General features: G+C 41.2%; 1 long non-coding RNA gene across 1 annotated transcript; it reads left to right on the top strand.

The window, feature by feature from the left end:
* Window positions 1-402: 402 nt before the first annotated feature.
* Window positions 403-12,525, top strand: LOC308496716. Its single transcript, XR_013993216.1, has 3 exons — window positions 403-574; window positions 8,829-8,907; window positions 10,687-12,525. It is a non-coding gene; the product is annotated as an uncharacterized lncRNA (long non-coding RNA).
* The last annotated feature ends 48,423 nt before the right edge of the window (window positions 12,526-60,948 follow it).

Here is a 60,948-nt window from a genome sequence, read left to right as displayed (position 1 = left end):
AATTCCTCTGGTCCAGTTATTTTGTCACAGACTATACTTCAAACATGGAAGTGGCCGGCGTTATGTTCCATACCAGAGGCTCACCCATGGAGAATGGGGACATTTTGAAGGAGGTTCTTGAGAAGACTCAGATTACGTATGATGTAAAACAATAGGATAATGGCAGAGCTCTGACCTCAATGCTCCTGAACTAGAGTCATAAGCAAGTTGTTTTCTAACACTTGACACCCTTGTGAATAGACGGAAGAGCAGAGATCCCGACCAGGTGTGTGCTGGTGGCTGGTCTCCAGCTTCTGTTTAAGCAAAGGCTCTCACCTTCCTGGAAACACTCTTGCTGCCTGGCCCTGGGCCGATGTAGCAGAAACACTTGCAGGAAGCAGCCCTAGCTGCCCTCCCCGACTCACTGCATAGGGAGGGGGCCCCAAGGAGGAGGTCACGAGACCTCCAGCCCAGGCTCAGAGTTCTCAATTTTATCAACTTCTGCATGATTCTCCATCTTCTCCGTAAACAGTCTCAGCAGGAATTGAGCAGTCACCAATACATGACTTCGGGCAACAAGTTGGAAGATTCTGTGGTAAGTACAGATACACATCTGCTGAATGGGGAGTGTTTCTCAGTATAACTTCCATTTCCCAAGTAAGCTAAGTGCTAAGACTTGACACTGCTGGTCATTATGGACAGTAAGTGAATCAATGAGCTTCTGCCATGTATCTGGGCTGTGTTTGGTATTGTGGGTCATATTACAGAAGCCAAAACTCGGTCCCTCCTTCTGTGAGGTTACATTCTAGTTCAACTCACAAGACTAACAAACATGCAAGGCTGAGAACACAACCTCCCATTTGACCATTTTGGCCCTCAGTGAGCTCAAGCCTGAACATTATGTAGAGCTTTGGCACTTTGTTCAATAATACCTCCCATTGTTATTTAGCTTTTCTTTTATGTCCTATATCACCCATTAAGTTACAAACTCCTCCAGAGACGGAAACACAAATTACCATTCTTGGGGTCTCACCACACACACACACACACACACACAGCTTCTCATGCTACACACACAGTTAGGTACTTGTTATGCTGTTACTGAATGCTTCAGTACATTAATTGCGTGGAACAGAATCTAATTGCAGTAGGAGTTTATGTCAGGGAGCAATCTGGGTGGGCAGGAGTGATTGGAGGACGGAGACTCAGTGGAGATGCAAGAGGCAATTGACAGTAAACAACTGTGGTTCTTTTTTGCCCTTTTGAAAGTCGTGATTAAACATAACATTTAAAAATTATAAAAATGCACATATTCATTATAGAAAATTTATAAAATAAAGAGAAATGCAAAGAAGAAAATTCAAACCACAGGTAATTTGACTCACAGACATTCGTAAACACAGAGAATACATAATTATAAACTGCAGTAAATGTTATGAAGGAGCAGATGAATAAGAGAATAAATAATGGAAGACCTGATCTATGAATAAAGGAAGCCTCTCTGAGGGTGAGACATTTAAGCTGGGACCTGAAGGATGAGCAGAGGAGGTTAGACAGGTGAAGGAAGGGAGAAAGAACATAACAGGAAGGTGTGTGTGTTACAGAACATATTTTTTAAAAGGTAAATCATAACTCTCATACAAATATAAAATGAACATGTGCCAAAAACTTTATTTAACTCAGTAATTAATGAGGGAACCAGTCAGATGTTACAACTGGTTCAAATGAAAATTCAAAGTACCATACTTATCAATCAAAAATGCTGAAATAAAATATAGATGCCAAATTGGATGGAGGAAAATCAGCTGTCCATCCCCTGAACACAATTCACTGGCATATGAAAAAAATCATAATTTTCATTACTCAGTTATCTATAGCTTATAGAACTGTAAACTAGTTCAGATAAAATGAAAGATGGAGATAACCAGGATGGGTAAGCTGGTCAGAACACCCATGATTTTTTTATCCTTATTTCAAAGTATTTCACAGTTTTTCCTGACATGTGCAAATGCCCTGGGGAAGGAAAGAGCTTAATAAACTGAAAGAAGAGGAATGTTGCTGGAATATAATGAGCAAGGAAGAGGGTGGGTTGAGATAGAGGTCATGGTGTACCTTCCTGTTTGCAGTCTGCTCTTTTCATTTAACAATATGGGATGAACATTTCCCCATATCATCAAATATCCTTGTGAATCATGATTTTTTTAATGGCCGCACCATGTCGCCTTGTAGTGGACTCACTATAATGTATTTATTAATGCCCCCTCCCACTTGTCCATTTAAGTTGTTCTCTATATTCTTGTACATGAATCTTTGTTCTCACATATCCCTGATTATTTCCTGGGGATAGATGTCTCTAAGCAGAATCTCTATATCAAAAATTATTTTGAAGGTGTTGATTAACAAAAACTGCTTTCAAATGAAATGTTTTAGGAAAATATTGAGGTGTAGAGAAATGGAAGCTCTAAGATTACCTAGAAGGCCAATGTACCAAGGAGGTGTGAGGTTGGCAGGGTCTAACCTAGGAGAGAACAGTGGGATGGAGAGGAGGGTCAAAAGTGAGAGAGTTTAGTAGCAGCAGCAGTTTGGGGGGTGGGTGTATAGAGTGAAAGGGGGAGGAGGAGATGAGTTCAAAGCTTTAGATTTGTATTTGCCTTAGACACACTTTGGGAATGGGGATGTTTAGAAAAGAAACTAACTTGAGGGAAGAAGACATTTATTTTTGGATGTGGAAGGTGTGGGAAAATCATAGAGCATCTAGGAGCACAGGGGCAGCATCTGGTCTGGAGAGGTCAATTTGGGAGTCATACAGAGATCTGCTGGTTCAAACCAGGAGAGAGGAGATGCCTAAGTGAGAGGAGCCCTGTCAGAAACCCTGCACACAACAGAGCTTGGAGGACCCAGCAAATAACCAAGCAGAAGAGAGGAAGATAGGGAAGTGTGTACACAAGGTAGGTAATTAACAATGTCAAATATTGCCTTGAGGTCAGAAAGGATAAGGACTAAGGGAAAAAGCCATTGTATTTGATTAAAGAAAGTCATGGTGACCTTAATGAGAGAAGTTTCAATAAAATTGTGGACGTGGAAGTCAGTGGTTAAGGGAATAAGAGATGGAGGCATTGAGTGTCGGCCACAATGAAGAGGATTTTGGCAGCAAAAGGAAGAGGAAAGTTTGGAAATTAGCTAGAAAGGAGGAGAGTCCAATGGAAATTAGCTAGAAAGGAGGAGAGTCCAGCATTATTTTGTGAGAAGATGTGTCTTGTTCATATTCCAACCCAGCATCTTCCATCTGCCTTTCCACATCCCCTACCACAGTTTCCTCCTCTTAGTTTTCAATCCCAAGTATGTTTTAACCTCAGAGGATATATGTGGCTTCAGATGGCAAGCACTTAACACAGGGCTGGGCACACATTAAGTGCTCAATAAGTGTTAGCTATTGTAATTCTTTTCATTACAAGTCCTTAGGAACAAAATATGCAAACAAAAAAGAAGAAAAGTATGCCAGGGAGGGTAGAGTAAGATTGGGGATGAGGTGAAAGAGGAGGTGCTGTCCTTAGAAGGAAAACGTTAGAAACAAAATAGGCCATTTTTCTTTTCTTGGCCTTAATTCCAGATCTATTGTTGACTTAATTCTAGATATACTGTTTCTACATGAGATGTCCCAAGAAGCCTGCATTTTGTTAGTTGGCATGTAGCTTTGAGACTCTCCTCAAGGATTTCTTTCTGCGTTCTCCTTCAGTGCTTTAGGGTCAGTCTGAATCTGAGGTCTGGCCCTGCCGCCCCCTGGAACTGTGGAAGAGAACAGAGGAGAACTACCAAAGGGACAGGATTTGGGAAGAGAATGCACAGAGGAGAGATAAGCAAACACCAAACATGTGAGCCACTTGCAGCAATTGTAAGCATGGGACAGAGGAGCCCGAGTCTATGTATTCAGGAGTGGATGGAGTACAATGACAGCCAGTCATCAGCAGGGAGGGCATGGGCAAAAGCAAAAGCCCAGAGGGTTCTGTGTGCAGATCAAGGTGTAGGAACAGTGTGCGATAAGGAGCAGAGCAATCAGGTCCTACTTTTCCTGAAGCAAGATGACAGATTAGCCCATACTATAGCGGAGCTGTGCAAAGAAGATACAATTAGTTTATTGTGTCTATAATTTCACTGGCCTTCCCCTGAGCCCTCTTCACCCAAAGATTAGAAGACAAAAAGCAACTAACTGTTCAACCTAGTTGAGAGCTTCAGTAATTTAAACCATCCCTTTAAGTAGAGTTCGATGTCTCGTGGGTAAAAATGTTCCTCCTCTATGTCACCCTAAGATAGCATCTGGGATACAGAGGAAAAGCTGTGTGTGGCTTACATGTGAGGACTGCATCCTTGGAGGTCCAGCAAGCTTTCCTATATCTTCTTGGTTGCTATTTTCCCTGATGGCCTTCTCAGGTGAAGCAGAAGCTGTTTATACGTGATCTGACCTCTCATGGCTTGACCAGAGCTCAGAGCACTCCCCAATGAATTGACTTGGGTCCCCTGTGGCTGCATGTCTCTCTGAGGTCAATCTGTGACTGCCATTTAGGTCCCTACTGCCTGGATTCCACTCTGCAGCCCTGGCTACTGAGCCATCCTTCCCAATGATAACTCTTGTCTTCCTCTCAGGGACAGCACTGGTTGCATTTCTTTTCAGTAGCAGAAGGCTTACTATTACAAAAGCTGACTGTCTCATTGCTTGATTTTATAACTGGGTTAAATGTCAACCTGGGAGAGAAAATCTGTTATTAAGGCTACCCATATAATGAGAACTGAGCTGCCTGAATTCCTCTGCATTAACTGATGCTTCAGACCAAATTAGTTGAACTGATCAGTTGTCTTGGCATCTGGTGGAGATGGCTGTTTTTGGCCAGGCCTGAAAACCTGAGAGGTCTTTTATTTAAAACCCTCTAAACATTGTGCTCAATGAGGATGGAAAGTGTTGCATGTGGAAATTGCCTGGGTGACTGGGATAAATGTTGCCAAAAGAGAAACTTTCCAGTTCTTGGCTTTGAAAGTGTGCACTGTGCCATATGTCATGAGGTAATACAGATTCCTTGAATGGGTGCACCACAGCCAATGAAAGCAGTGAATTGACAGTCAGCAAGTACAGTTCTAGTCACTAATCACAGGCAAAAGAAGAACTGGGAAGAAAATGCAAAAGAAGAATTGGGAAGAAGAAGCGAAAGAACAGGCGACCAAGAATCTCAGCAACACAAAATGGAGGGAAGCTGCCCTCGGGGCCAGAACTTCATTTTGTTTAGGAGAAGAAAATAAGCTTGAAAGTGTTCCTGAAACAGCAGTGCTAACGTTAACAGATACCATCTGGAAATCAAGAAAACTCAGATTTTGTTTTTATAGATTTGTACTGAAAACCAGTTCCAGCCAGGGAACCTCAAATCTCAGAAGTTTCCAACAGGGCATTAAGATATAAACAATCATTTAGCAAAATCCGCAGTCAAAATGACAGACGAAGGCTGTTGTCTTCTCCTCTGTATTTAAATCAAGAGATGAGGTCAGACGTGACCAAGTGCCTGGAGATGGGATGGTCTGTGGAGATGCATTTTAAGTAATTTTTCACATATAGAGACCAGCCTCTGAGAAAGGCAAAATTAATCTTCAAGACTGCATCCCCCCCCCAGTATCTGGTGTCCTCACTTTGGTCCCTACTTAATTGCCCTCTCTGCTCCCACCCTCCCCGACAGATTACAATTCTTGGAGGATAATGGTTTAATGGGTTTGTTAGCCTTTTTCCTCGACTACTCTACCCTTTCCTAATATGTGCATTATAACAGGGCTTTTTGGAGATAATACCTCTTGAAGAATTGTCTAAGTTATGGGAATTTTAGGCAGTAACCTGGTGGGTTTGACTGGAGGGAGGGGATTGCATTTGGGGAGCTGATACATCTCTCAAACCACCATCTGCAGAGAGTGGCCTCCTACATGTGAGCATTCCCAGGTTTCAGGCTGGCTGTAACGTCCTTTGGCAGGGCTCTCATCTCCTTCCATACCCTGGCAGGTGTGAGCCGAGATATCTGTGAAAGTTGTGCCCTCATGTGTAATGCAGAGCATGAACTATTCTATGCTGTTGGCTGAGAACAATTAGTGTGGATTTCCCTGGGTAAGTGGGCAAGCATGAGGCCTCATGCATAATTCCTTGCCTGCCTGCGTGTGGCTTTTTCCAAACAAATTTTCCAACCAGAAGACCTCAGCCTATCAGAAAGCCCCCCTGCCTGGCTTCTTTCTTTGGCCCTGTCCTGAGCTGGGATTCAGCAGCAACGCAATTCCAGAGCTGCCCAGATGCACTTGGGTGCTTCCTGCTACTTCACACTGAACTGTGGGCCATTCCGGTGCTAGGGAAGGTTAGAGGCTTATTGATTAAATGGAAAGCAAAGACAGACAGGATACAAATTTTCCTAGAAAGACACTAGAATGGTGTGACGTCAATACTATTTCCAAATTTTAGTGGTGATTATGGTCACTACCCTTTCCTGCTTCCTGAGGACAACAGTTCAACATGACTTCCAGCACAATTAAAATGAACTGCTTTAGACAGAGTCAGTGTTAAGGGGGATGTAGGCCTTAGAGCCACGATGCATTGATTTTTTTCATTTGCATGAACACTCCCTTGAGAAGTCAAAACTACAATTGGGAATACACAGAATTTACTGGTTTTAGTTTTATTTGTATGCAGCATATATTTATGTGATACAGTGTTTTTGGCAAGCACTTTCAAATTCATAATCTCATTTGAGCCTCACCAGAATCATTTGAGGTAGGTAGAAAGGGGATTAATCTTCCCTTTGATAAATGAGATATCTGAAACTCAGAGCTCCTGCAAGTGCAAGTGAAAAGGTAGGACTCACTAATCCCAGGTTTCCTGGCTCCTGCCATGTTTCATTAAGACCCAGAGAGAGCTGTGTGTTGGTCAAACCCCATCACATCAGCTCAAGTGGACATGTGCTCTTTCTCTGCTCAGCATCCCTCTTTTGGGTATCACCCAAGCCCCCAATTCTATAATATTCATTTAGTTTGGCTGTAGCAGAACCCACAATGTCCCTAACTGAAGAGATGGACTAACGCCCGGCCAATCAGAGTTTTCTATTATCCTGACCACAGTGATTGGCTAGGGCATGGGCACATGACCTAAGCTGGCCAATCAGTCTTCTCTGGGCCTTTTGTTAAGGCTCTTTGGAAAGATCCACTTTCTTTCTCTGGGTCCTTGCTGACATAAAGCAAGAGTATGACTGGGAATGAAAGTAAGCAAAGGCAACCAGAGCTGAGAGATGGAGAGAGTTCTGATGTTATTATTTGAACCATTGAGTCCAGCTGTGCCTGAAACTTCACTGAGCCAATAAATTTCTTTTTTGCTTAAGCCAGTTGGAGTTCTGTTTATGACACTTGCAAATGAAAGAAGTTATTGACTAATAAAACCGCCATTTCTCTCTCTCCCAGAATTAAGAAATTACCTCTTTAAAACTGTTTATTTGTAGTATGCTTTATCCCTCCCTACACAAAAAAATCTAAGGCAGTTTATAAAAATAAATAGAAAAAATAGGCAAAAAGCCAAAACTCAAAGGGTAAATTTAATACATAAAATACTTATATGTATAGCACAATCTTTATATTAAATTGACAAAATTACTTTTTAAATTATAATTTAATTAATTTAAATATTAATTATAATATTTAAATATATTTAAATATTATATTTAAATATATAATATAAATTATAATATTAAATTATAATACTTTTTAAATTATAATAATACTATAATATAGTATTGAGGGTGCTAGGAAATGAACACTGTTGGAGAAATTATATCTTGGTGCAAACTTTCTGGACAGAAACTTGACATTGCTTATTTATATCCCATGCTTGTTTGTAACCAACAATTCTAGTTTTAGGAATGCATCTGAAGGAAATATTAAATAAAAAGGGATATGTGCAAAGATTTATCTATAAGAATGACTGTTATAATCACCAAAAACTGGGAAACACCTGAATATCCAATGATAAGTTATAGGTCAAAAAAAGATGTCTATCTATTGCAATATTATTTAATTAATTTAATAAATATGCTAATGTATTTATTAAAATAATGATGTGGACCTTTATTTACTCACCTGGAATAATATTCATATTTTGTGGAATGGCTTTGGACTAGCATGTCTAAATTATCCCTATGCCACAGCAAGATTCAAGTAAATGATTCACTCTTAACCCCATGTTTTTTCTTAAACAAGATAAAACAAGAAAACCTTTTTTAAATGTGTCGGTCGTTAGGTAATTGAAAATGGAAAACTATAGAAATGGCAAGAATTGTTATTCTATTCTTATAGTTTGGGTATTCTTGTTTGGGTCAAATTCGGCTCTCCGTCATGTGTGGTTAATTATCTCTTCTTGCACCATGTGCTATCTATACACTCTCCGTTTTTAAACACTTGACTAGTATTGCAAGATTATTATGGACAGTGAATTGCAACTCAAGCATCATGTATTCTAGATCGACGGTTACCAAAGTGTGTATATGTTCAAAACAAACCACTGGGCTATAAGAAGAAAATTTTAGAATTTCTATTTATAAATAACCCTTTTATATTTTCTATTTCTGATATGTTTTATAATGTATATAATATAACTGGACAGTATACAACAAATAAACATACAAAGCTTGCTAAAATGTTTTTGATGATAAAGGTGTATTCTGGTTATCTATGGCTGTGTAACAACCCAAAACTGAGTGGCTTAAAATACCACTTTGTTTTGTTCACAATCTTGAAGATCAGAAATCTGTGAAGCACTCACCTCTGCAATTTACCTTTGCCCCAAACAGCATCAGTTGGAGCAACTCAACTAGATCTAGCAGATTCACTTCCAAGATGGCTTACTCACGTGCTGGCAAGTTGGTGCTGGTGAGTTGGGACCTCACCCTGGGTTGTTGGATGTTAGGGAAGGGGGAGGTCTCAGTTCTTCTCTGTATCGCTTCTCTGTTGGGGTGCTTGGGATTCCTCACGAAATGGAGGCTGGCTTCCAAGAGGGAATGTTCCAAAAGATGAAGTAGAATTTGTCAGTCTTTTAAGGTCTAGAGCAAGAAAATAGTGTCACTTCCATCATATTGTATTGGTCAAAGCAATCTAAGAGTCCATCCAAGATTGAAGGGGTGGAGGCATACATCCCATCTCTCATTGAGTGGTCTATCAAAGAATTTGTGGCCATCTTTAATCCATCACATGGTATGAGACCACTAATTTAAATAAACAGAGTGTGTACTAGCAGCTCAACCCCGACTGGGGCTCAATTCTCTTACAAGAAATTCTTGGCCATCAAAAGCAGATCTGTTCCCACTGGTGTACGTCCCTGAAGCTGTTTCATCAGAAATGAGGCTCAGGTTTTTCTCTTAATGGCTTTTTCACTCCAAAGCCATCCAAAGAATATATGCAGGATAATGCAGGGAGAAATAGAGTCTAACTCTTACGGGTGCCACTGCTTTATCTTGCTTAACAAAACAGTTTGGTTAATAGTAGAAATAAAACAGTTATCTGGTCAGGTCTTGGTGACTTGTACAAAAATTTCTTTTATATATTATACTTTAAACCAAAATATGTTGAATACTAACCTAAATATAATCAGAATGAGTCTTATGACTCAAAAGGATATGATTGTAACAGCATTCTTACCAGAAATTTCAGAGTGCATAGGTTGATACCTGCTTTTTTTTCCTCACCAATCAAGTAAAATAAACACAGAGCTTAAAAACTTTTCCTATATTAATAACATAATATGCTCTTGAGAAAAATAAAGTGGGTTACTGAACAGTATAAACCCATTTTTGTACAAAAATGTGCGAGAGAGACAAGAATAAATTTTTCATTATTTACTATCCTAACTTCTGCCATTAAGAAGAAAGGATACTGAGAAGAACCTGTTTTCCTGAATAGAGTGGTGGGTGAGGGTACAAATTAGAAAAATCAAGGTAATGAAAAATTGGTTTTAATGAGAAAAGGAAGAGATGGCTCAATAAGGCACAAGGAGAGAGGAGGAGTTGTTTAAACAGGTGGGTGGGAGATAATTTTGTTATATCGGCCACAGGAAATCTCTAGATTGCCACAAACTGTTCGGTAAAATCTGCATTATTCAGAAATTCTTTCTGGTGTTGGATTGCGTTCTTTCAGAGATGATTCTGAGTGATATTTGTTGATGTACACTGAAGGCTGACCCAGGCCAAGAAGAAGGGTAGCCTGAGGAAATTCAAGTCACTTGTGCGTAATATCTGAATAGAAAAAGTTCAAGATATACATACATCAAATTGTGACAGCAAATATCTCTGGATAGTGAATTGCAAATGGTATTTATTGCATTTCTTCATTTTTGTATTTTTAATTTTTTTCTATCAGTTTTGTTGTTAAAAGGAAATTATTTTAGAAACATATCAAGACTTTGCAATCAGACAGAACTATGTTAGATCGCAGCTCCACTACTTCTCAAATTTGTGATTTTTGGACAATTTCCTTAAATTATTTAAGGTTCAGTTTCCTCATTTGTATAGGTCGGATAATAGGTAGGTGTGAGGATTAAATGAAATAATCTGTGTAAAGTTCTTCAAACAGTGCCTTAGAGCTGAGTAGGCATACAATAAATGTGCAAGTTATTACCGTTGTTGCTGATAACTAAAGCTTGTTTGTGTTCCTCAGATCCTGAAAATGACCAGCATTTTCTATTCACTGCCAAGAAGTTAAAGCAGCAACTGGCTATGTTTATATCCTCTAAAGAACCAACAGAGTAAAATTAACCAAGTTTTATCCCTATCACCATAAGTCACATAACATACAAGGTCAGACAATTAAGTTTGCGAACTCATCCTAGAAAAAGTGCTACATACCTCATTGCTGAATATCACTATGGTAACCTTCGAAGTACTTCCCTTGGGAAGTTATGCACTGAGGTCAGTGCTTAGTCCACCTTCAAAGCAATTTTGGAACTCTTTTTCTGGAATGGCCATCAGAGCTGTCATCTCATTATCCTTGATGTCCTGAATGTCATCAAAATGTCTTCCTTTCAATATTTCTTTTATTTTTGGGTAAAGAAAGAAGTCATTGGGGGCCAGATCAGGTGAGTAGGGAGGGTATTCCATTACAGTGATTTGTTTACTGGCTAAAAACTCCCTCACAGACAGTGCCGTATGAACTGGTGCATTGTCATGATGCAAGAGCCATGAATTGTTGGCGAAAAGTTCAGGTCATCTAACTTTTTCATGCAGCCTTTTCAGTACTTCCAAATAGTAAACTTGGTTAACTGTTTGTCCAGTTGGTACAAATTCATAAAGAATAATCCCTCTGATATCAAAACATGTTAGCAACAGCAGTGCAACAAGTTCGCGAACTTAATTGTCAGACCTCATAACATTATCAAGAAAAATATTCTTCAGTACCTCTTGTGTGCAGGTCATTTAAGTTCTGTAGAAGTTAGATGCAATAAATGTGGCCTCTATCTCACAGCCAGGTCAATTCTGGCCACTAAAGCCCAAGTGTCTCCATTCCTAATTCAAAACACTGTAAGGATAGGCTGTACTTAGGCCTGGGCCCACATGTTCTTAATTCCCAGTGCAGAACACACATTACTTTTTAGGACTTCTACACTAGCCAAAGCGTTCTGATGTGGGGTTTGAGTTCCTTGGCACTGTCATGTGACTGGCTTTTTGATGTGGTTTCTGTTCCAGTAAGTTAAATTCTGGCATCTCAGAGCTGGCGTAGCCTGCCATGCTAAAGATGAATTGTAAGTGCAGACTAAGGCTGAATCTGCATGCCTGGAGGGTGGACGGGACCACAAACTGCCATGGGGTCAATTAGCTAGAGGCTGTTTCAATGTGGCATGGCCCCACTATTCAGGGTTCCCTATTTGCTGCCATGTAGCTTGGCTATCTAAGACAGTGCTACTCGACACATTTTTGGTTTTTGATCTCTTCAGTAAGAGAAAAAGAAAAACTTCTAAACCCCACATGTTCAGAGGACTACAGACTACAGAGGAAAACTTACTGAGATTCACGAAACATCTCACCGCTCCGAGTGAGATCTTCCCTGTGGTGCCTGGTGTTTATTCATTCTATGAAATAAATGAATAATCTTTGCCTGAAACAAAAACATAGGCATTACAGTTAATATTACTAGTACTCACTAGTACTGGTTTTTCTCTTTGCAGGCACCCAGAAGACTAGAGTGCCCAGCCCTCTGTGGTTGGGTGAGGCCATATAACGTATAGGCCAATGGGGTGTGAGCTGAAATGACACCTATCACTCCTTGGCTGAAGTGTTGACGCACTGAAGAGCAGGGGAGACATCCAGTCTCTCTGTTTCCTGCCAAGATAACCAAAGGAGTCATGTGTTCTAGAAGTTACAGCTATAGATGGTAGAGCATGCATCAGCCTGGATCCTTGAGTGATTGACAGAGCAGAATTTCCCCCAACACACACACCCCTACCCTTGACTTGCAATGGACATGTAGCATATGCAGGAAATAAATTTTTTTTGTGGTCTCAAATAAATCAACTTTGGGATCTGCAGGTTAATTTGTATCAGAGTCAAACCTAATGTAACTAATAAAATTATCTTATAAATATTAGTAATATCATGTTTCCCCGAAAATAAGACTTAGCCAGACCATCAGCTCTTATGTGTCGTTTGGAGAAAAAATTAATATAAGATCCTGTATTATATTATATTATATTATATTATATTATATTATATTATGACTCAGTCTTATAGTAAAATAATTATAGTAAAATAAGACTGGCTCTTATATTAATTTTTGCTCCAAAAGACACATTAGAGCTGATGGTCCGGCTAGGTCTTATTTTCGGGGAAACACGGTATAGAACCTGGTCTGCAGGTCACCTGTAGGCTGTCTACAACGAAAGATAGAGGACAAAAGGAATGTTTTCAAGGAAGAGCAGTAGTCCAAATTACCAAGTTCAAGGGGCATGGAATACTGCGGTCTGCTCTGGGATGGTAGGAGCCAGGGCAGAACTTCCAGGTGATACTGTCTCTGGAGGTGCTTATCCCAGACATACCACCCTCCAGAAGCAGGTCAGCCACATAGAACAGCCCATCCCTCAAGGAGCGAAAGCATTCCAGGAGACTGTCTACCATGATCTCATTGGTGAAGAGCCTATGGCTTGGTAGCATGTCTTAAGAAAGTGAACAATGTTTCATAGGTCATTTCAGATGCATAGGGTGTTAGACCATGATGAGAATCTATTAATAGGTCTGTATTTGTTTCCTTTGTATTGACCCTAAGTGCCAATGATCCAAATGGGAGTTAAGATATACTCACACAGTCCTGTGTACCTAAGTTTCTCTGCTGCACCTAAGTTTCTCCGAAATACACCATAAGGGATAAACTAGCAACCACAATGTAAGGGATGTCAGTGCTGCACTTCCCATTTCTAAACCTGAAATGACGCAGCTCTCTTATCTAAAATCATGAGTGTTTCAGTGAGCCAGACAGGAAGGAACCTGGAAAGAAAATGAGGAGAACCTTTTCATCTTGTTATCACTGACAACAAGTTTGTAGTAACAGAAGTAAGTCTTAGCACTGATCTTCTGCTTGATCAGCCTGAAATTAGGTGATATTCAGTTGATAGCAGCCGCATGAGGCACGCTTGCAAATCAATCATGATGCCAAACTGCCTTCTTATTAAAACTAGAAGAAAGAAGAAAGGGTGATTGGTTAATCTTCTCATGATTCCCTGGGCTGGAATTGTTGAAGAGTTTATACTTCTGTATAAAATTCTTTGTAGGAATCTACTCTAAATTTGTTGGGAATCTGGCAACATTGAGATGAAAGAGTTCACAGGGACCAAATGCATTTTTGCTACTTAGCAGAACTTTTATGCCAAAATCTCTCAGGGTTTTTAATTTTTACAAGATAATTATTTCTCAAAGTCAAAAAGGAGCAGTTTCTCTTACTGAAAACCTCCTGCTGCAAGAGAAATGGGACCTTGTTACAGATTACTTAAGACACTCTGCTTCCACTGTCTGAATCCACTCTGCTGGGCAGGCTAGCTGGAAGACTGAAAACCACAGCTTCATTCCCAGGTACACTGCTGCAAAATAATTACATCAGATGTTAATATAGTGAGTCCATTTAAACAGAGATAAATTCCAAATGCAAATATATCTTTACTTTGAATGTAATGCACTTGAAAAGAAAATGCCTGTGCTTTCATAATAGAAGGCAGATTTCTGACCGCCCCTGCACCCCGATTAAATAAAGGATTCAGAGAGGGTGAATACTTTCAGTTAAAAAACAGTAGCAAGAACCTGTAGTGGTTCCCTACCTTTTAAATCCACATCAATAGCACTGAAAGTATACGTGTATTTTAAATATGATTTCCAAGTTACATGTTGATACTCTGTGAAGTGAAAGAAAAATCCCCACCTTCTGTAATATACCAGTGCTACATTTCATTTTTCAGGTGATCCAAAAGTGCCTTATTCCCCAAGGTTGTTGACATAAGGATTCCTGGGAGCCATAGTGACAGGCAAAGCCCTTGCTCAGAGCCCCAAGGCCTGAGCCAGAACTGGAGCCAGTTCCATCTACTATGATTGTCACAGACCAGGAGGAGTTGGGCCAAGGACACACCTTGGTTTATGGAGCTATACATTGCACCTTGCAGGTGGAAAACTTACCCCAGACTTCAGATTTGTCCTGTGACTGAGGTATATATAGCACAATGGCTACACCAACTGGATATTCAGAGCAAAAGTTAGGAGCAAAAGTTTTGTGCCCCTTTTCAAGCAACAATTCCAATTTCCAATACCTAAATTGAACTTTTAAGTAAATGAATGTAATCTCCAAAAAATTAAAAGCACACAAAAGACCAATGGAAGGAAAGGGAACAGGGTGTGGGGATGTGAGGGCTCTTTCTGATATGCCAGATGAAGGAGATGTTGACATAAAGTCCTTGCTTCACTTGGGTCCAAATAGAACTAAGTTCTGTAAAGGAACACAAATAGCCTAAAGAAACAGATGTAATGAGCTCACGTAACAGATGGCTCATCCTTGCAGCCTAACGCGGCACACCTGATTGAAGGGTGCAGCGAACTCTGCTCCCATCTTGCCAGCCTGGGAAGCTGAGACTGACATGCAGAGTGGGAACAGGAACCCTGGGCTTCAGGAGCAGTTTGAGGTCAAGTCAGAATTTGTTTCTGTCCTGCCTTTCAAAGCTCTGTTTTTTTTTTTTAATGAACCTTCCGTACGAATGACTGAGCTTTGCTGGACTGAGGAGGGCTGGGGTGGGCACCTTTGAGGAGATGCAGTCCAAGATGGACATTTATTAGAAATGAAGAGGGCTGAAAGAATTCATTAGAGCTGGAAATTCATAGTTTAACCACTGACCTGGCTACTCTACCTCCACCCCTCCAAAGCCCACCCTCACCCAGTGGTTGTCCTAACCAAAATAAATAGTGAATGTGTAAAGCTCTGTAGTGATTCCATTCAGTTACTGCCACCCATTTCCAAAGCCCAAGCCAATGTAAAGTAACCCAGGACTTTGCTTCTCTTCAGGGGGCTACTCAGCATCCTCTGAGGCAATTAAATCCTGGAACCTGTGCAAATAAGGTTTTGATGGAATGAATTGAGTATTCATACTGATCAGCACACATAAATGAAGTATGGTTATTTAATCTACTAATGATAACAACTAATTAATACCTTTCCTTTTTTGTAAAGCATTATACTTTACAAAATAGTTTCGCACGAATCATCCCTTTTATTTTCAGAACCCTATGATAGGTAACACACGCATTATTAAAGTAAAAGGAAACCAAGACTTCTTGGAGGTTAAGAGGCTTGCTTTGAGTAACAGAACTAATTGGTATTGGATGTAAGATGAAAACAGAGACTCCAAGTCCAATACTTTTTCCAATCCACCCTACTGTCTCTACGAAAAAAATCTTTCCCATTCTTGAAAGCTTTAAAATTTATAAATTGTTTTAGAACTTATTTTATTTGATGAAAATGAAAAATAGTAAACATTTGTTAAGTCATTACTAAATTGAGTCTTTGTGATGAATGTCAAATTCTCAACACAAACTTTCTCATTTATGGGTTAGAATTATTATCCCCATTGCAGTAGATGAGGAATGAGCACAGAGAAGTGTTTGTAATTTGCCCAATCCACACAGCTAGTAAGCAATTGAGCGGAGATTTGAAAACCGTCAGAATGACTCCTTAACTGCAATGCTACGCGGCCCCCCCATCCTCACATCCGTTTGGTGAGGTAGGCTAGCTTATGACTTCTTTCATGGACAGTTGAAGAACCATAAGTCCACTTGCTAGTAGACAGAACCATTCACATTGCTAAGATGTTTGGCGTCATTTGGGTCCATGTTGGTTGTTTCAGCTGGGAAGCCAAGCTGGAACCAATCAAAATTACCAATAACCGAGAATCAATAGAAATAAACCAAATAACCAATAAAAATCAATCACTCTGCTTTTTGATGGGGTTCTTCCACTGCTCCTCTCCCACCCATGATAGAGCTTTCCCATCAGCCAGTTTTTTCTTCACTGGTACCACTATTACTCCTATTTCTGACAGTAAAAACCATTAAGTTTGCTCTCACTCACTTCCCATATCCAGTCAATTATCAGAAATTCCTATTTCTTTGTTGTGAATGTCTCTAGAACCTGCTTTTACCTTTTCTCTCCTACTACCGTTACCACAGTCCAGTTGAATAACTACTAGACAATAATCTCTCCAGCTCCAGACACTTCCCACTGTATGACCAATCTTGTCCCCAGTCATCCTAAAAGCACAGTGGTCCTCATCACATTGCATGATATTAATCTAAAAATGGTACCCTATTTTCTCTATCACAAGCCCTGTTTTTTCATATCCTCCATTGTCTGTTCTACTTTTTCTACCAATCCATTCTCTCTCCCTTCTCTTCTTATCAAGTCTGTCTCCTCACAGTCCCAACAACGTTCATCTCCTCATCTCTGTACCTTCAGTGTTATTTTCCATCTTATTTTATTTCTCTTCTCTCATACTTATCCCAATCTAGACATCTCGCCACTCTTCTTAGACTAGTCTTCCCTCTTGGTTTCCTATTGTGCCTACAGAAGGTGCCACAGAATTTAGTGTTTAATCTTGCTTTCTAATTGTCTCACTATTAATTTTATGTCCTCTCTAGACTGTAAGTTTGTCATGCGGGGTCTCAGCTCCCACTCCCCGCACGAGAATGCAGGATATGGTGAGGCCAAAAGGAACATCAATGGAGCCATAGATAGGGGAGTCATACCACTATAGTCTCGCTGGCGGCTGGGCGAGTCACAGGAAATAGGATCAACACGATCCGCAAGTCGCCATCTGCGCTTCTCTGCCTGCCAAACAACCAACCCTCTAGCGTGGCTACGGCAGTTATATTAGTGGCTAATGGCTAACTGGTAACAGCTGATGGCCACCCAGCCACAGCGGATGGCCATCTGATTACAGTTAATGGCCATCTAAGAACCGAGCCAGCACCTTTCCACGTGAGGCTGACAGCCTCGAAACTGCTCTCTGGGACTCTGTCCCCATGAAGTTTCCCAAGAATATTCTCTGATTTTTTCATGATCCTCACTGGGCATAACAGAGTATGAGCTCAGAGATGAAACCTGTGTGATTGACTGATTTCACTTGGTGGAGGTAATTTGCATCAGACCAGAAGGCAAACTAGCAAAGGTTGATTTCATAGCTCTGATAAACAATCGAGGGCCTTGCTCTGGGAGGGTTATTTCTCTAATACTTGATACCACCATCAAATTCATTGGAAGGTCAAGAAATTACAAAAAGGCCAATTCACTTTCTGTAGTAGAGTTGTCTGTTTGTCCACCTTCTTGAGCAGCTAAAGAATCCATCTTCTCTGCTTCCTTTCCCAGGTCACAGTAGCTGTTCTCTAAGGAGGCATGATAATGGAGGGGTGAGGGTAGGGGTACAGTGAGTTATTCAAGTGAAAAACCACAGCAAGTAGACTCTGATTTATAATCTCCAAAGTAATACATTAGAGAGTGGAAAGTAGCTCAAGGCAGATGTTTTAGAATAATTCATGAAACAGTTTTTACCAGAAGAGAAGTTGTTGGATGCTGCTAAGCATTGTTCAGAATCAGCATGTTAAATGGCCATTCATCAAAGTTTAAAGATGCCCCAGGCAGATTTCTGAGGCTAGCGCTTTGGAAATATAATATTGATAATAATAAAGTTAGTACACATGTACACATTTGAAAAATGTGTCACGCTTTCCAAACTTCACTGTCAAGCACCATCTTAGGAATTCTTTTGCATTGGAAAGAGTTCTGAAGGTTATCTAGGTGAAATAAGGATAATAGTTTTTTAATACTATTAGTATATTTTTATCTTTTGTATTTCACTAATTGACCCTATTCCTTTACCTTCCCATTTTCTCAGAGACAGAGGCCTACATTTAGATTTGTACAGAATGAATGCAAAAAAAGAAAAGTTAATGTTTAGGTGTTCACAATCAAAAATGAAATGTAGGAATAATAGTTGCAAAACTATGCTTTGTGGATAGAGAAATAGGATTTTCTAAATTTCTTTAGCTCCCATTTAGCATAACAAGAACCAAGACTATAGGTAGAACTCAGATCGTAGAACTGTTTCCAAGCAGGCAAGTACTGGTTCCGTCTGTGATGACTAGGCCATGAGGCTGGGAGCTTTAGGGTAAGATGAGAACGATGAATTGTAGAGGCACGAAGCCTACCCTTTCTAGTCCTAAATGACCATGAGAAGGAAAAGGGAGACAGATGCTGCAAACACATTGACCTTGATTTTCTGCCTCTGGGCTGCCCAGAGAGGAAGATGAGTTACATCAGGTAAAATCAACACAAGGCCTTTCCCCATTTAAGACTGCATGGAAACAGACTCCCCACATTGATCAGGAGTGGCCACATCAGAATAAACTCAGCAGTAACATGGTTAGGCACTGGAAGGGCTAGAGTTGAGCTTTCCCAAGCCACCCTCAGTTCCTGTGTGGTGTGGAAGGACCTCAGAATTTCCTGCATGCCCCTGGAATGGGTGGGGCACGGATGCTAGCTGGAGTCTGGCTAGGGGATATACCAGAGAAGGATGGCCGTGGTGGCCAAGATGGCACTGTGGCCAAGATGGCACTGTAGCCAAGGATGCAAAATGAACTGCCTGGGCCCTGACCTCACAACCAGACCCAGGGGCCCATAGCCCCACGGGAGAGTCAAGAGGGGCTAAATCAGGAAAAAGGAAGGCTGGGCTCAGATTCAGCCAAGACAGAAAATGAACCACAAGCTACCCGACCCATAGTCTTCAGCCACAAACACCGGCAGAATGCCAAGGAATGGGACAAGCTGCACATCAGCAGTCACCCATCTGGGGAGCAGCCCAGACCAGCTACCCTACAGCAGACACAGTGAGCATCCAGAAAACACCATATGGCCTCAGGCTCTTCCCTCTATCTATGAGAATATAGTAAGAGCTGGTCATGAACCCAGATACCATCTTGGGGAGGGAGGAAAGGAGAGAGATGTCTGAAACTCTGGGCATTTTTAAGAAAAGAAAAAGAAAAGAAAGAAAGAAAAAGGAAGACTGAGTTATCCAAAGAAAGTTGTTCCAGAGCATGGGATTGCACTGATAATAGAGTGTTAAAGTAAATTTAGTTTCTTATATCACAGGGCAATGGGGGCTCATTGAAAAAAATCAGAGCGTTTCTACAAGTCCTCTGTACACTAACTCTGAGAGTAGGGTGAGCGCTTTGTGACTCGGCTTCCCGGCCTGACTGTCTCCTTTCTGTGCAGGAAAAGGCTCATGCGGACCATGAGACCAGGTAAGGCAGAGATGTTACTATTTCCATTTCACATGTGCAGAAACCAAGGTCCAGCAATGAAATGTCTCATCCATGGTCAAAAGGCAACTGGATGGCTAAACCACCACAGGAGTTAGACCTCCTGTTCCCAGCCCCATGCTCCTTCTGCAGGTCTGTGACCCTGTAAGAGATGCCCTAGTACATGGGCCCATGGAATAATGGTAGAAGGTATTTATACTCAGAAGCACACCTTCTGTTTGCTGTGCTCAGGCCCCACACATATCTTCTAGGCTTCTCTCAGAAGAATCCTATGGCTGAACCGTGGGGGCGGCATGGGGATGCCTTTTATTACGCCAAATTCTCGAAATGGCCCGGAGCTGATAGGACAGTCATTGAACAAAGTGTTTCTTTTTCTTTTCTCCCTAGTATCACCTAAAATTGAAACCTTTATTGGCTGCAGTTTTTATCCATCTGCAAAAACACATGAGAAAGAGAAAGAGGTTGGCAACTGACTTCAGGCTTTTCCCCTAGAGTGTTACTTACCTGACTTTAACCAGATGCTGTGTATCAGCCTGTCTCTCTCCTCGATGCTCAGCATGGAGAAGACAGAAGAAATACAAGGAATGCTTGTTCTGCTATGGACGCTCTCCCCCTCTCTTTTTCTTTCCTTTTTTTTTTTTCCTCTTTTAATTCCAGGACCGGATATACAAGTTCCAGAAGAGGAATATACATCCCCAGAGTCTGAAATCAAATCTGGAATTCATATCCTCTGTAAATGTACTTTATTAAAAGCAGGGATCAAGAAAGGTTTTGGAATTATTATATTGGAGAAGTTGATTGTGTAGAATGGACTTGGAATTAGGGATAATTTTAGATATGTTTTGCAGGCAGCCAACTCCATGGATGAATGGAAAAACTGGGCACTTTGGCATGAGTCCTATCCCCAAGGCTTTGAAAGCCAGCCCTCACCCTGTGTTACCAAGTCTGAAAAGAAAGCAGGAGACTACCATAAGACAAATTCATCTATAATTGTCACAATCAGGTGAATTGAAAACTTTATAGGAACACATACTAGGCATCCAACTGTCATTTTGGACTTAATCTGTGTAAAATCCATTTGCTCACACTGAATGATGCTTAGTGCAACCCCAGACCGCTGCCAAGGGTGGGAGACATGAGAGCCTGTGTGTGTACATGCATATGTGTGACGCAGCTGAAAGTATTGGTTGGGGTCCAGAATTGGAACGGATTGAAGTTGTAAGAGAAGGAAGAGGGGCGAGTCACAAGAACTGCAATGGGGAAACGCCTGCAGCCTTACTACTGCTGTTCTCATTGTGGGGAACGAGGAACCTGTCCATTGTTCCCATTAGGCCCAGATGGCTTTATATTAGTAAACTGACTCTGAACAGTATTTTCCCCTCGATTTGGCATCCTTCTGCATACCACTACATCTCAGTATTTCTGTGATGAAAACGATCATTTTACAAGGGTCAACCAACTCAACAGCGGGAGCAAAGTGGTTATGGGATTCACGTTCCGGTAATAAAAGAAGAACCGAGCCCTTCATGTGGTCAGAGAGAGGTGGGAGCCCCTTGTGACCAAGAAGAAGCACCTGGATTCTGAGTGGTCCCTGAGCAGGGGCATCAGTGTTCCTGAGCTAATTTAAAGGAGAGCAATTGCTGTGTTTGATAGAAGAATCAGAGGGAAAAGGTTGGAATGCTGAATGTGATGCTTTTCATGGGGCCACCAGCTGGCTTTCTGCGGCTTTCTAATTCAGGCTCCATCACCCACACCTCTCCTACTCTTCATTCACATCTAATGTCTCTCCTGTTGCTTTATTTGGAGAGTTCCCCCTTTCAGAGCATAGGAGAAGATAATGTAAATATTTAGATGGCTATGGTCCTTGACTTTTCATGTCAGTTGCCTTTCTAAAACTTCTGGGTTATTGTCTTAATTATAGCAGCCATGAGGAGAATTTGAAATTACCCCTATAGTGGCTCCCGGGAAAAACAGCAGCAGGATTATTTTCCCATGTTCCTGTCTTGTGGAGGGAGCTGGACTCCCCGCCCCTTTTTTTTCTTTCCCCCTCTGCAGGGTTCTGGCCTCCGGAGATGAGCGTGGGCCTGGAGTCTCTGCCCCCAGGGTTCTTTGCAGGAAGGGTGGCTGCTCAGATTCCAAGCTTCCTGCCTGGACCAGTGACGACTCTAACACCCCCTCAGGGAGGTGGTTTGTAATGTTTGTCCTGTAAACTCTTAAGTAACTGTGTTCTGTTCCACCAGAGGAGGTCACATGGCTTAGAGAGAAAAGCTGTGTTTTTCTGTGGGTAGTTAAGGACACTGAGATACGGCCAGACAGCCATGCTGACAGAACCCATGCGCAGAACAGAGAGCACTGTTCAAGGAGCCAAAGGGAAATGACATCCATTGTCAAGTGCAAATTATTGAGCTACAAAACAGCCCGTAGCACTAGGCTTATAAACACATCTGCTATAGAACCGTCTCCTTTTGGAAGGCACAAATCAGTGAACTGATACATGTTTCATGAAGAACAACTTTTCACAATTCTCAGGCCCCTCCGCTAGAGGTTTCCAGGGCGTTTGTTCTTCCACTTGTTCACTTATGGCTGCATTTTTCATTAGAACGTTAGCTGTATTTCTGAGTTACCCACCCCCAGTTTGCCTCTAAAAGCCAAAATCTTTCCCAAAATGCATTGAGACAGCAGGTTCTGAGTGACTAGAAAGAGCTTGGCTGGCTCCTGCTGAGGGATGTAAGAAGGGCTCTGGCCCAGAACTCCTGTGGGCCTCAGGCTTGGCTCTGCCAAGTGGCTTTTCCCTGTGGCCTTGTCTGCTGCCGCGCCAACTACTTAGATGTTTTTGTCTTCCTCTCGGTTTCCTTAAGTGGAGGGATAATTTACATATAGCAAAATGCACCAATCCTAAGCATACAGCTCAATGAATTTTGACAAATAAATATATGAAAATACTCCTCATTTAACTTCCACCCAAATCAAGAATATAGACCTTTCCCAAGATCCCAGGAAATCTCCTTGTGCCCATCCTGTTACTGAATGTTTAAAGCCACCACATGAATGTCTTACAGTGTTATTGAACTCTCTCCTCACTTGGAGCTTCTTGCCCTCATTGTCATTCTGACTATCCACCAACTGCAGCTGCAGTCTTTCCCTCCCCTCAGCCACTCTCCCCACAGCCAGATGAGGGAGCTTGGGCAGACTCCATTGCCTTCTTTTTAAAATTTATCAACTTGAAGCTCAGAGAAGTCAAGTGATTCGCTCCTGGCCACACAGTAAGGAATGGTACGATGGCCAGAATCCAGTTCCTCCAGGTTTGCCCTTGGCTCTCTTTCCTCTTCCTGGGCTTGCAGAAGAGCACAAAAGTATGCCTACTGGACTGAGACGTGATCAGGATATAGACGGTACCAGACTCCTGGAGCCCACTTTTGTCTTGGTTAGACAATGTCCAGCCTCTGTATTGCTGGCTGCATCTCACCTGGGGGTCACCTCTGCCTAACAAGCTAGTGATGTGTATTCTCTTATCATTCCTCCTTCCTCCCGCTTTGCACCCCAAGCACAAATAAGTCTTACACTAGTCTAATATGCCTGAGAACCATCTACAGAGTGAGTTGTACATGCTGATTCTCAGGCCTGGGGTAGGGGCCCAAGAGTCTGCATTTTTCCCAGGCTTGCTCTACCCTTCCCCCCACCCACTCTAGGGGATCTATGGGACCCCACTGCACTTTGATAAACCCTTTGTACATGAGCTCTCCCTATCTCCTCCACTGAAGAAATAACATTCAACAGTTTCTACCCCTATCATTCTTGATCCCACCCTTCCTGAAAGATTTCCCCTTCCTTAACTTCTTTATCTTTGCTATCTGTCTAGTCTCAAGATTATTGGGTTCCTTTCTATTATTCAACCTGTTCATCTAATCTCTAGTCCTTTCCTGAATTGTCCCTTAATCTCTAGATAGCCTTAATGTTTGTAGTGATTTAACATAATCCACACACACTAAATACACCCTCTGCTGGAAACCCTTCCATAGCTCCATGGAGTAAAGTCCAAACTCCTTAAAGTCATACTTAAGACTCTGCAGTATCTACTGCTTATCTCCAAGTTTCATCATTTGTCCTACTTCCTTGCAACATACTCTTTCCTCCCACCACTATTTTCCAACTATTTCCATACCTTTGTGCATAGGCAAGCTCTGCTCCCTTGGCCTGGAAAAGTCCTCCTCTTGGGCCCATCTCGTGAATACCTATTCATTTTTCAGGACTCAAAATAAAGGTCCATCCTCCAGGAAACATCTCAGCCTCTCCAAACATCCCCTAACAATAGATTATTCCTTCTTTCTAGGCTATGTCTTCTCTCCCTCACCAAACCAGGAGCCATGTATCCTCAGAACCTGCATGGGGTCTGGGACCACATAATGGGGACTGACAGCAGAGCCATACTCCAACATTTTCCTGGACAAAGGGTTGTGGCCATTTTTATATGGTGGTCATGTGCTAAAACAATATACCATAAAAATGTTTATTGAGCGTTTTCTCTGTGCCAGGTACTGTTTTAAGGGAACAGTCCCTTTTTTTTTTCCCCTTCTCTATTACGTTTACTTGTATAAGATGTGTTTTTCTGTAATGTTGGTTACTTAGAGTGACCTCATGTCTGTATAGTCTTAGGTTTCAGAGGATGCAATGTAACTTTTCATTGTCACAGCTATTAGAGTCAATCAAGGCAATTGTCTCCATTTGATGTGAGGATTCCACTTCTATGGCAGGCAAGCTGTAAGCTGGACATCTCTGATTCATTCACCTGAGTGGGACTTTTTTCCCTTGTTTTCTTTTTCTAGTAAGCTTTAAAAATGCTAATGGAATAATTTGAAGGGTGATTTTATTAAGTTCATCTCAATATATCTAAAAATTTGAATAAAAGTCCATGGGGGAAAAGCAATTCAAAATATACAAAAGGTTTAAAATATAGAAACTTATTTTAAAAGTATCGTCTCCAGACTTGTGTCTGTTCCTTTCTAGACATTTAAAATGTTACGAGGAAGAGTGCCATTTCTTTAGATAGAGGCTTCGCGCTCCCCTAGATTTATGATGCAGGATAGAGTTGAGGTGTCTCAGTACAGAAAGGAGAAACCAGCAACTGACCCCTCCAGACTCCTAGTGATCACTGGAATGTACTGGCATTTCCCAGGAGACGGGCAGTTTAAAGCCACCAAGATGTACTTCTTGATTCATTAATCTCTTAGTTAGGGTGGGAGTGGAGACAGGGAAATCTGCTCAAGATAAGCATGAAGTACAATATGACTTTGCCTTCTTATAAAGAGCCATCATTCACATAAATTGCATCCTTCAACCTTTCAAGGGATTAAATGCTACAAGACAGACAGCATCTGGTTCAAACAGCAGCAAATCAAAGGGGGTAACAATACACCACATGGTGAATAACAGGCAGGCTCCTGTATCCATAGGAGGCCAACAGCAGAGGGAAAAAGAAACCTGCGAGAGGCACAGTAAGAAAGGGTACACCTGTAGATGTGTCAGGGAAGATAGTGATGACCGTGGGGATAATAACGCCATTCTTCTAAGGTGACCCAAAGCGGCAGGCAGTCGCCCTCCTTCAGTGGGTGGAACACAGCTTTCCTTGACCCAGGGACCAGAAAACAGAATAGGGGACAGAGACTCTCCCTTCTGAAAGCCACCAGCCAAGGCCATTAATTAACGTGCAGACTCAAATTGGCTTCGTAAAGCATTTCTTAAGAGAGCAGAGGAAGAAGCGATTTGTCTGGAATTAGATAAAAAGTAGTTGACGTTTGCTGTCTTTGTCTCAGCCGCCTCTTTCTTCTCCTTCCCCACCTCAAGTCTTCTCCTCCCTTTCATCTTCACCTCAGGCTCTCATTACTTTCAGGGCCTCTGCCTTTTGACCCTTCCAGGGAAGGATCAGATGCATGCCATTCACACCTCCATGTAAAGTTAATCCTCTGGCAGCTCCCAGGTATTCTGTTTTAGCCATAACCCCAAATGAAAGGCTGTCCTCCGTTAATGGAATTGCAGGTTGACCATGAGCTGTGTTTTTGTGGCTGGTAAGAATCAAATTCGGAAGGTTTTGAGTGAGGCCTGCCTCGAGCATCTGAGGTCACCCTTTTCTGGAACTTTCCTGACTCCCATTGGGAGTATTAATGTTTAAGAATAGAGGGCCCAGAACCATCCTATGTGTTTATTTATATATAATCTTTTTTAAAGTTAGTTTAATTTCTATCAAAGTTATACATGCAACTTTTATCAGTGGTTCTCAAACATGGCTGAAATTTAGACTCATCTGGGGAAATGTTTTAAAATCCTAAAACCTAGACTTCACTCCAGCCCAATTAAGTAAAAATCTTGGAAGTATGACCGCGGTTCTGGAGAGTCTGAAGAGCCCCAGGTGATGCATCAGGGGTGTGAGCCAATCACGTACATTTGAGGGAGATCATTCTACAAGGCATATTTAAAACCAGATTAAACCAAACAGTAATATCCAAGCCTTACCCCCCTTGTTTCTCACTTCCAAGAAACAATAAATTTAACTAGCTGAGCTGATTCATATGATATTTACACTCATATTTCTAAATTACATAATTATATTGCTACTTCTTGATTTTGGGGCTTTAATCATTTATTGACTTCTCATAATGGAAAATGAGATTTAACTCTTTTAAACCATCCCCAAATATACTTCAAAATCTCATACTTCTCAGCCCCCACATCATCTCAACACTGTTATTATTTGATTAAATCAACATTCATACTATGACTATCTTCTCTCTGTTTGCTTAGTTTTCTCTGTACTCATCACTGATTAAACCCCAAATTGTCCTTCTCACAATTAGTTTAAATCTCTTGATTTAAGGGTACACCTGTAGATGCGTCTTGAGGAAACATCTACATCTTGAGGAAACATCTTTCTTGAGGAAATCACTGTCACTGCCTTGGGACCTCCGATCTGGTCTGGCCCCTCAGGCTGCTGCCATGTAACGCCCCTCACCAACACTCTGGGGATTCCCACCTTTCCTTGTGGTGGATCCCTTATCTTCTTTTTTGGTTTTCTTCCTGGTTTTTGTGGAGTCTGTCCTCCAGGAGCTTCTGGGGAAAGAGTACATGGGAGTAAGTTTTTTGAGACCTTGACTACCTTAAAATTTATTAGTTTTTCCTGGAGTTTGGCTGGAGACAGAATTTTAGGTTGGAAATGCTTTTCCCTCAGAATTTCAAAGCAATTTTTCTATTGTCTTCTAACTTTCTGGGTTGCTATTAAGAAACCAAATGCCATTTCAATAGTTTGATAATCCTATCTCACTTTAAATTTCTAAGGTTGCCTGTTTTTGGAGCATCCCTTTGTAGAATATTCTGTTGTCCCAAGAATGCAATATCTTATCTTGAAGACTTTGGAAATCACACAGTGAGGAGGACAATGTATGGCTCTGCCGCCTACGTGTAAAACCACATCTGGGACTCACACTGTTACGCACCTCGGTAAAATGACTAGAGGATAATTTCCAAGAGACAGAGGAGAGATTTTACCAGCATAACATATGGACACACACACAAAAATAATACACAAACCCAGAAAGATGTTGTCTCTTTCTAACTATGCAGGAAGCCTCTCATGCATTACTAATTGACCTTGAGCATTGGAGAATAAAAAATAAATCTTTTCTTGATAGCTTTAGAATAATACAGAAACATTTATTCTAATTTATAATCCATTTGTTAAAGATGAAAACTGTGTAGTGAACAATATAGATCGATAAGAATGCTTTGTCTCTATATGCAAAGTCATATTTTTCGAAGCGTGATCACAATCATTGTCCCATTTGGTCCTCATAAAGACTGAGTAAATAAACAGGACTATTCTTTGATTTAACAAATGAGGAAGATGATCTTTCTTCCATATGTGCTGCCTTGCTAAGATAACTTGTAGTTGTGTAATCACAACTTGACATGTCCATCAATATAGTGAAATGGGAAAACACTGGAGTAGGAATCAAGAGAGTGGGATTTCAGTCTAGACTCTGCCACTAATTAGTTAAGAGAACTTGGGCAATTTAGTTCCATTTCACTAACATTTTTAAAGTGCCTCTTAAGTACCAGCTCTTGTGCAAGGTGCTGGAGGTACTAAGTTGGATAAGACACAGTTCCTGTCTTTAAATTGCTTAAATTTGACTGAGAAGACATATATAAACAAACAACAAACAGAGTTTTCTAGAATCATTTATGAAAATAATATATAAACATGCCTTGAAAGACCATCAGAGGGCATAATTAATTCCATTTGGGGAGGACAGGTATTAAAGTTTTCAAAGAGAAGGTGAAAAAACTATGTTGTTTTTGAAAAGTGTAGCAGGAATATATTGTTTCAAGAAAATTCAAACAAAATATAATACATAGAAAGCAAAAAATCACCATAACTCACTTCCCATGAAGAGATGAGTGGTTTTAATTTGATATTTATTAGGAGATATATTTGATGTATGTTTTAAAGGACTAGTGGAGGTTTGCCTGACATGAAAGTAACAGAGGTTGGAAAGGCAAAGGAAATACATGAAAGAAGGAACATAAAAGGGCATGGCAAGTTTGGGGCATAAGCTCTAGTAACTTATTGGGGGAATGGCAAGAAATAAAGCAGGAGAGCAAAGCATCTATCAGAACATGAAGGATTTCCACTATGCTAAGAATTTTGGACTATATTCTGGAGGAATTAGAGACCCATTGAAGAATTTTAAGTTGGGAAGTAGATAAAGTCAAGTATGCATTCAGTGGTATTGCAGAAGGGGCATTAAGGATGGGATGAGGCAAGACTGAAGTCAGAGATACCAGTAAGGAACTCTAGGTGATATGATGATTCTGAACTAAGGCAGGAGAGTGAAGATAGAAAGGGAAGGACAGATTTGATTGACTTTAATAAGAAACAAATTAACTGGAAGTAAAGATAAAGGAAAAAGGGAGTCTAGGATGGTTCTTTGAATTCTGGCTTGAATAATTGAGTGACTAGTGGTATTATTAACAAAGAGAAAGAATATAGGACAAGAAGAAGGTTTGGAGAAGAGCATAATGCCTAAAAGACTTTGTGGGGAAGCTGTTCAGGAAGTGCTGGTTATATGGGGTTGGTAATGTCCCATTCTTCAACCCTAGTGACTCAGGAAGGGTACTGGCCAAGGTAGGGTCAGCTGGACCAGGAGAAATGTTTACCTGTTAGAGCAGAGAACAATAGAGGGAGTGAGCAGTGTTAGTACTAGAGGAATAGTATTAAGCATCTGGTCCAAGACGTGAATATGAAACCATAAAAGGAAATAAGCCCAGGGGTCAGGAAATTTGGGGATGAGAAATAGCATGGGAGGCAGAGTGCAGTATGTGGGCTACAAGAAGGACAACTATCACAGGTCCCTTTTTCATTATTGGTTCTGACTGAGAAACTGGAAGCTCACCTATTCACTCCCTGGGTCCGGGTACGGCAGGACCATGGGGTGCTCAGCTTTGCCCAATTGAAACTCCAAGCCAGTCTGAGAGAGTGGAGGGTCCTTTAAGTCATCCTCTCTCTGTTTCTTTCTCTTCCTCTGCATCAAGTTCTAGAGCTGTTTTCAGTTTCAGCTTGCAAGGTGAAAGGAATGGGGAAGCTAGAAACAGGAGGTGAAAGGATATGAGTTGGTCAATGGAAAGACCTAAGAAATGAATTGGGGTTTGCCTCAGGGTTACACCTCATTTTCACTGGATGCTGGACCCTCCTTGAGATGATATCTCCAGGCTTCAAAGGCAGTCATTTCTCACTTCCAAACCAAGTGGATGGCCTCAGTAAGTGCATGGCTCAACCTAAACCTTCACCATAGTCTTTTTTTGGTCAGAGAAACGGCCATGAGTACTTAAGTGTGGTTGGGGTGGGCCAGGACAGGGGCAGATGTGAAAAGGGTCTTGAGCCTTTAAAAGGTAATATATTTCCAAAAGAATTGAAAGCAGAATCTTAAGAAACATCTGCACGTTCATGTTCATAGCAGCATTATTCACAATAGTCAAAAGGCAGAGGGAACCCAAGTGTCCATCAATGGATGAATGGATAAACAAAACGTGGTAGATACGTACAACAGAATATTATTCAGCCTTAAATGAAAATTCTAACACATGCTACAATATGATGAACCTTGAAGAGTTAGATTAAATGAAATAAGCCACTCACAAAAAGACAAATATTATATGATTTCACTTATATGAGGCAAATTCATAGAGACAGAAAGTAGAATGGTGGTTGATGGGAATGGGGGAATGAGGAGCTATATTGTCTAAGGAGAACCGTTTCAGTTTTGCAAGACAAAGAGTTCTGTGGATTTATGGTGGTGATGGTTGCATAATAATGTGAATGTCCTTACTACTACTGAGCTGTAATATGCTTGAAAATGGTTAAGATGCTAAATTTTATGTGATGTGTATTTTACCACAATTTTAAAAATATAAATAAATAAATAAAAAAGTATGGATGAGTATCAAAGGTAGAAAAGGAAATCTCCCGGAGCTAAAGTGAAGAGAAAGCTGAGTTTGAACAGCAGACAGGAACTTATGCTGCAGTGGTTCTAGGGACCACTGATCCATTAATGGCTAAGGACTTGGATTTTAACACCCATGCAGACACAGGAGATGAGGATTCAAGCCTGGGTGAAATTAGGGGTTGGCACTGAGTCCCCTACATAAAGCCCAGCTGCTCTAAGAAAAGCCAAACATCAACCCAGACGGACACCAAGGAGAAGTTCATCTCTGCCCTGACTCTAAATGGAAAAAAAACAGTCCCCTGTGAAAAATCAAAACCCCAGTCATCTGCCTAGGACAAGTTTAGAGTCCAAATATGTATTACTTGCATCAGAAGGAAACCCCAAGCCAAAAAAATTAACATAAAATTGGTCTTTAGACAGTGATACCCATATGATAACTGTCTGAAACAAATATAAAACCACTCTGAAATTAAACTTCTTCACTCTAGGCCACAGAGCATTCCCACAGGAATAATAAAGCCCTGTTTACAATAAAAAATTATAAATACAGAGAGAAATTATCTACCATATGTAAGAGTCAGCAGTCAAAATAAACAGCAGGATTAAACTTCTCAGAAATTTAGACAGTAGATAAACTATTAGATAGAGACTATAAAATTAGTATTTTTAAATGATTTTAAAAATAAAAAAGGATATTTACAAGAATAAAACAAGACACTATGTTTTAAAGAATAGAAAGATCTAAAATGAGCCAGAGGGAACTTGTAAAAATGAAAAATATAGTCACTGTAATTAAAAGTGCAAGAGATGCATTAAGCATCAGATTAGACACACAGATGAGAGAATTAGTGAAATGGAGAAGAGACCTGAGGAAATATTCCAGAATGTTACATAGAGAGACAGAGTGATTAAATATATAAAAGACAGGTTAAAAGACAAGAATGAATGAAAACAGTCAACATATGTCTCATAGGCGTACCAAAAGAAGACAATAAAAAGAAGAAATAATATTCAAAATTTAATATCTGAGTTCAAAAACTAGCCTTGCCAATTACTGTCTTTCTTACCTTGGGCAAATAATTAAACTTCTCTGTGACCTTGATTTCCTTGATTGTAAAATGGTTATAGGACTCTGTTATGGAAATTAAATGAATTAACATATGTAAAGCACAAAAGAAACATATAATATATGTGGCTATAATTGTTCTTAATGGAAATTATCCCAATATTGGTAAAAGATTCAAACCACTATTTAAAGAATCACATGGAAGATAAATAAAAATAAATCCATATACACATTATACTAAGCTGCAGAACATCAAAGACAGAGAGAAAAATCTTAAAGCAACCAGAAAGGAAAGACAGATTTCCTACAAGGGACAATAATTAGCAATAATCCTTCTTAGTAGAAACAGAAGAGGTCAGGAGAGGGAGAAAAATGTCTTCAATGTGCTGAGGGAGAATAGCTGTCAACCTGAAGCTATAAATTGCCATTTACCATTGAGGGTGAAATAAAGGTATTTTTCAAAGTGAAACTGACATTTTTGTTTTTTAACTACTCACAAATCCTTACTGAAAGAACTACTCAATGATGTATTTCAAGAAGGAAATTGATTCCAGAAGGAAGATACGGTATGCAAGAAGCAATAGAGAAAAAAGAAAAGGATACAGTTGGGGTGGGGAGAGAGAGGAGGGACAGCAGAAGAGTCAGGGAAGGGATAGCTGAATTGGGTGGAAACAGACTGGTGGGAGAGAAAAGGCATCCAGAGGAGCTTATGTTGTGGGTGAGCATTGTGATCCACAGGGAAGACAGAAATAAGGGTTTTGGAATTATGGAGGAGAGATATAAATGGAACTTGGGAGAGCAAATGAGAATTTTGGTGAGGGAGACATACGGTCTCCCTCCCAGAGATTTTGAAAGAACTGAGTCACTTTTGGGGCTTGAATTTCTTTGTCTGTGGTATTGGATTTAATGATCTTTAATGTCTCTCCTGGCTCTGACATTCTACAATGTTGGATAACAAAAGGGAGCTGTGAGACCAGAATACCTGGACTAAATGTATGGAGGCTTCTGAAACTTTGAAAGATGAGCTCAATCCATTTCTGAAAACAAGGCAACAACTGATATTGGACATCTCAAAGTCCCTCCAATAAGAAACGGATGTAGTATTGAGGCAACCAGAGCTGAGAACGGCCTGAGCATGGCACAGACATAAATGGAAGAGGCAGAGACCAGGGGAAGTCCTAAAAAGCCACATCCTGGCTTCCAAACTACTTTCCAAAGGCCCTGAGTTTGACAGAAATCCAAACATGTCTTGTCTCAGGCATTTTCCCCTTTAATTTTCAAATTGATGTATATTTTAAGGGAAATTTAATCTGTGTGGCTCTGAATCATGTACAACAAACTCCTCAAACAGACACTTGATGCTGGGAGCTTTTCCTGAACTTGGAATAACTTGTTATAAGAGGCTTTTTTTTTTTTTTTTTTTTTTTAACTGATTCTGTTTCCAGTCTCTCTCTATCTCTCTACCCAAGATCCAAGATTTTGGTCAGATGCTAAAAACCTGCTGGATAAGGACTGCACTTTTCTTCCTCTTCTTCCTTGGCAGTCAAAGGGAACTCATTCAAGCCATGGGAGTGTAGGGCTTGGCTCTGTCAAAGAAACAGTGTGGTCGTTGATGCCAGCGTGAACTTGATGCTAGCCTTAATTTGGTCCTCAGCACAATGGCTGCATTTGAGGCAGGGCTGGCAAACAGGATTTCAGTTTCCAAGCCATGTTTCCTTAGGTTGCAGCAAGCGCTCCACCCAACCTCATTATACAGTGGCAAACCTCACAGCAGCATGTTGGTGGTTCATACTCTTCTGCTAACCAGAGCCCGGGTCCCACAGGGCTCCAGGAGAGGAAGGTATTCAGCCAGGATGGGCTGCACAGTATTTTCCTTCAATCGTTCTGCTGGCCAAGAGCGCATGGTCGCAGCTGGCACTGTTGTTTCAGCAGTCCTGTGGTGTACCTCACTTCCAGGAATCTTACCCAGCCCAGGGCGGAGAGCCTCGTCACTTATTTACCCACAGACCAGTTCCAAGATGTAGAATCTTACCACTGGAAAGAATTTCTAGTCTGTGACTTTGGGTCCCACAGTTTCTACATTTCCTTTATAGTTGGTAATGATATAGGTGCCCCTTTAAAACACATATTCTCTCATACTTTCACATTCTTATTTAATTTTTTAGCTGACTTTGAGCTGGGCTGCAAAGACCAAATGGAAGAATCAGATCTTGCCACTTAAAAAGCATTACAAGAGCTGAAAACTACCTCAGGACTGGTTTTCTGTATTGTTCCTCACCCCCTGCTCCCTTACCCCCATTTAGGGTTGGAATTACTCAAAGTAACTGCTTATGTGGCATAATTTTAGAGGTAACCTTTCCTCAATAATATCCCCCAGTGACATCTGCTATTCCATTAGTAACTGTTACTAGCCATCCCATCTGTGTTGAGATTGTTGGAGGAGGAAAAGAGGGGAATTTGGAATACACACGTAAAACACATATACTCTTGGAAATTAGAGCACACCAAGTCCAAAACAGTTTCATGTAAATGAGTTAGTTAGAGCAGGAAGCCCAGCGAGACAATGTGGTTTAGCAAAAAGAACATTGGGGTTGGAGTCCAAAAAATAGAGACTGAATTCTGGCTCTACTTTCTTTCTCTGTCTTAATTCCCTCATCTGTAAATTGGTGATAACCATCCCTGTCTCATTATACGCTGTGATCTAGATTTAAATGTCTGTGTGTGTGTGTGTGTGTGTGTGTGTGTGTGTGTGTGTGAGAGAGAGAGAGAGAGAGAGAGAGAGAGAGAGAGAGAGAGAATCCATGAACATATTCTGTAATGACGCTATAAATGTCAGCACCTCGTGACAGCAGGGACTATGGGAAAGGAAGGAGGAAGGTGGACAGGGTTCGAGGCTGCCACAGGCTGATATAGTGCAGAGTCCTAGTGAACTCCCGGAGGGCTAGCCTCTGAGAGCGCCAGGCAGCTTTCTGCTGGGTCAGCCTTCCTTATGATGATGATGGGGAATTGAAAAGGGACTAGCGTTTGTTAGGGCTCCACATCAACACACGCCAGAGTCAGCCCCAGGTTTCCTCCACCTGCAAGTATGGGTCTGCTCTCTACTTTTGCCTGTGGGTGAAAGGCTTGGAGAGTGAGCGGGACACTTGGAAGTTCCCTGGTGGCATTTTAATGAATACTGTTAGACCTCAAGTATAACTTTTACTGACTCCTAGGGAAGCCTGCTCACCTCTGCTTGAGGCACCTTTATTCTGGCTTCATAAAAAATTGTTTATAAGGCTAGGCTTAAATAAAGTTAAAACAGTCCAACAGGGTGGTGGGATGAGCTATGGAAGGCTGTAGCCCGTTACACAAGACTCCCTGTAACCCAGAGTCTATAGGCTGGTGGATAACTCCCAAAAGTTGTTTTTCTACTCACTTTAGCAGATTTTCCCCCAAAGCAGGCCGCTGGAGCTGCCAGGCCATGGTAACGGAAGAAACGTGAGCCCCAACCTGCAGTGGCAGGGGGGGTTGTTTCACCTTCAGGCTTGGAAATAAATGCAGCCTGACTTTTGGGAGGGAGCCTAACTGATTCTACTGGCAGCAGCACTGTGGTGGAGACCCCTGGAAAGAATGATGTGTGGGGCCAGGGTACCAGTGCCCAAGGCACACACACTTCCTTTAATTAACAGGCGCAAGGTGCCAACAAACACACCGGTGTATGGGAAGTGAGGGCGACTAACAGGCAGGCCTCATGACTTCCTCAGGGAGTGCCCTGCCAGCCAGGATTATTCCCTGTTCCTGTTTCCTCACAAAAAAGCCCCTGTGCTCAGTTGAGAGGCTGGCCCCAGGTGCTGGCAGACCCTCAGCCTGGCGGGACTGCCTGAGCTTGTCTTCCTGCCTCTCTGCCAGGGATGGTTTTGTTTCTTTCTTCCTTTCTTTCTTAGTAATTTGAAGCATTCAGAAAAGCCAGAGGACCTTTCTGGGTACACCTTTACCTTAAATGGTCATCTTCTGCCTCCCTTTTTCTCTCATTTGGCATTTCAGGATTTTAGTTATCTCTACTAAAAAACTTCATCTCCTCTCTCCAGGACTCCCACAATCACTACCTACCCTCACCCCCTACAGGGTCTGAAAGTGTCTCCAGCACCCTGGAAGCCCATCCAGAAGAGACGTGGGGCTACACTGTCTGTGGCTTTTCCCACAGACAAGGTCAGTGCCTCTCATTTCTAGAGCAGCCTTTTATATTCTCTATGACCCTCTTTTGACTGTTGACCATTGCAAACATGGCTCGAGAGACAGTGATATATTCAATAAGCATATACAAGTGTCTGTTACGTACTAGGCACAGTACTGGGCATGGAGGATTCCAGGCACCTGAGGTGGGACCCCTTTCCAAGTAAGGAGCCAGAGGTAGAACAAAAGCAACAGGACACGGTGAGGGCTCCAATTGCTACATGCAAAGGCTACGGGTACACAGTGGAGGGACTAGTCTGACTGCACAGACCATCTGAATCAGGTCAGACTTGTTAATAGTGTAGATTCCCATGCCGCATCCTAGAACTTCCAGATTGTAGTTTCAGGGAGAAAGGCCCAGGAAGATGTATTTAAAGAGTTTCTCAGGTACTTCTTACTCCCACTAAATTTTGATAACCACTATGCAATTTGAGAGCCAGTGCCCTAGCGTATTAAAATTATGCTTTGAGCACCTCTTGTAATTGCAGAAGTCAAATGCGATTTGTATTCATCTTTTGTTATCGATATATATTGAGCATTACCATTTTAATATAATTTTTTTCCTTTCTTATAATGTGTATATATTTCTTGGCACCCTCTGTAGTTTTAAAAATTGTAATAAAATACACATAACATAAAATTTCCCATAGTAACCATTTTTAAGCATACCACAGCTCAGTGGTATTAAGGACATTCATATTAAATATTATGCAACCATCACCACCATCAATCCACAGAACTGTTTTCATCTTGCAAAACTGAAACTCTGTTCCGCTCCTCATTCTCTACCTCCCCTCAACCCCTGGCAACCACCGTTCTACTTTCTGTCTCTATGAATTTGCCTCATGTAAGTGAAATCATACAATATTTGTCCATTTGTTGACTGGCTTATTTCACTTAGCATAATGTCTTCAAGTTTCACCCATGCTGTAGTGTGTATTAGAAAGATAACTCTGATCACCAGGTATAAGGCAACTATAAAACCCAGGCAAGAAATCACAAAAGCCCTAACGAAGGCAACAGTGGGAATGAAGAATAGGAAAAGAGGTGGAAAAATCAAAGGTCCTCTATAAGTCATGATGACTGGCTAAGTGGATGGAGATGGGTAGATGCTCCAATACAGTTTTCTCCCGTGACTTTAGAAGACTGAGTGGATGGTCCTGCTACTCGTCAAGGCAGAGAACACCAGAAGAAAACAACTGTGACTGCCATGGCGCCAAAGTATCCACAATAATAAGCCATTGCTCCTCTCTCTTCCCATGGTGCACTGGGGTCTCCCAACCTGGGTTTTTACTATCCTCCCAGTGTATGACAAGCCTGACACAGTCCAGCCACTTTGAGGACATCAACTCTCAGCTTTGGCCAAGAGAAAACAGGGGGTTCATCTGTGCTTTGTCATCGGCAAGATTTCACCACAATGTCTGTGGGCAGCTTCATGATTCCTGATTCAGACCATTCTCTCAACCACAAAAGCCACTGGAAAGGTCTCTGGATAAGCATCTCATGCTGTCATGTCCACTACTGTGGGGAAGTAGGGGATGCCATTCCTTTGCAGATGTTTTTCTCAGCTGTGGCTTTCACAAACCACATGGAAGACTGCAAGTCACATAGGATCAGCAGGCTGTAGACCCAAGCTTATACAGTACTCAGTGGAACTGTTTGGTGTACCCACAGCCAGGGGAATGGCTACTCCTGAAAATCCAGAGCAGTGGAAGAGGCCAATTCAATTACTGAGAGGAGTTTTTACAGCATTGAAATTGAAAGATCTGGGACTAATTTGCTTCCAGGAAGAAGAGCGCTGCACTCAGATATGCTGGTTCTACTGAGCTTGGACAAAGCACAGCCTGAGCAGAAAACTGGAGTACAGAGTTGAAGTTGACCTAGAAGGGAATAGTGCGCGATGATAGTGGCTTAAACCAACAAATATGTGCTTCTTCATATAGTTCCTGCGGGTCAGGAATCCAAGAGCAGCTTAGCTGGGTGGTTCTGGTTCAATGTCTTTCAGGAGGTTGCAGCCAAGCTGTCATTTGAAGACTTGAATGGGGTTGGAATATCCACTTCCAAGCTCATTCACATAACTGTAGAAAGTCTCAATTTCTTGCCATGTGAGCCTCTCCATAGGGCTGCTCGTGACATAGAAGCTGGCTTTACTCAGAACATGGGGGGTGCGGGGGGGGGGGGTCGGGAAAGAGAGAGAGAGAGAGAGAAAAGCTGCAGTGTCTTTTAAAATCTAATCTCAGAAGAGGCATATTATTATTTCTGCCATGTTCTATCGGTCACACAGACCAACTCTGGTACACTGTGAGAGAGAACCACGCAAGACTGTGAATACCAGGAGACAGGGATCATGGGGCCATCTTGGAGGACGGCCACCACACTGAAAGTCCTGGTGAGCACTCCACCCCTTGGTGCACCAGTTTTACAGCTAAAAGGAAAGACAATGTGATGCACGATACTTTCACTTCATTTGTTTTTCTGACATTACACTTTAGGAAACTTTGTGAACTTTATGTTGCCTGCTTTTTTTTTTTGGAAGACCTAATTGACTATTAAGTGATTCATAAATCTCATTAATTGGGCAGCATCCCACCTAGCAACTGGAAAGGTGCTCCCCTCCTACATTTTGACCTCCAGCTTTTCCATCCCATTGCCACTCATGAATTCTTAACATACAATCCAGCCCTTTAAACTTCAACTGTGTTTAGACTCAACACTATGCAATTCAGCACTTTTACCATTTTCTTATTGTCTTACATGTTCTTACATGGTTTCCCCAAGTAGACTGTATGCTTCTTATGAGAAGGAACCATATGTCTTTTTATTTGTAAGGGGCCATAGCAGCAAGCCCGATGCTAGACAGATAGTAGTTGTTTAATCAAGAGTTATTCACTGACTGATTGATTTAGAGGACCTCTGGGAAGATGAGGAGTCAGCAAGGAAGAAACTTGGTCAGATGAGTCATCAGTCAAGTCCAGAGCAAAACTCCACAGACAGCTGCTTATCCCCACTGGAGGAAGAAGACTGGCTCTTAGTCTGAGGCTCAGAGGCCGCCCGCTATATTTAAATTGGGTTAATGATCAAGCATCTCTCACACTGAGCTGCCCAATAACTCATGAGGCTGTTGGAAGCCTCATTTCTGTACATCCTGGGCTGGTTGGATGCAGTCTGCCAGGCAAACACTAATGCTTCAAGAGGAAATGGTTCCCAACAAGCAGGCCTTCCCTTAAAATGTCTCCATGATTTGTGACATGCTCTGAAATGGGAAGCATGTCTGTTCTGCAGAGCTGAAGGGCCACTTGCCTTGCACAATATCATCAGCACACACCAGTGAGTCCTACAGCTCTGACTCTGGCCTGCTCCTTAGCATTGGATTATACCACAGTTGGTGATTTGGGAAGGAAGCTGTATTCAGCCCAATGCTGGGGAAATACAGGCAGTGGTACTAACCAATTGCACTCTGCAGTGGACGTATATCTAAGTGGCAGCACTAATATCTCAGATTGAAATCCTAGTAAGGAAATCCCCCCATACACACACACACACACACACACACACACACACATACAGCCTTTCACTTAGCTTGGGGTTATCTGGGGTTAATGGGTCCCTACTAAATATTTGATTTTTCAACATGGCTTTTGGTAACCTGTGCCTTTTGTTCTCTCAGTGAATTTACCTTCGTTCCTATTCCTGTGTTGTCTGCACCTCAGCTTTTTCTATTAGTGATTTTGCATTTGTGGTAACGTGAGAAAGCCTGTGAAAAATGCTTTGTTATATTACAATGCCCCCTGACTCCAATGAATTGTCCATAAATCATGTTATTGTTAAAGTGTGCTAGCAAAACTAAACCACTTTCAGGGTCTTAGTAAGCACAAGGATATTAATCAGAGGCAACCATTGCAGAAGGAACATTAAAAAAAAAAAAGTTAAAAAACACCACAGTTTTTAATGTGAGGAGCCTGGAGAACAGCATTGGGATTGGGCCAAACCAGAGTATCTTTCCTCTTTCATAAATACTCTGATATAGAACACATTATCTCTGAACACTTTAAGCCTATTTAGTTTATAGCAAAACAATATTGAACACCTGCTGCATTTTCATGATCTAGTTCAAGCAGCGCAGGGTGAGAATTGAGGTGGTGGGGTGGGAGCGCCATAAATTAGGAAGGACTTTTCATCAGATTCAGCTGGGACCTGCAGTGTTTGCTGAGCAGATGACAGGTACAAACACCTCAGATATTCCTGAGGGCGCCTGTCCTTGGCTATCACACAACAGAGGCAATGAACTTTGCTCCTTGAGTCCTGGGCTCTATGTGCAAACCTTAGGGAGGGGAAGTGGTAACAGAGCGCTGGTTTCTCAGACTATTGTTTAGAACTAGTCAGCAGGCCAACAACCTTTATTGAGAGCCTATAAACCACTCTGCACTAGGTATGGTAGGAAAACACAAGCAAAAAAAGGCCAAATTCTACTATAACAAACTCTAAATTCTGGAAATGTAGTCAACAGAATATTGCTCAAAATAAGAGGTGTTTGTTTGTCTTTTCGTTGCTCAGATTCTTTGTTACAGGGTTTGGTTTCTTTTTTTTTTCTTTTTCCTGCTTTATTGAGATATAAATGACATATAACATTGTGTAAATTTAAGGTGGACTATGTGATCATTTGAAACACATACCTATAAATTGCAAAATGTTTAGCGTAATAAGATTAGCTAACACATCCTTCACCTGACATAATTACCATTTTGTTGTTGTTTCTGTGGTGGGGAGAACATTTAAAATCTACTCTCTTAGTAACCTCAAGTATACATGTAGTACGGTACTGTTAACTATAGTCACTGTGCTGTACACAAGATCCCCAGAACTATTTATTCCTCTTGTAATTGGAGGTTTGTGCCCTTGAACAACATCACCCCATTTCCCTCACCCCCAGCCCCTGGTAACCACCATTTCAGTCTCTGATTCTATAAGTTTGGCTTTTTAGATTCCACATATATATAAGATCATACAGTATTTCTCTTTCTCTGTCATTGTTCATTTAGCATAATGTCCTCAAAGCCCATCCATGTTGATGCAAATGTTAGGATTTCCTTCTTTTTATGGCTGAATAATATTCATGGATGTGTGTGTGTGTGTATCACATTTTCTTTATCCATTCATCTGTCCATGGACACTTGTTTCTATGTCTTGGCTGTCGTGAATAATACTGAAGTAAACATGAAGAGTACAGATAGCTCTTCAAGATAGCGATTTCATTTCCTTCAGATACAAAATCCTTTGGACTATACCCAGAAGTGGGATTGCTTGATCATATGGTAGTTCTATTTTGAATTTTCCATACTGTTTTCCATAGTAGCTCTACCAATTTAACTCCCACCAACAGTACACAGGGTTCCCTTTTCTCCACATCCTCACCAGCACTTATCTCTTGTCTTTTTTAATATTATAATAGCCATCCTAACAGGTATGAGGTGATACATTATTGTGGGTTTGAATTGCATTTCAGGGTTTGGTTTCTAATGGAATCTGACTTAAAGTAGATGGCTTGTGCCAGCAAATAATTTAGCATCTAATTAAGTGTGACAAGCTCAAAAAAGTACTATTTCTAAACATATGTTAGATACAAACTGTTTAAATCCCAGACCTCCAAAACAAAATTTTTCCACTGATTAATTGCAACGAAAACATTTCAACTAAGGTCAACTTTTTCAAATACTACTTATTTCTTTACTTTCTTCCTCACTTCCCAAAGAAAATAAAAGTCCCTTGAAATGCCACCAAACTTTTAAGAAATTGGTATATAATGATTATGACTAAGTAGACATACTCTGGGCCTACATGTGAATCATGGTTCTATGTGCGCCTGGTCAATTATATTGACCAGGCCTGGTCAATTATATCTCTCTAGACCTCAGTTTCTTCATCTTTAAAATGGAAATAATAATAGCATTAACCTCATGTAATTGTTGTGAGAATGAACTAAGACAATCCACATAAAGGGCTCAGAACATTACCAGGCAAGTACTAAGTGCCCAGCAATGTATTACTATAAGCATTGTTATATATACATATACCATTGCTATATTATTTATGTATACATACATTCACACACATTCTTTTTTTATAAAGGGACCATACGTTACATACTGTTTTGGTAATCTTTTTAAAATTTACAATGTATTATGAACAATTTTACACATCATTAATCTTCAACATCACCATTTTTAATGGCTGCTGAGTATACCATGACATGAATGTACCCTAAAGTATTTAACCAATCACCTATTGTTGGACAATTAGATTGTTTCTAATATTTGGTATCATAAATACCCTGTGAATAACTGCCTTGTAGAGGTTTCTTGTGCACATTTTTGGTGGTTGCCTTAGGATAAATTCCCAGAACTAGAACCACTGAATCAAAAGAAATACAATTAAAATATTCTAAAACGCATGTAAACACATTACAGAAAATAGGGGAAAAAATACAATTCCACCACACTAATATAATTACTAATATAGTTTGAGTGATTAAGATAGTCTGATGTTTTCATTTTTACTTAGAAGAACAGAAGCTTCAACTAAAAGATGGGCAGATGTTTATGATTTCTGCTTCCTTCTGAAGCCCACTAAAATAACAATAAAAAAAACGTTTTTAAAAAAGGAAAAAAGGAGATCCAAGATGGTGGAGTAAACACTGTGCCTGCTTCCTCCCATGAACACATTAAAATTACAACTAAATTATAGAACAATCAACCTGGAGAACCATCTGAAGTCTGGTTGAACAGTTTTATAACTAAGGATATAAAGAAGAAGCCATGTTGAGGCTGGTAGGAGGGGTGAAGACAGCAAACTGGGCTGGTCCTAAACCTCTGTGTCGCGGCTGAAAATAGGGAGGGATACCTCAGCTGCTGGGGTTTCCCCTGGAGGAGCGAGGTAACCCAGCCTTACTCCAGCCTCCCCTGCCTAGAGTACTGGTGCCAGGAACATCTGGCTGTGAAAAATGGTCAGTTTCCAATCATTGGGTAGAACAGGAAGCCACGGGAAACCTAGACGTCCTCTTAAATGGCCGGCACAAGGACTCTCTCTTTCACAGGCACTCACCTGGGGCTCCAGCAGAGGGACAGTGTCTCAGGGGGCTTCAGAAGTGTACAGGGAACAGATTACAGTGTGTGGCATCAAGGCCAGGACTAGAGGACAGTCACCATTTTCCCTGTATGGGGTCTTTCTTCTGTGCAGCCAGCAAGTGAGCGCCATCTTTTCTGTGTTAAGCCCACCCCCTACGCTTACGGCCAAATCCAAATCTGATTGGTCTGGTGAGCTCCACTGCTATGGTACATCCTGCTGACCCACCCCACCAAACTCCCCCAACATCAGAGGCACTTTCTCAGAGAACAGTCATCCCCGACCGCATTGCAATCTTTCTTGGAAAACTATCAGAGCTTATAGGCCCCAGGCAGGCAGCGACTGGCCTCAGGTGTGCTCTGAGATGTTTGCTGAGTAGCTCCAGGCTCAGCACTGGCACCTGGTGACCACAACTCTTCCCATTCTAGTGAGTCCCTGAGACCCTGCCTCTCCCAATTTGCATATTGTGTGAGGCTTTATCAGTGGCTGAACCTTAAAGGAGCTGGCAGGTGGCAGCAGGCCTCAGGATTTTTGTGGAGGATTTTTGTCCTGGATTTTTGTGGAGCTACCCCAGGCCCAGGACTGGTGTCAGCCATCCATGGTTCTCAGCGTGGCCTCTTCCACCCACATCCAGAATTAGCACAGGAAATGAACAACTGCAGATTGCTTTGTAGCTCCTACCAAGTACTCCCCAGCTGGTCACAGGAAGTGGGTGACCTGGGCCTGAACCAGAGGCCATTGCAAGAGGCCCCAGAACCAACATACTTGAAGATTGGCTTCAAACCCCAGCAGAGCACGACCCAATTAGTCCCACAAGTGGCACACACAAAGGGTGGTCTCAACGGGCACCAGAGCCCACTGTAGTAAATCCCATTCTGTGGGGTAAGCCCCCCACATAGCAGCCTGTAAGCTGTGGATGTGGCCAGACCCCACAGCCAATCAGCCTGAGGGTCAATCCTACCCACAACATGCCAATAGTAATCAAAGCTCAACTATAAAAGGAGGGCACACACAGTCCACACAAGGGACACATCTGGAGTAGCTGGAGCAGGTGATCAGGAAGACTGTGCCACTTACTGCACCTTACATAAGGACACCCAGACAAGACTGGGAGACATAGTAGATGTACCTAATACATGGAAAGAGAGGGGCAGCAAAAATGAAGAAATAAAGAAATGTGTCCCAAATGAAAGAATAGGAGAAAACTCCAGAAACAGAACTAAACAAAATGGAGGCAAACAACCTACCAGATACACAGTTCAAACAATGGTTATAAGGATACTCAAGGAACGTAGTGAGAACTGCAACAAAGAGATAGCAAGCATTAAAGAGGACATAGAAACCATAAAAGAGAGCTAGTTAGAAGTGAAAAATACAATAACTGAAATGAAATGCACTAGAAGGAATCATCAGCAGACTAGATGAAGCAGAGGATCGAATCAATGATTTGGAAAACAAGGTAGTAGAAAACACTCAATCAGAGCAGCAAAATGAAAAAAGATTCCAAAAAAATGAGGATAGTTTAAGAGACCTCTGGGACAACATCAAGCGTAACAACACTCACATCATAAGGGTACTAGAAGGAGAAGAGAGAAAGCAAGGGGTTAAAAACCTATTTGAAGCAATAAAGACTGAATACTTTCCTAATTTGGCAAAGGAAATAGACATACAAGTCTAGGAAGCACAGAGTCCCAAACAAAATAAACCCAAACAGGCCCACACCTAGACACATTATAATTAGAATGGCAAAGGTTAAAAACAAAGAGAGAATCTTAAAAGCAGCACAAGAAAGGCAACTAGTAACTTATAAGGGAGCTCCCATAAGATTGTCAGCTGATTTCTCAACAGAAACTTTGCAGGCCAGAAGGGAGCGGCACAAAATATTCAACATGATGTAAAGCAAGGACCTACAACAAAGATGACTCTACTCAGTAAAGCTATCATTTAGAATCAAAGGACAGATAAAGAGCTTCCCAGACAAGAAAAAGCTAAAGGATCACCACCAAACTAATATTACAAGGAATGTTAGAGGGCCTTCTTTAAGATGAAAACAAACAAAGAAAAAGATCAAACTTATGAATAATTAAATGGCAATAGCTATATATCTATCAACAATTATTTTCAATATAAATTGATTAAATGCTCCAATCAAAAGACATAAGAAGGCTGAATAGATAAGAAAACAAAACCCTTACATATGCTGCATACAAGAGAATCACTCCAGACTGAAAGACACACAGATGGACAGTAAAGGGATGGAAAAAGATATTTCATGAAAATAAAAAAAATTCTTAAAAATCTGGGGTAGCAATACTTATACCAGACAAAATAAACTTTAAAACAAAGACTGTAACAAGAGACTGGGTATTTATCTGAAGAAACCCAAAACGCTACTTCGAGGGGACAGGAGTATCTATATGTTCATTGCAGCATTTATTACAATGGCCAAAATGTAGAGGCTACATTATTGTACATTGATGGATGGATGAAAAAAGAGTGGGTGATACATATATAAAATGAAATAATGCTTGGTCATTGAAGGGAATGGGTTCTTGCCATCTGTGGTGGCATGGAGGGACCTGGAGGGTACAGTGCTTAATGGACTGTAAGACAAAAAAAGACAGATGCAATGTGATTTCACTTATATGTGGACTCCAAAGAACAAAATAAACAAACAAAACAGAAACAAACATATATACAGAGAACAGGTTGATGGTTGCCATATAGGAGGAGGGTTGGGGTGTGAATGAAAAAGGGGTAGAGATTAAAAAGTACAAATTGGTCGTTACACAGTAATCATGTGGCATAAGGAATATAGTCAATAATATTGTAATAACTATGTATGGTGTCAGATGGGTACTAGATTTGTTGGAGTGATAGATGGGAGGGGATTCGGGGGACAGGGTTAAAAAGGTGAAGGGATAAGAAGTACAAACTGGTAGTTACAAAATAGCCATGGGGATGTGAAGTAAAGCATAAGGAATATAGTCAATAATATGGTAATAACTATGTGTAATGCCAGGTAAGTAGTAGGCTAGTCAGCGGTATCATTTCTTAAATTATATAAATGTCAAACCACTATGCTGTACACCTACAATTAATGTAAAATAATATTGAATGTCAACTGTAATTGAAAATTTTTTTTAAGATGGGGAAAAGGGAAGGGGAATAAGAGGTCCAAATTTCCAGGTATAAAACAAATAAGTCATGGGTGTGTATGTACAACATAGGGAATATAGTCAATAATATTGCAATAGCTTGATATGGTGTCAGTTGCTGGACTTATCATGGTGATCACTTCTTTAGGTATATAAATGTTGAATATCTATGGTGTACACCTGAAACTAATATATAGTATTGTATGTTAGCTATATTTAATTTAAAAAATTTAATGCCATGGAAGAAGAGATAACAAGAGCCAAAAGATGTGATCAAAATTTTGAGAGCTGAGAAGCAGACCAGATGATTGATAACTGACTTAGTGGATCAGAGGAAACTAAAATCCATGCCATGACTTAAAAACCCATGACTGGCTTTAAAAGAAGCAGCTAGACCCTCCTAAGCCCCTCCTTGACCTTTGAAAAAGACAGAACTTTTACCCTCTAAAGAGGCTGAACCAGAGAGGTTCTGGATCAGGAACATCAGGCACTGCAGAGGGTAGGATGAGACATCCTAATGAAAAAGCATTTAAGTGAAAATTGACACACCTACTGAAATGTAAAATTCTTAGCTCCTTTCCCTAGCTCACGTCCTAGAATGCTGGCAACCAGGATCACACACACTCCTTTTTCTCCCACTCCCAAGACTTCTCCAATTCTTCCACTACCAACTTATAGATCCAAGAAAAAAGACCAGGAAGTTCCCCCAAGGAAACGTCACTGCTCTGCATAAGTTATGGTGAAGTTCAGTAACTAATAAGCACTCCCTGTCCATGCAGAAAAGGATCACTAGACATTTGAGAAAAGCCCCTAATATGAAACACACCAAAACAAAACAAACTAACCAAAAAAAGGAACTCAGAAAAAATAGGCCAGGAAGTAGAAGAAAATCTCTAAAACTAAGAAGATATTTCACCTATGAAATAAGAACAGAAGCAATAAAAATTTAGAAAGCAAGAAAATGCTCTTAGTAGTTAAAAATATGATTAAAAATATCAAATTTTATTTTGAAAGATAAAGTTAAGGAAATCTCCCAGAAACTGGAACTAAAAGAAAAAGTTGCAGAAGATGTAAAGGATAGGAAATTTTGAGACAGAGGTTCTGGAAAGAGAGAACCAAGAAAAATGATAGGAAGAAATCATTCAGGAATTGATATTGCCTCTAAACCGAAGGAGAGTGATGCACAGTATAGTAAACGAGAAAAGGCATAACCAAGACATATCATTCTGAAATTTCATATCACCAGGAATAAAGATCATAGAAGTTTCTAAAAAGAACTTTTTAAAAAGTCACTTAAAAAAAAAACTGGGAATCACAATAGCAACTGAAGACAGTGGAGAAATTCTGAGGGAAATTATTTTAACCCAGAATTCTATACCCAGCCAAACTATAAATCAAATGTACTTATATAAAAAGTTCAGACATTCAAAGTCTCAAGAAATTTATTTTCTTTTCTCAGGAAGCTAATGATGGATGTGCTTTGCTAAGAAAAGGGAATAAGAAAAGAAGAAGAAGAAATGGTGATTGAAAGCTAACTACTGTAATTTAGAGATCTCCAAATAATTTAGTGGCTTAATGAAGACATAAGCTTTTTTTTTCTCTCACATAACACTCTAAGGTAAGTATTGCAGGTCAGCAGGGCAACTCTGCTCCATTTAGTCATTCAAAGAACCATAATCCTTTTATTTTGTTTCTCTGTCACCCCTTAGACCAGTGATTCTCAAAAGTGCAGTCTGGAGACCTACAACATCAGCATCACTTGAGAACTTGTTAGAACTGCAAATTCTCAAAGCACCACATCAGATAGAATGAATCAAAATCTCTAGGGGTAGAGTCCAGAAATTTGTGTTTTAACAAGCCTTCCAGGTAATTTTGATACATGCTAAAGTTTGAGAACAAATATTTTAGGGCAGTATTCTTTTCTGTATGATCAAAGTTTGATTGCAGGCACTTTCACGTTCCAGCTCACCAGAGGAAAAAAGTGTGGAGGCTTCTATGGTAAGGCCAGGATGTGGCTTACAATGCTTCCACTGACATACACTTGGCAAAATCTAGTCTAGTGGTAACCCCTAGCTTCAAAGATGAATTGGGAAATGTAGTCTTCAGCTGGGCAGTCACATATTGGCTACAATTCTATTACTATGGAAGAAAGAAAGAACAGATTTGAGAGGATAACCAGCAGTTTCCACTACATATATAATCCAGGCAACAGGGATCCCAATACTGGAGAGCAGCAAAGATGAATCCCAGGATGAAGTTAAAGGGACATCCCAGAATGCCCCACTCATAAACTGGAGCTGTGAATCAGGTCACAGAGCAACCCATCCAGATGGGAATAGAAGTGCTGCAAAAGCTCCAGGAGGGTTGTCAAGGAAAATAATGAAACCAAGACAATACTTGTATCTGAATGTCTTGACAGGAGATTTTGTAGATGAATTAATAATAGGTACATAGAAAACTAAACAGAATACAAAAATAATAGAAATGTATTAATTCTAGGGAAAACAAAAGGTTGAATGAGAAAGGCTTAGCTGGGAATAATATTTATAGTCATAATGTAAATACTTAATATTGATTTAACTAAAAAGTGGTGATATAATATCAACTATAATTTTATATACTGGGGTGCCAAAAAATGTATACAAGTGAACACTTTGGTCAATATTGTTCAAGCAGTAGTTCACCATAATCAGAAGTGTCTGTACACTGATGGTAACCACTTTGAGCACCTCTTGTAATTGCAGAAGTCAAACGTGACTTGTATTTATCTTTTGTTATCAGTATATATTAAGTATTACAATTTTAATATAGTTTTTTTCCTTTCTTAAAATGTGTATACATTTTTTGTATATATATATATATATACATATTCATATACATATATATATATATATATTCACAGATTGTAAAGTACAGCATAGGGAATAGAGTCAATAGTGTTGTAATAGCTCTATATGATGTCAGATGGGTAAACTTGGGGAGGTTATCATTTTGTGAGTGTTGTAAATGTCTAATCATTATATTGTTTTGTACACCTGAAACTGAAAAAAAAGAAAATTTAAAAAAATGGTGATATAACTTTCTGGGGAGAACGAGTGGAGGGAAAGTGTGTGCAGGCCAGTTTCATAATGATAAACAACATTTATATAGTTGTGTATATTACACTGTGTGCCATAAATTGTTCTAAGTTTATTATATATATTTCATTTTTAATCTCCATAATCACTCTATGAGTTAAATACTATGATCATCTATCTTATACATGAGGAAACTGAGGAACATAGCAGTTAAGCAACTTGCATAGGTCACACAATTAGTAAGTATTGAACCTGGGACCTAAATCCAGGTCATTTCTCTCCAGAGTCTATGCTCTTAGTTACTACGCAACATAGTCTCACTTTACATGGTAGAAAGTCAGAAGACAATATCTAAAAATCAACAAAGCAAGAAATATAGGATGTGTGTTATTTGTAAATAAGGACACACCAAGAAGAAACAGATAAGAGTTTAAAGTGATTGTTCGGGGGTGACTGGGAGTGGTCAAGGAATTGCTTGGGTTTTTTGTTTGACTTTTTAAATCTTTTAAACACCACTTTGATCAACATGAATTTTTAAAAAAGAGAGATGACAGAAGGAATGTGCCTGGCTAAGTTAATGGAGAGACAGTGACCCAGAATAGAAGGTCAAAAAGACCCTAATGCGTAAATTATGCAAGGGAACAACTGGGAAAGTTAAAGAAAAAGGGAAAGAAGTTTCCACAGAAAATTGGAAACCAAAGGATGGTACCTTGGAGAAATGACAAGCAGAAAGTAAGAGAGCCAAAGAGAATGAGAAGGGAAGAGATTGAGTAAGACGGCAGAAACACTGTCCTGGGCTGTAGATGGAGAAAGGGAGCAATAAACTTCATGGAAATCCTGCGGGTTGAGTCCAGGGCAGCTCCTGTGTTAGCACTCCACTGGCTTTAGGCAGCGTGGTTTTGATCTGGGCCTCTGACATGAGACTACTTCCTCAGCTGAAATAAACAGCTGTGGCCTTAAAACTGAGGGCAGAAAGAGGAATAGATGCAAAGCCATATTGAGGTGACTGATTAAGATCTAATTATGTGTCAACCTAAGCCAATCCAAAGTAAGTAATAAAACTTTACTTGTCTATCTACTATGTGGCCTTGGGGCAAATCACTTCATTTCTCTGAGTCTCAGTTTTGTCTGTTGTAAAAAAAAAAAAAAAAAAAAAAAAAAAGATATATAACAAATCCTGCATATGTATAGTACAGCATACCTCTCAGAGCCACGTTTTATTTTAAATTTCCCCAAGCCAGTTTTTCAGGTAATAAAACTGAGCCTCAGGGAAATTAAGTGAGTGGCATAAAATTACACAGCTAGTTAACGGTGGAACCCAAATTCTAGTCCCACACTTAGTTTACTTTTCTTTGTAAACACTGCCTCAATTAAGAGTCAGAGAAACTCTATTAAGTAAAAACTATATATTTATAGATGAGGAAATGTATAGAGGAGGAACCCAAGATATATTCCACAACACTTGGCTGGTTGACACCATAACCGGGACCTGAATCCAAGTCTTTTGGTACTAAATTAAGGGCTTTTTCAAATATACAGCATGTTGTAAATATATAAGAAGACATGGGTAGAGAGAAACACGGTGTTTCCCCCCAAAATAAGACCTAGCCGGACAATCAGCTCTAATGTGTCTTTTGGAGCAAATATTAATATAAGACCCGGTATTATATTATATTATACACAGTCTTATACAAGACCCGGTGTTATAGTAAAACAAGACCGTGTCTTATATTAATTTTTGCTCCAAAAGACGCATTAGACCTGATGGTCCGGTGAGGTCTTATTTTCAGGGAAACACGGCAGTAGGTCTCAAGACTTTAGTGCCAGCTCCTCCTGACTGCTGGTGGACATGAAGTGGGGACCATCCTTCCTAGGAAGTCCAGATTTCAAACTCTGTCTTCTAACAGAACATCCATTTGACTGATCTTTTGTTTTAATTTAGAAAATACTATCATAGAAATAATAACAGCTAAGATTTACCCATGTGCCAGTTCATTAATTCAGAAGGAGGAGAAAGGGAAGCTAGGGGGGGACAAAGCTGAGTAGAGCCAGGCCCTGTGGCTGGAGGGTGGAACCCTCGCCTCCTCCTGTGCTGGGGCCGAGCTTCCCTCCTGGAGCAGCCCCGGGCTCCACTGTAACCCTGCCAGCTCCGTGCTCACTGTCGGGTCCTGGAGCCGGCCCTGCCGTGTCTGCCCCGCGAAACACTGAGGCTGGGGCTTGGTGCGAGGGCGCGGGGAGGTGAGCGGGGCCTGGCCGCTCGCCGGGCCCACGAGGGCGCCGCATCAGGCCCAGTTCGGCTCACTGTGGATGTCTTCAAACTCACGCGAAGTTTTTCCAAACACCCCCTTCAGGTCCTCGTCGGGCCTCCCGCCCGAGTCCACAGCAAACGCTGGAGGAAGGAGTCTCTCGGGCTCCGGCGGCCGCGAGCCGGGAAGCCTGCGTGGCCTGCCCTGCCCCCCTCGGGCCCAGGCGGCTCGGGAGGCCGAGTCGCGGCCACGGACGGGTAGGCCCCGCGCGAGGCAGCTCCCGCTGCCGCCAGCGGAGAGGCGAGCCGCGCAGCCCACGTTCCCGGAGGCCGCCAGCCCGAGACCCTCCTAGGGGAGGGAACGCTACGCTGCCATGGGCCTCGTCTTCCGGTGGACGCCGGGCTCCTCATCCAAGGCCCGCAAGGCTCCCACTTGTCCCGGCGGCCCGGAGGCGCGGAGCTCGGCCCGGCCTGCGGCCCGCACCCCCTCCCAGGCCCGGCCTTGCCACGTCGCTCCCCCAGCCCTGATGTCCCCGCCCCCACCGCCTTTTAACGCGGAATGCTGACAAGTTGAATACAGCGGGAATAACAGCCATTTGTTCTGGTTATCGCTGCCGGTATTGAAGCCAGATGTGTGTGTTGCTGACACTGACATGGTACATCTGGCTGGGTTTTTGGTTTCCATCGTGGAGTTTACCACATCCACCCTTGTCTGCTAGAAGAGAGGAGGTGAACATCTGGAAGTCATTGCAGCTGTCACGCTTCAAGGGGATCCTGTACCACAGAGAAGAGAATTCAATACGTAACTGAGCAAAATTATCCAGCTCGTCTTGTCAGTCCAGATTTCAAACACATGCAGGAAAATGGTAACCCAGTTATGGCGCCCTCCCTCCCTCCCTCGGTGATGCCCGCGGGCACCGAGAGCCCGAGGGTCCGTTACCACCCCAAGCGCCCCAGTTGTCTCTAGAAAGACCCTGGCTGCAAGGTCACATTCATCACTGTGTGCCAGAATCTGTCGTTGATCTGAGGTGCGCTAAGCTAAAAAGATTTTCTTTTTCCTTTTGATCTCAGTTTGCTGGAAGTTTTAAATTAAACATTGCTTAGTCTTTTCCCCCACTTCCACTCATAACCCCTTCTCGCAGCATTCAATGCTCTAGCCCTAGCCTAAATATTAAATTCTATCTCCATTCTTTCCCCAAGGTTGAAATAAATTGTACCTATTCTAACCACAATCTTGTCTTTTGCCTGGAATCCTCTTTCTTTCCTCATTCTCTTCATGCCAGTCCAAATCTTTTCAACCCTTCAAGGTCCACCTCAAATTTATTTTCATCTGTGAAGTCCTTCCTGACCACTCAAGCCTCCCCTGACCTTTACTTCTGTGTGTTCTAATTAATTATAAGCCCATGGAGAGGAAATACTGGTTTACATTTTGCTTATATTTCATCTACTTCAGCAGGCAGCATTGCATGCTGAAGTAGAGCAAGCCATCTATATACACTCGTCAAATAGAAGCATGAATTACTGTTTTCTTATCACCTGTTCTTTCCACATAATTTTTTTCTGTCTTCTACTTTACCTTTCAAGACAAGACTCAATGTCTATGTCTAATATGTCTTGAACTTTCTGGAAAGATAGCTATAAAAATCCAGTAAATGAGTGATGATAATACTTGAAGAATTCTAATCAATTGAAGATTCCATTCATTTGGAATCCTATCTACTGTAGTGCACTGATATGCAATCTTTAAAAAGTGAAGTGCAGTGGAATAAGAACAAGATTACAAGTCAAGGAGTCTAATATTATTCCTAAGACTGCCCCTAACTTGCTTGATAACCTTGGACAGTCACTTACCTTCTTTATGCCTCTAATCTCCCTCTGTAAAAGGGTAAGTTGTAGCTAGTGTCCTCTTCCTGGTAAAGGACAGAATGGAGTCGCTTTCCTGAGATGAGGTAGATTCTATCAGAACAGCTTTTCTTTACCACTGTTCTGGAGTTTAAAGTCAGTAGTCTCCATCCTTCAGTGTTTCACCTGTCCAGCACTGAAACAACATGGATACGTAAATGATATGGAGAAAGAGCAGAGTAAGAAAGGAAGCAAGAGTAGGAGAAGGATTTAGCCTTTGTGAGTGTCCAGTATTTCTGAAATCAAGACAAGCCATTGTAGCAAGTCTTGGGAAAGACTAGGCATCCCAGCCATAGATGGCGTCTCTTGGGTTTTGTCCTTCTTTGTGCACTGATAAGGATGCAAAGCACCCAGCTCTAGCCTTGCTATATGGGATAGATAAGAATGTAGAAGGGTAGAATCTAGAAATAAAAGGGAGGAAATGGAAGGAGGGAACTACCAAAAGAGAAACAAAGTGTGCCTCCCTGGTGGGATCGCCCAGCCAAAAAGGATGTCTAACTTCGATGGGAGGAAGACCATATTACAAGATAAGAAGGGAATGGGAGTCAACAGACGCAGAATTCCAGTGGGTTTCTGCTGCTCTTCTCTGTGGTGGGCAGGTATGTTTCCCTCTCTAATCTTTATCTGTAAAACGAGGTACTTAGATGAATTGATCTCTAAGACTTGTTAGTTCTTACATTATATAATTCATTTAGAAACCACCTTTGAGCTCAAATAAGCATATCATTTCTGATTAAACCCCAAATTCCAGCCCTAGTCTGTCCTGAATTCATGGAGCTCTAAGACATCCTCATTGCAAAGAACTTTGGACAATAAATTCCTAAAATCCCTTTGCTTCACTCATTCAAATGAAAAAAGAAACTTTCTCCCCTTCTCCCAGAGAGGAATCAGTTGCAATAGGAAGATTGCAGATTAATGACCTAGAAAATCTTCTTCAAATGGAAATAATAATTAAGCTCCATTAAATCATAACTCCTGGCTTCTGCTTTTGGCCTCTTGCTACTGAGACCAGAATTGAATAATTCCTCCATCCCTGGAGCTGTTGAATTAAAAGTGCATAAGCTCTGGGGAACAATCTGCTCACCTCTACTATATCCACAGCCACCCTCCTTCCTGTCCAAACACTCTAAAAACAATCATCACTAGACATGCCTGACTCCTTCAGAAGAGAGGATGGTCATTTCTAATTTGTCTTGGTTTATGAGCAACTTGACAATTTGACTAACTACTAAAGAGTCAGGACTATATCATCTTCTCATAAAAAGCTAATTTAAAAAAGGCTCTTCATGTAGCCCATTAGTTAGCTGAAAATGAGAGGTTATGCAATCATTGTCTTAGCTGAGAGGAACTAAGCTCTCCAGGAAGATTTCCCTCTAAACCCAGAGAGGCATCAAGGGGGAAGTTCATGTCTCTTCACTCCCATTTGTCGAGCTTTGATATTTAAGCATCGTGCCTCTTTCTTCCATCCTTGAACCAATCTTCTGTCTCAAGTGGACCTCTTGCTTTCCCTATAAAATGCCTCTCTCCAAATTCACTCCCCCTCCATGGACTGTGCTCTCCTATGGGTGAAGCTTCCCATGTCATGGAAACAAAGTACTTGAACTGCAGACTAAGTACTCAGGCCGACCTTACATCATCAAGCAATTTGAGGAGATCCAGGAAGGCCTTCCCTTCTCAAAACAATTTGTTCTCCTCAATTCTGCCATTAGACTCCTTGGGGGGCTTGAAAGACACCTGAATGGGATTGTGGATGCCATATCCTCTTATCCTGTGCAAAGGACTCTCTCCCTTCTCTGAAGTCCTAGTATTCTGCATGATTTCTCTGGCATTTTTCATCCAATGACTTGCTCTGTGAGCTTAGGCAGATCACCTTTCTTCTCTGGACCAGAGCTTCCTTCTCAGTAGAATGACTAAGAGAAGAGAAACCCTAACTCGCAGCAGGAAAACATGGCTAGGACCATGGACAAGCTCTGACTAGAAGGACAGTAAAAGAGCATCTGAACTAGCTTTCATTCAATTGCAGCCCTGACCACATAGGGCCAAACCACCTTGAGATTCAGCTGTCTTCTTTGTGTACATCTTATCTCCCTACTTGTGTGTTTTGAAGGGATGATCCACCATGTTTTGTGTATTTTTTGGTGTGTGTGTTGGGGGGATGTCTCAATCACTTGCTTAGCATTGTCCAGAACATGAAATTTAATGTGTAATTGATTTAATCTTGTGCTCAACTTACTTTCAATGTGACTCAAGGTGCCTCTAAAGAAGAATATAGTTCAGGATCGGTTTAAATGGAGTCCATCTGAAGGAATCAGAAGGAATTGATGGTTTCTGGCACCGAGAATGTTCTGCTTCAGATATTTTAGCAACAAATTTGGTCTATGCTTTTCTGGCAGCCAAGGCATAAGGGAGTCACATGATGAACAGTTCATGCTTGTTGAACTGTCCATCTGGACAACTGTCCAATTGCTGGACAAACAGGGCTCAATGAATGTTTTTCTCATTGTCTCTCAACCACCCCTTAGTTGGGAAGACAAAACATTGATAGAAAAGACCCAGAAGAATGGAGAAAAGAGTAGGTGGCTAGAAAGATATTGGTTGAAGAGAGAAACCTAAAAACAAGCCTCGAACTCCTCTGTTGCCAAGGCAGAAATTCCCATGATGCCCGCAGGCCACCAGCACGGCTCCAGGATGCGAAGCATGCCCATGACTCCGCAGGCTATTGGGCACATGACCAGTTGTTCCCCGTAGAGTTTCCTTCCTAAAGGGAAGCTCCATCTTGATCTGTAGGCCAGACATTTTTTTGAGGAAAATGTAGCATTTTTTCTTTTATCCAATCACACACATTTGGAAGGAAAAAAATGCAGCTCTCTACATGTAGATCTTTAGGCCTGAGCGCCAACCAGTTGTAGAGCTGTCCCAGAAAACTGCTCGAAAAGCTTCTGTCACCTCCCCACCAGCAGTCAGTGGTTGCCACTCAGATTCCTAAAGCTTATCTTTGGGATCCATTGTCAGGCCCAAGTTCAACCCCAATTGCCCTCATGTGAAGGATTACTCGGTATGATCTTTGTAATTCTCTGCGTTTCCCAATGCATGGGGAAGTTCTTTTTATCCTTACCCCTCCTCAGCTTTCACATTGCAGCCCAACTGCCACTTTAAAAAGCATTTTCTCTGCTACTCCTTTCCCAGATTCAGGCTTTTTCAACAAGATCCTCAATGTTATTTTTGCTTACTTTAATAGGGGTACTAGGCAGGTACATGCCTCAACCCTGTAGCTGTCATCCTTACTGCCACCTCCACCAATTCAGTCCCATTTGGAGACCTAATTTGCCTTGCTCCAGGATGGCCCAACCAAAGGCTCTTAAAACAAACAAAAAGAATGGGAAATTACCTTATGCAGTCATTAGGCCCAGCCTCTTGCTCCTGGACAGGTAAATATCCAGATCTTACTGCGACAATTATTCTACCCTGTCTTCTGATAGTCCTGCTACTATGTAATCACTCTTGTAGGTGAGGAGTGCTTCCTTAGATTAAACCTGACTTTTTCCTGCCCTAATTGAGGCCCCAATTCTCATCTCATGCATTGTATCCCTGACAAATGACTGATGCGCGTTTTCTTTCTGTCCTTAGCCTTTACTTCAGCAGAGAAAGTTTCCTCCGAAATAAAACTCTGATTGTTCTTCTCCTTCCTTCCCTCTTGTCTCATCTAAGCACCCTCTAAATCAGACCCAAGGCTCCAGAGGGAGTAATATCCTTTCTCTTGCAGCTGGTCTGAGTTTTGCCTTCTGGGAGACTGGGCTTAGAACAGCTTGAAGTTAGCACAGAGGCGAATGAAGCTTTAAATCTTTAGCACTTAACAGCTTCTCTGCAGCCTCAGAGGTAACCGTATTTTCTTGCTTGCTTCCTCTCATCTCTATATATCTATGTAATCTCTGATCACTGGAGCCTGACTCCAACCCTCTGTCTGCACTGCTCTGGTCGTGCTGAAAGAGGGAAGGTTGGGGAAGAAAAATTAATAGACACAGACCCATAAAAATAACAGGCTCCTAGAGCACACATGAAGAAATAATTAAACAGATTAAATTTGGCGGTGGGAAGAGAGGGGCAGGGGCTTATCAGGCTGAGACTGATGCCTCTACCTTCCTCTTGCAAAGGGGCACTGGCTCAGCGCGGAGGGATTTGGGGGCTTTTTTCTTCGTTCTGGTGGGTTCAGTTTATAGCTGAATATGGTAAAGTCACTAAGCAATTTAAAGGCTGGGACAGTGCCTTATATTTCTTTATATTTCCCCATAGGATGCTCAACAGTGCTGCACCCTAGTGAGAAAAGGAAATTTGGTATTTATTGAGGGTTCTTTGTTTGCCAGGTACAATGTCAGATACTTTGTATGTCCTGGCTGATTATCAACTGAGTGTGTTTCAAACTTCAGAAATGAGTGCAGTGACTTTCCTATGACCGGGATCAATCCCAAATAACTATTACCTCAAGAGCTTGTGATTCTGAGGCCATAAATAGCTTCGCACACCTTACTCTGACTGCCTCCTTCCTTTCCTACCTTCCATCTGCAGAGGCTTTTGCTATGATGGTGAGGGAAGAAGGGAGACTATTTAGAGATCACTAAACATCTAAAAATGTGTAGGTCTGCCAGCTTCTAGTAATGCCCTAGGAGAGTGAGACACCGGTGGGGTCGGGGGTAGCTGGAGTAGGCTTCCTCCTTTTCTCACAAGTATGTCCCTTCTTCCTGCTGCATTCCTTTGGGCTCAAATGAAAATACCCTGAAGAGAAACAATTCTTAACTGCTATTACTTTTCATTAATATGCTGTTATCATTACTTTCTAATTTTCAACAATTTGAGGATAAATATTTGTGATGTTGTGATTTCTAATAAGAAATATATATTTGGTCTTTGTCCCACTTCCTGGCATAGAGTTCTTAGACCCTTGAATTATTTAAGTGGTGAGAGTAGGTAAAGGTGTCTTGCTATGTTCATGAGGTGACTTGTGGAATGTCAGTAGGTCACCTAAGGATGGGAGTTGGTCAACAGAAGAAGCAACCAGGTGATTAGAGGCTGGAACTTTAAGTAACCCCCACCACCTTCAGGGAGGGGAGAGGGCCTGGAGATTGAGTTCAATCACCAATGGCCATGATTTAATCAATCATGCCTCTGTAATGAAGCCTCCATAAAAATCCCAAAAGAACAGGGTTCAGAGAGCTTCTGAGTTGGTGAACACATGGAGATGTGGGGAAAATGAGAGGGCATGGAAGCTCCACGCCCTTTCCTATATACCTTGCCCTATATGTCTCTTACATATGGCTGTTCCTGAGTTATATCCTTTTATAATAAACCAGTAATCTAGTAAGTAAAATGTGTCTCTGAGTTCCATGAACCACTCTGGTAAATTAATTAAACCCAAGGAGGGGGTCATGGGACCCTCTAATGCCGTGTTTCCCTGAAAATAAGACCTAGCCAGACAATTAGCTCTAATGCGTCTTTTGGAGCAAAATTAATATAAAACCTCGTATTGTATTATATTATATTATATTATGCTGTGTTGTGTTGTGTTGTGATGTGATGTGATGTAATATGATATGATATGATATTATATTATATTAAAGACCTGGTCTTATATTATAATAAAATAAGACCAAGTCTTATATTAATTTTTGCTCCAAAAGGTGCATTAGAGCTGATTGTCTGGCTAGGTCTTATTTTTGGGGAAACACTGTATATCAGTGGTCTGTCAGAAACACAGGTGACAACCTTGACTTGTGATTGGCGTCTGAAGTGGGGGTTGGGGGCAATCTTGTAGGAATTAGCCCATAACCTGTGGGATCTGACGCTATTTCTAGGAAGTGTCAGAATTAAGCTGAATTCTTGGACACCCAGCTGGTGTCCAAGAATTGCTCAGTGTGGAGAAAAACCCACACAATGGAACTGGGTGCAGAATCATCATATTAAAAGAAGGTTCAGAATACAGAGAAGGCAGACCTAAGAGAGCACCCAAAATAGTGACTGGCAGAAAGAACACGGAGCCTGGGAATAAGACAGATTAGATTCACATCCTAATTCTACCTTTTCCTGGGTATCTGTGGAGACCTGAGTATGTTACTTCACTTCTCTGGGCCTCTCTCTCTATTTTTGTTTTTGTTTTGTTTTGCTTTTAAATTAATAAGCTTTATCTTTTTTTGAGCTGTTTTAAGTTTATAGAAAAATTGAGCAGAAAGTGCAGAGTTCCCTTATACCTTTTCATCCACCACCCGAGTTCTCCTATTATTAATAGATTCACTCTTGGTATTGTGCATTCTGTGGGTTTTAACGAATGTATATGACATGTATCCACCATTGCAGCTTCATACAGAGTAGTTTGACTGCCCTGAAAATCCTCTGTTTCACCTATTCATTTATTCTCTCACCCCAACTGCTGGCCACAAATCGTTTTTTATATCTCTATAGTTTTGCCTTTTCCAAAATGTCATATAATTGGAATCATACAGCGTGCAGGCTTGTCAGACTGGCTTCTTCTATTTAGCAATAAGCATTTAAGGTTCTTTTGTGTCTTTTCATGACTTGATAGCTAATTTCTCTTTATCACTGAATCTCTCTAATTGAAGCACAACACATATACATTAAAGCCAGATTTATTTTTACAAAGTGAGCACCCAAATAAATTATGAAAATTACCAGCACCCCAGCATCCTAGCTCCCCTAGGGCCCCCTCCCAGTTATTACCACCCTCCCTAAAAGTTACCACTATGCTGATTCCTAGCATCATAAATCAATTTAGCCAATCTTTGAAGTTTGCATAAACAGAATCATATCATTGGTCCTCTTTTGTGTCTGGCTTCTTGTCTCTGCTACTTAGGTTCATCTGATTTTATAGCAATTTGTTCTTTTTTATTACATTGTATAAATATACCACAATTCATTTATCAATTCTACTGTGGATGAGCATTTGTGTTATTTCCATTTGGGGGCTATTGCAAATATTGCTGCTATGAATATTCTTATACAGGTCTTTTAGTGAACATATGGTCACATTTCAGTTGGGTATATACCCAAGAGTGGAATTTCTGAGCCATAGCATATCTGTATTTTTAATTCTAGTAGATAATGCCAGTTTAACAAAGTACTTGTATCAGTTTACACCTCCACAGCTTCTCATCCTCACCTACACTTTGTATTGTCAATATTTTAATTTTAGCCACATGGTGGTTTGAATTTCCATTTTCTTGATGACCAGTTCAAAAGTTGAGTTCTGTCTCAGGTCAGGTTCCTGAGGCTGAAAGAGCCTGAGGTGGAGATTCACACGCAGGGACTTTATTAGAGAACGCCCTATGGGAGAGGGAAGGCAGCAGGATTGACCGCCCACCACCGTAGACTTCAGCTGATCCCAAGGGCAGCTCTGGAGCCTGCATGAGCCTGCAAAGTTGTCCTGCCTTGAGGCCAAGAGGCCAGCCAGGCCTCCGTACCCAGGACTGGCCAATCACTGGATGTGAGCTGTCCCTGGGGAGGAATACGACTTTGGGTAAAAACTCTCTGCCAAAGGCAATTCCCAAAGAGAGACACAGCTGAGAGCAGCACTCCCAGGAGTTAGGGGAATGAGCGTTTTCGTCCTGAAAGGGGATCCGAGCTGCATCCTATAGCCTCATCGATAAACACCTTATCGTTTGCTCTTTGTCTATTTAGAGATCAGCTCTTCTGAAGTACCTATCCCAGTCATTTGCCAAGTTCTTTTTTTATTGGTGTCTTTCTTTATCTTATTGAATTGTAGGAATTCTTTGTATGTTATGAAGATGAATCCTTTGTCAGATGTCTTCTCCATT

Source organism: Rhinolophus hipposideros (genome assembly GCF_964194185.1).
Source record: "Rhinolophus hipposideros genome assembly, chromosome: 4".
In the NCBI taxonomy this organism is placed as follows: Eukaryota; Metazoa; Chordata; class Mammalia; order Chiroptera; family Rhinolophidae; genus Rhinolophus; species Rhinolophus hipposideros.
Note: the sequence above shows the minus strand (reverse complement) of the source record. Positions and strands in the feature narration are given on the sequence as shown.